The sequence below is a fragment of the Salmo salar genome, chromosome ssa03 (assembly GCF_905237065.1).
Source record: "Salmo salar chromosome ssa03, Ssal_v3.1, whole genome shotgun sequence".
Taxonomy (NCBI): Eukaryota; Metazoa; Chordata; class Actinopteri; order Salmoniformes; family Salmonidae; genus Salmo; species Salmo salar.
Genome location: NC_059444.1, coordinates 45,826,000 through 45,898,088, shown reverse-complemented (window position 1 = coordinate 45,898,088; position 72,089 = coordinate 45,826,000). Strand labels below are relative to the sequence as shown.

The following is a 72,089-nucleotide window of genomic DNA, read 5'->3' as shown; positions in this document are numbered from 1 at the left end:
ATCCGGACATAGCCCAAAGAGGTTTTAAAAGAAGTTTTAACTAAAACCCCTGCAAAGGTTTTGCCTGCAAACTTGAATCGCAACGGTTTTGAATCGCAACGTTCTGGCATGTCTGACTCGTAATTTGTTGGAAGAGTCCCCGGAAATGTTTTCCCTTCTCGACCTAGGCAGTGATGTAGTTCCTCTATGCCAAAAGAGGCCATCATTGAAACCAGAACCTACCCACTAGGAACAGATGTCAGTCAATTCAACGTCTATTCCACGTTGGGTCAACGTCATTTTATTGAAATTACGTGGGAACAATGTTGATTCAACCAGTGTGTGCCCAGTGGGTAATATTTTTATTTTTTTTGAGACTAGAGAGAGGGGCACACATCTGAAGAACAGCTCATGGTAGCAGTGACCTCATAACCTCGAGATCAAAGGTCACATTGACGGTTAACTAATCAGGTCGCAGGAAACATTTGAGTGTGGTGACAACGGTTAGTATAATGCACATTTACAACGGTTGTACACACAAGTTTAATGAGTGAGAGGAAATTGTGTGTGTTTGGGGCGGTTGGTGTCGCAGTACAACCACTTCTTTGGTGGACATTCAGTTGCTGTGAATGTTTAGCCCATCAGCTCTGAGCGTCTCATAATCAATCACCCCTAAGTCATCCCCAGAGGGTGAGGAGGAGTCAACTTCAAAATGAGTCATTGACTTTTCCCTCACTGCTGTTTCCCTTTTGCCTTTGTTTTGCTGACCTCGGCGGCCCATCCATCCGTCGTGTGGACAGTTGGTACAGATACTGTCTGTGTAAGGGCGCAGGTGACGGGCGTTCACTTTGAAAAGCACACAATCGCAGAGAGAGAAAGTGTCTGTGTGTGAGTGAGTGCTACATTTAATATATATATATATATATATATATATATATATATATTATTGAACCTTTATTTAACTAGGCAAGTCAGTTAACAACACATTTTTATTTACAATGACGGCCTACACCGGCCAAACTCAGATGATGCTGGGTCAATTGTGCGCCGCCCTATGGGACTTCCAATCACGGCCGGTTGTGATACAGCCTGGATTGGAACCAAGGCGTCTGTAGTGACGCCTCTAGCACTGAGATGCAGTGCCTTAGACCGCTGCACCAGGGCGTCTGTAGTGACTCCTCTAGCACTGAGATGCAGTGCCTTAGACCACTGAACCAGGGTCTGTAGTGACTCCTCTAGCACTGGCATGCAGTGCCTTAGACCGCTACACCAGGGTCTGTAGTGACTCCTCTAGCACTGAGATGCAGTGCCTTAGACCACTGAACCAGGGTCTGTAGTGACTCCTCTAGCACTGAGATTCAGTGCCTTAGACCGCTGCACCAGGGCGTCTGTAGTGACTAATTCTAGCACTGAGATGCAGTGCCTTAGACCACTGCACCAGGGTCTGTAGTAACTCCTCTAGCACTGAGATGCAGTGCCTTAGACCACTGCGCCAGGGCGTCTGTAGTGACGCCTCTAGCACTTGAGATGCAGTGCCTTAGACCGCTGCACCAGGGCGTCTGTAGTGACTCTTCTAGCACTGAGATGCAGTGCCTTAGACCACTGCACCAGGGCGTCTGTAGTGACGACTCTAGCACTTGAGATGCAGTGCCTTAGACCACTGCACCAGGGGGTCTGTAGTGACTCCTCCAGCACTGAGATGGAGTGCCTTCGACCGCTGCACCAGGGTCTGTAGTGACTCCTCCAGCACTGAGATGCAGTGCCTTCGACCATTGAACCAGGGCGTCTGTAGTGACTCCTCTAGCACTGAGATGCAGTGCCTTAGACCACTGAACCAGGGTCTGTAGTGACTCCTTTAGCACTGAGATGCAGTGCCTTAGACTGCTGCACCAGGGCGTCTGTAGTGACTCCTCTAGCACTGAGATGCAGTGCCTTAGACCGCTGCACCAGGGTCTGTAGTGACTCCTCTAACACTGAGATGCAGTGCCTTAGACCACTGAACCAGGGTCTGTAGTGACGCCTCTAGCACTGAGATGCAGTGCCTTCGACCACTGCACCACTCGGGAACCACATGCATCTATCTTTGTACAAATAGATTGCTGAGAACAGCATGACTGAATACAAAAGGGGGAAAGAAAAGTAAAAAAGAGAAGTGGTTGATTCTTTCCTACTTTTAATTATTTAGTAGTTCTAGTCTGATCCTTGCTGGCTGGCTGGTCGTGTAAATGGACAGCTGTTTTGAAGCACAGCTTCCATGCCCATCCTTGTTATTGTAATCAGCCCTGTGCATATGTACTTGTCTTCTTTTATTTTCAATGCCCCCCACACACACACACAGACCATGTACCATGCTCCCTTAATTTACACACTCATTTGAAGTGCCATATTAGACTGTTCCTTCAGTGAGCTCCCCACACTTCATCAGCATCGGTTCGCCCACTCGGCTTTCCCTTTATTTTCTCTCCATCCTTCTCCTCGCTCTTCTCTCTTGCATCTTTCCCCCTCTCATTCTCTAAGCAAGTACAGGGAACGATTGTGTCAGGATCCATTTTATATCTGTAAATGTAAAAGGAACTCTCTCTCTCCCTCTCTGTATGTAAGTTCATGAAGGTGTATAAGTTAGGAGGTGTCTGGTCATTCCTTGCTGCCTTGTTAGGCCAGACTCTGTTCGATATCTTCCGGAATATCCCCATCACCTGAGGAAAGGAGGGATGTGAAGATGAATGGAAGAGTGAGGTGGACAAGCGAAAGAGCAGAAATAGAGAGATAGCACCTGAAGAGATGCGTTAGGAAGGGAGGGAGGTAGAGAAAGGGGGGGAAAGAAGCCTGCTGTGGGAAGAGAGAGTTCAAAGACTAAGCTCCTGAATATGTAATTTAGATGAGACATACATTCCTTTCACGCAAAAAGCCTCACAACAAAGCCTCAGTGGACCGATGTAGGTTTAGAGTAGAATATACAAGCTTGCTTTAAGACAGTTAGGATAAAACTCACACTCAGACACACAAACACTCTCTCTCCGGCTAAGGGAAACCAGGAAGAACAGATCAGTGAGCATCACACTCCTCTCTTGGATCAGCTTCATGTCTCTCAGGCCTTATGTTCCTATTAACATAAGCTGGAGTGGGTGTGAACGTGCGTGTGCATGTGTATGTAACTGCAGGCATACATGTGTGCGCGTCCAGTTATCAGTATGAAGCAGACATCCAGGCAGAGCGAGTGGAGAGGAAAAGCCTCTCTGGAAAGTAGGTCAGAGAGTTATCCTAGTGTTAGCGTGACGGCTAACTGTGGCGCTCGACTGTGCTGACTCACTGTTTCAGTAAATCCCCTGGAGTCAACGGAGGGAGGGAGAGGAAGGAAGGAAGGGAAGAAAAGAGAAGAAGAATGGGGGAATGGACCTGGGGTGCGATACAGTGAGATGGATGGTAGAGTAGGAACCGATGGGGAATCGAGGGAAAGAGAGAAAGGAAGGAAGGAGAGGTGAATGGATGTGTAACTCTGATAGGTAGAGACGTAGGGTGCGTTTGTAAATTCTCTCTGGCTATCTACTCCGATTTCAGAGCCCTCTCGTCTGAGTGTGCCAGAGCGCAGAATAACTGATGAATTTACCAACTCTCAACACCTGTTGAATATGGCCGGTGTCAGTAAACGTTGGCAAAAAAAACGTAATTAAATTGTTCCCAGCAGCACAGTTACAGTCACCAACGCTCTAGATAACATGAAAACAGCCTAACCAGCTCTGCTAAGGGGGTTAAAATGATCAGTATGAAATGTTCTCTCATTTGTGTCTGGAAGTAGCTAGCAAGCTAGCCAACATTAGCCAGTTACGTTGGGTGCTTGACTGCCCTTATGAGGTCAGAACTCTCGGATCAACCCTACTCCTCGGCCAGAGCGTACAGTGTGCTCTCTGAATGCTCCCAGAGCAAAACACTCTGAATTTACCAACAGACAATTTGACAACGCTCTGAATTTACGAACGCCCAGAGCGCACTCTGGCACTCCAGATTGAATTTACGAACACACCCATGGTGTTAGCATGGGCCACCGCCCCACTGTGCTTAGTCACTGTCTCAGTAAAGACCAGACTCATCACCATCACAACGAGATCTGCCTGGGCAAGGAGGGTGGGAAGGAGGAAGGGAGTGACAGAAAGAAAGAAAGAAAGAAAGAAAGAAAGAAAGAAAGAAAGAAAGAAAGAAAGAAAGAAAGAAAGAAAGAAAGAAAGAAAGAAAGAAAGAAAGAAAGAAAGAAAGAGGGAGAGATGGCATGGGGTGAAAGTAATTAAGAGTTAGATGGATGGATGAGGGTAACAGAGCCAGAAAGAGAAAGAGTTTGGGGGTGGAGTGACAGACATCAGGCAATGGAGGTAGGGGGAGCAGTGTGCAAATAGAAAGAAAATGAGATGGATAAATTGAGACCCTCAACACCCACACATGCTTATGATGAATTGTGTTTGAAGCCAATGGTCTCTAATGCAGTATCCAGCTCATCATTAGTTTATTGTCCAGTTTACATTTGTATGAACTTTATTGGCACACGGCCAATTTCCATTGATAGGAACTGTATTGGCAGGGGCTTGTTTCCATAAGATTCTTTGTTAGTCTTCCCCATCATTCGTCCCCAATGAATGCTGGTCACTATGTTACCATGGTGATGTGGACAGCTTCATTCCCTCAGTCACTCTTTGTGCCGGTGACAAAGTTAAACACATACACACACACACTATCTCTCTCTCTCTCTCTCTCTCTCTCTCTCTCTCTCTCTCTCTCTCTCTCTCTCTCTCTCTCGCTCTCTGCCTCAGTCAGACAGTGAGCCTGTCGTGTGTGTCAAATCAAATTGTATTTGTTCCATTGCGCCAAATAGACCTGACAGTGAAATGCTGACTTACAAGCCCCTAAACCAACAATGCAGTTTTAAGAAAAATAAGTGTTAAGAAAGTATTTACTAAAATAAACTGAAGTATAAAAAAAATATTACAAAAATGTATAAGAAATAAGAAAACTGAAAATAACAAATAATATGTGTGTGTGTGTAAATGTGTGTGTGCATGCGTGTGTCAGGGCTCCTGCTATGGCTGTGATTCTTACCATGACAAGATCCACAGAAAGACTCAGTAGCCTAGCCACTGTCATTGTCTCCCCTGTTTCTCTTTTGTTCCACTCTTTTCCTCTCACACTTTCTTCTTTCTGGGTCCCCAACCATCTCTCTCCTTCCCTGTTATTTTTCTTCTTTCTGGCTCCCCATCATCTCTCTCCTTCCCTGTTGTTTTTCTTCTTTCTGGCTCCCCATCCATCTCTCTCCTTCCCTGTTATTTCTCTTCTTTCTGGCTCCCCATCCATCTCTCTCCTTCCATGTTATTTCTCTTCTTTCTTGCTCCCCATCCATCTCTCTCCTTCCATGTTATTTCTCTTCTTTCTGGCTCCCCATCATCTCTCTTCTTCCCTGTTATTTCTCTTCTTTCTTGCTCCCCATCCATCTCTCTCCTTCCTTGTTGTTTGTTATTTTTCTTCTTTCTGGCTCCCCATCCATCTCTCTCCTTCCCTGTTGATTTTTTTAATCTTTCTGGCTCCCCATCCATCTCTCTCCTACCCTGTTGTTTTTATAATCTTTCTGGCTCCCCATCCATCTCTCTCCTTCCCTGTTGTTTTTTTTTAATCTTTCTGGCTCCCCATCCATCTCTCTCCTTCCCTGTTGTTTTTTTAATCTTTCTGGATCCCCATCCATCTCTCTCCTTCCCTGTTGTTTTTCTTCTTTCTGGATCCCCATCCATCTCTCTCCTTCCCTGTTGTTTTTCTTCTTTCTGGATCCCCATCCATCTCTCTCCTTCCCTGTTGTTTTTCTTCTTTCTGGATCCCCATCCATCTCTCTCCTTCCCTGTTGTTTTTCTTTTTCCACGCTGTCAGTCTGCCCCCCCCCTCTTAGGATGAGGGTTCGATTCCCACAGAGGGCCAGTACAAAAAACAACAACAAAAAATGTATGAAATGTATGCAAGTCGCTCTGGATAAGAGCGTCTGCTAAATGACTAAAATGTAAAATGTAGGATGTTATTGTGACAGATAGATGGTCTTTGTCTCTGTTAAGAATAGCCCCTGTGACGTTAAACATTTCCCTTCCGTAGTGAAACTGTAATCTCCTTATATTGCTCTGCGTAGTTATTTACTCCACATGAACACATTGACCCACATACCTGTCATATCTGGCATGCTTTCATGTCAAGGTGGTTCAGTCAACGCTGCTTGCATGATGGGTAACCTTGCTTGAGACCTGAAGACTTGTGTTTGCTCCCAGAGCTAATCTTTGGCTTTAGCTCAGTGGAATAACATCTGAGTGGTTTGGACGACGCAGGTTTAATACCTAGTCTTTAACGTTGGGATAAGTTAATTTCTCAATACTGCACTGCACACCACACTAAATTTGGAGAAGGTGAGCACCTTTACTTGATTTAAAGATATACTCCACTAGGAGAAATTGCCTCTCTAATACGATGAAAACGTACATTTCCTGGCCACTACTCTACACTGCCACATAGGCTAGTACATGTACCACTGGAACATAGGTTAGTACATGTACCACTGGAACATAGGTTAGTACATGTACCACTGGAACATAGGTTAGTACATGTACCACTGGAACAGCACAACATCAGCTGTAGTTTTGCCATATTCAGTTTGGTACATTAATACATTACAGTTATATCACAACCCATGTCTCGCACAGTGTGATTTTTCCCAGTCACTATTTCTCTCAATCTTCCCCAACTCTTTATCTGTATAAGGGCACAAGGTGAGGCCCAAATGCAGACACAGGAGGCAGATGGTTGAGCTCCAATATCTATTATACCAAAAGGCAAAAGGCAGGTCGGGGGCAGGCGAGAGTTCATAAACCAGGTCAGAGTCCAAACAGTACCAGGAGATAGGCAGGCTCGAGGTCAGGACAGGCAGAGTGGTCAGGCAGGAGTTCAGTGAACAGGTCCGAGTCCAAACAGTAGAAGGGGATAGGCAGGCTTGAGGTCAGAACACGCAGGGGTTCAATGATCAGGTCCGAGTCCAAACAGTACAAGGGGATAGGCAGGCTCGAGGTCAGGACAAGCGAGAGTTCATAAACCAGGTCAGAGTCCAAACAGTACCAGGCGATAGGCAGGCTCGAGGTCAGGACAGGCAGGGGTTCAATGATCAGGTCAGAGTCCAAACAGTACAAGGGGATAGGCAGGCTCGAGGTCAGGACAAGCGAGAGTTCATAAACCAGGTCATAGTCCAAACAGTACCAGGCGATAGGCAGGCTCGAGGTCAGGACAGGCAGGGGTTCAATGATCAGGTCAGAGTCCAAACAGTACAAGGGGATAGGCAAGCTCGAGGTCAGGACAGGCAGAGTGGTCAGGCAGGCGGATTCGGCATCAGGACAGGCAAGAGTCAAAAACCAGGAGGGCTAGGAAAAAACAGAGACTGGGAAAAATAGGAGCTAGGAGAAATGCTGGTTGACTTGGCAAAACAAGAGGAACTGGCACAGAGAGATGGGAAACACAGGGATAAATACACCGGGGACTAATGGGGAAAACAGGAAACACATGGAGGTGGGTGGAGACTATCACAAAGACAGGTGAAACAGATCAAGGCGTGTCAATCTCTCTCTCTCCCTTTTCTTTCTCTCGCTCTGTGTCTTCCTGTTCTGCTATGTGGGAGGTCAGGGGTGGAGAAGATTATATCCATCATTATCTCCTAACCGTGTTTTACCTCGCACGGCTTGTCAAGGCAGGAGATGGAACCCTCACTGCCTGTTTGTAATGAGAAAATCACTGGTACAGAAAAGTCCAGGCCAACCGTGTGTGTGTGTGTTTGCTGTCCAGATCAAGTGTGTGTTTAACCTTTGTTCGTGTCACTCACCTTACTGGAGCTGCCACTTCCTGATAACTCAGGAAGAGGCTGAGAGGAAACTGAGAATCCCAAGGAGCCGGAATGGAGCCAGAGGAGAGGGACATGTTAGCTTGTCACTCCTCTTTATTGTTTATCTACAGATAAGTTGCCCTATCAGGAACTCTAGTCCCTACAATTTACTTCAAATATTCTATTTGTCTATTTGAATCTCTCATAAAACAACTGTTCCAAGTGGAGCCGTTTTCTGGACACTACTCAGTGTGTTTTTATTGAAGTGGAACCACTTCTGTCAGGATTAGTTATCTTCAAGATCCACCACCAAATTACTGTCCTGTTGTAACGAGCCAGTTTCACTGCATCCTGTCCTCTACGGTGTTTACATATCCATTGTGATAATACATGTGCATGCTGTTTTCACACACTCCTTTAACCTAATCTCATTGACTCTTTGTCAGTGAAAAGTCTAAAAGTCCTTTCCCCTATTTCTCTCTCTCCCTCTCTCTGACTGTTTGCAGCACTCTATTTTTTCAGAGTAAGTAAACAGAGAGTTGGTCTGTCACTTAGTGAAGGTCACCCTCTGTTTTTCAGCGATAAAGAGCTTATTTTGACAGCTGCCTGACTCTCGCCTCGTGCCCTGGGCTCACAGAAGTGTACCTCTACCTCAGATAGTCTATAAAAATATGGGAAGTTCATTTTTGGATGTTGGATGTATTTTTTGAAACTCCCTTGGAATGCCAACACTTGACCCCTCTCATACTGTAGGTTTAACTCTGTGTTTTGTAGCATTGGGCTGTTTTCTCTTTACTTCCATTTGCCATAATCAATATTGTTTTTATTTTGTGAATCCATATTTGTCATTGGATGTTGTTTTATTATTATTTCTTTCTGCCTATCAATGTCTGCCTGTCTGTCATCTTCTGATTTCATTTGTCATTGTAGCATTTGATCCTTTTGTTTTCAGTTGATTTTGTTGGTGGATTTGACCCATTCCCTCTCTACCATGTCAATGAGAAACCATCCCATCTCCTCTTAAAGCCCATGTACCTGTAAGTAGTGTGTGTGTGTGTGGGGGGGGGTATGCATTTGTTCTTGTCTGTGTGTTTGTTATGTATGTGTCAGCTATTATTTTTGTCTTAGTTTTCATTATGAACAAAGGGAGTCTAGGCAGTACATACAGTGTTATGTATTCTAATAGCTGTTCTCATGTTTCTCTGAGCTAGGACTTTTACCATTGTGCTGATAACTCTCTCTTGCATGACTTTGTTTCTCTGCGGCTAGTCTTTGAGATTAATTAAGATGTAACTTATTCTTCGTTAACACAGTGTTAATTGGAATAAGCCCTTAATTACTCCTGTCTAATAGTCAGTTTTCACCTAACAAGCACATCATTAAAAATTACAGTAGATAAATGGTTCCATGGTGTGATGTCATAGGGGTATTTTATATGGTCCCAGAGAAAACAGGACAGAACTTTGGACATGTTCCTACTGTATATAGTACACTACTTTTGGCCAGTGATAAAGGTATGTGGCTCTGGCAAAAAAAAAGTTTATAGGGAATCATTTGGGACATGTTGGTAAGTGTTAATACTTTTTCCTCACCACTGGTCCCCCGTACTGGTCCCCCGTGGGAATTGAACCCACAACCCTGGCGTTGCAAACGCCATGCTCTACCAACTCAGCCACACAGGACCAAGAAATAGGCTAGTGTGTGGGAGTCTAGAGTTGGGGTTCCTGTCTGATCCAGTTAACCATACACTTCAATATCTCAGCACAGCAACCCAGTGTGTTTTCATTAAAGATTAGCCAATATCAAATTCATAAATATTTCAATTGTACAGATTTTGTTATTGAGATTAAGTACATAACAACCGTATCATGGCAGACTATTCTTCTGTGACTCGTATAAACGTTCTTTCTGGTTCTGCTAGCTCTGTGTGGGAGAAGGAATAAGCCTGACTAGAGTAAACAACACTATTAAACCTGCTATATCTTGTCTGAAGGCTTAGGGGAATGTGTAGGTTTGTCATGTCATTGTGTGTGTGTGTGTGCATGCGTGTGCGCGTGTGTGTGTGCATTTATGCATATAGACATACAGGTAACTGCCAAATAAAGGAAACACAAACATATTGTTTTAATAGGGCCACCACAAGCCGCCAGACGAGCTTCAACGCGCCTTGGCATAGATTCTACAAGTGTCTGGAACCCTATAGGAGGGATGTAACACTATTCTTCCATGATAAATTCCATAATTTGGTGTTTTGTTGATGGTGGTGGAAAACGCTTCCTTGGGTGCCACTCCAGAATCTCCCATAGGTGTTCAATTGGGTTGAGATCTGGTGGCTGCGACGGCCATGGCATATCATGACACATCAGCAAGTTGAGCAGTCATCACTGAAGCTCCTGCTAAACTTGCCCCAACAATCACCCCTCTTTCTAAGTCCCCGAGATCTCTTCTTCTAGTCATGGTAGCCTAAATAATGGGCAACAGGGCATTTTATACATGATCCTAAGCATGATGGGATGTACATTCCACACCTGTGTGCAAGCACCTGCTTTCAAAATACTTTGTGTACCTCATTTAGTCAAGTGTTTCCTTTATTTTGGCAGTTACCTGTAGAAATACCATGGATTGGAGGTTCTCTGCCTTTTAGCCACCAACACAGCTTCCATTGGAATGATCTATTCAATTATGCAGGAAACTTAATAACAATGTGGGCAGTGGAGTCAGTCTTTTAAGTTCCCTTAGCCCAAATGGAAGTGTTATTAGCCTGCAGGACATCTCTCCTGATAGCGTCATCATCTCTGTTGCAAATGAGACAGAAGGAATCCCCTCCTCCAGCACTAGGGAAATAAAGCCTAGATGGTAAATGTACTGGAAATCGTGTGTGTTCCTCACCCACTCACTGTCTTCTGTGTTCTATCACCTCCAGGTCTACGTAAATAGGGCAGAAGACAACATTCCAGGTTCCGATGGAAACAAAGTGGCTGCTCTGACTGACACAACAACAGTCCGAGAATTCACTGGGGCAGGCCAGACATTCCTCTGATTCTCTACATCTCTTCAGTACTTTAAGCATGTACATTACTGGTGCTCTGCTTAATAATGACTGTACTTCCCAGTTCTGTTCTGTTGTTAGTGGGAGGGATGGAGAGGAGGGGGTAATTACAGTGTAACATGGGCCTGATCTCTTACTGTGTACTCAAATATAAATTATTTATCTAGAACTACAAACAGCATCCGACAACAGAGACGTACAGTACCTGCTGTCAATGGCTGTATTTCTGACCATTGTTCTATCAGAACTAGTGATCTATCTATAGATCATAGCTATATATACAGTACCAGTCAAAAGTTTGGACACCTACTCATTCAAGGGGTTTTCTTTATTTTTAGTATTTTCTACATTGCAGCATAATAGTGAAAACATTGGCGCTATGAAATAACACATATGGAATCATGTAGTAGCCACCCTTTGCCTTGATGACAGCTTTGCACACTCTCACATTCTCTCAACCAGCTTTACCTGGAATGCTTTCTAACTGTCTTGAACGAGTTCCCACATATGCTGAGCACTTGTTGGCTGCTTTTCCATCACTCTGCAGTCCAACTCATGCCAAACCATCTCAATTGGGTTGAGGTCAGGTTATTGTGGTGGCCAAGGCATCTGATGCACACTCCATCACTCTGCTTCTTGGTAAAATAGCCCTTACACCGCCTGGAGGTGTGTTGGGTCATTGTCCTGTTGAAAAACAAATTATAGTCCCAATAAGCTTAAACCAGATGGGATGGCATATTGCTGCAGAATGCTGTGGTAGCCATGCTGGTTAAGAGTCCCTTGAATCCTAAATAAATCACTGACAGTGTCACCAGCAAAGCACCCCCACACCATCACACCTCCTCCTCCATGCTTCACGGTGGGAACCACACATGTGGAGATATTCCATTCACCTACTCTGCATCTCACAAAGACATGGCAGTTGGAACCAAAAATCTCTAATTTGGTCTCATCTGACCAAAGGACAGATTTCCACAGGTCTAATGTCGATTGCTTGTGATTCTTGGCCCAAGCAAGTCTCTTCTTCTTATTGGTGTCCTTTAGTAGTGGTTTATTAACAGCAATTCGACCATGAAGACCTGATTCACGCAGTCTCCTCTGAACAGTTGATGTTGAGATGTGTCTATTACATTAACTCTGTGAAGAATTTATTTGGGCTGCAATTTCTGAGGCAGTTAACTCTAATGAACTTATCCTCTGCAGCAGAGGTAACTCTGTGTCTTCCTTTCCTGTGGCGGTCCATATGAGAGCCAGTTTTAGCATATTGCTTGATGGATTTCGCGACTGCACTTGAAGAATCTAAAAGTTATTGAAATTTTCCGGATTGACCTACCTCCACTGTCGTTTCTCTTTGCTTATTTGAGCTGTTCTTGCCATAATATGGACTTGGTCTTTTACCAAATAGGGCTATCTTCTGTATACCACCCCTACCTTGTCTCAACACAACTGGCTCAAACGCATTAAGAAGGAAAGAAATTCCACAAATTAACTTTTAAAAAGGCTCACCTGTTAATTGAAATGCATTCCAGGTGACTACCTCATGAAGCTGGTTGAGAGAATGCCAAGAGTGTGCAAAGCTGTCATCAAGGCAAAGTTACTTTGAAGAATCTCAAATATAAAATAGATTTTGATTTGTTTAACACTTTTTTTTTGGTTACTACATGATTCCATATGTGTTATTTCATTGTTTTGATGTCTTCACTATTATTCTACAATGTACAAAACTGTAAAAATAAAGGAAAACCCTGGAATCAGTAGGTGTGTCCACATTTTTGACTGGTACTGTATATATGTATATACACACACATATAAACTTGTGTGAACCTGACAGTTCAGCCTTCCTCCTGTTCTCTGGTCTGAAAGGCCTCTCTGTCTGTGGCTTTGTGGTTTGGAGTGTTTTTATGGCTTGGTCTCAGATCCTCACTCTTAGGCTGAATTACAGTTAAGCCTGTGGAATGGAATGAACTATTGTGTTCTGCTGTTTACTTGAGGCCAGGATCTGTGCACATAAATACACAGGCAAAGCAGTAAGAGGTAGGGAGGGAAGGGGGGGAAGGAGTGGGAGACGGGGGTGGGAGGTAGGGAAACAAAGCAACCAAACCTACAGGGGCTTCAGTCAAAAATAGAACCAGAAAAAAATCCAAATAATAGAACACAAGATGGAAAATGAGTTTGAGTCAGGGTTTTGAAATGCAAACTAAACAACAGCAACCTCATAACAGGGATTGCTTAAGGTATTACACAGGCAATAATGTTTGAGTCAAAGTTTTTGTTAATCTAGTCTTACTTAGTGATGTGACTGGTCTTGATATACAGTGTTTCAGTAGACTGAATCTTAAAACTGTAGAGAGGGATGGAATGAAAGGAAAAACTGTTTATCTGTAACCTTGTTTTACAGTTATTGGTGTGGAGCTTTGAGGTTTGTGTCAGGATTTAGATGTGTCTTAAAGCCCCTGTCCAAAAACCCAACTGCTTCCAACTGCTGTGAGGGTAGCGGTTTGATCATAAGTCATACACTGTGGCCTACTGTATTTCTTATCCAAAATAGTATGCGATATGAGAGGTAGTTTGTCTACATTTCCCCTCCATGGCATACAAAGGTATTGAATGGAGTGTAAATGGTTTTAAGTAGCACAAATATAGCAAAGCAAGAAGACCGAGCCATACTGTACACCACCTGTTTATCATTCCATCTATAGGTCGATGATTAAACTGTGATACATTTTAATTGTTTTTTTTTCATAGCATATTTGAATGGGTTTTGTATGATAACCGTGGATATTCTGTATTATACGGTAATAATCTATTGTATGTTTGGGTCGCTGTGGGGTTGGGGAGCAGATATCCCACAATTCCAATAGACAAACTATTTTGTCCAAACTTTAAGATGGGGGATATTTCTTGAGTATTTGGACTTTCTGTTACAGAGTGTGTAACTGCCTGGGTCTTTGGCTGTGTCCATTTATGAGTAGAATGGAGTTGCCACTAGACACTAATCTAAGGTGTGTTTTGTGGTTCATCCCTCATTAAGATTTGAGAAGGGGCAAGTGATCCTAGATCTGTGCCTAAGAGCACCTAATCTACCTGGACTGTCCACCTTCTGCCTTAATCTTCCTGTGTACCACTACTGCCCCCTGCTGTTGAATGTAGTCATGTACTGAATAGGTTTCTGTTCTGGACAAAGCCCTCTGCTTTGTCATTTAGGGTTTCATGGCATAGTGTTGATTGATAAGATATAATAAACCGTTTAGGTTATGTTCCATTGGCCTACTGGACCCCATAGGAAGGTCCAGTGTACTACCCTGCATGTATGTATGCCTATATCTCACTGTATACTTCTTTATCTCCATGTTATCCACTCAGTCTTATACTTGACGCCATTCAGAAGAACAAATGTATTTCTTTGTTCCAACTGAAGCCTCTACATTTATTTGCATCATTTGTCTTGATGCAATCTGCTGTGGCATGAATGTGATGAATACCCTTGTTAAATCAAAGCTTGTTTTCTACTTAATCAAAAGAGCCTTGAACACAGCACATATGAAGACTGGAATTTGGTTCGGTCTCATGTTTCCAGTACCTGATCCACACCTTATCCCCTTGTGGGCTTGATAGACAGGCTTCTGAGCTGATGATATCAAATCACAGCTGTCTCTCAACTGATATTGGCTTCATATGAATGCTTTTGCAGAACAGTGGTAGTGGCTTCAGTGATGGTGCAAAAATAATGATGGTAAACTATGGACCTTGATCCAAATGACATCCTGAAGTAGTGCACTATATAGGGAATAAGGTTTAATTTGAGATGTAAATGTAACATTTCAGGACAGTGCAACGTTACAGAAGATTCAGATATAGATGTATTGTGCAATAGACATCATTCTGTCATAGATAATGCCAACTCTATGCATTACATTTCTATCTGTAATACTCTGTTGCACTCCAATGAATAAACCCCAAGCGTATCAATACCAAGCCATGGCTGCCTGTCAATACTTATGAACAAAGGACCAGATACACTTTATTAACTGTAACCAGGATCATTACCAACAGTGAACACACACTGCACATTGTCTTGATAAAAAAAAATATGTTTAGACACCTAAAATATCTTAATTTATAGGAACAGTTTTTTCCTTTCAATGCAATACAGCCTCTGCAACAGGGAATGGAAGAGCCATACCTGGCATTAGTTAGTCAGAGCCTATTGTGGTCGTGTAATGGATACCACTGAAAAAAAACTCCACTTTGTAGATAATTGTTTTTCTTTGTATAGGAAAGTGAGGGGGAAAGCTTTTTGTATTTCTCTTTATTTTGTGTCCTCTGTAGTCCTCTTCATGTGACTCAATTATGTAATCATATTTGTCCAAACCTGTGCTGTGTTCAATTGTGTAAATAGCAGTTTGTTAATAAAAAATGTACTTTTTCTCCCCAACTTTGTGGTTTCCAATTGGTAGTTACAGTCTTGTCCCATCGCTGCAACTCCCGTACCAACTCGGGAGAGGCAAAGGTCGAGAGCCATGCGTCCTTCGAAACACGACCCTGCCATGCCACATTGCTTCTTGACACACTGCTCGCCCAACCCGGAAGCCAGCCGCACCAATGTGTCGCAGGAAACACCGTACAACCGGCGACAGTGTCAGCGTGTATGCACCCGGCCCGGAGTCGCTAGAGTGCGATGGGACAAGGACATCACGGCCAGCCAAACCCTCCCCTAACCCGGATGATGCTGGGCCAATTGTGCGCCACCTCATGGGTCTCCCGGTCACGGCCGGCTGCGACACATCCCAGGATCGAACCCAGGTCTGTAGTGACGCCTTAAGCACTGCGATGCTTAAGACCGCTGCGCCACTCGGGAGGCAAAATGATGGGTACTTTTAATAATCCGATTCTGGGTCATTTGTTTTAGGGATTAATCAATTTTGTACAAATACTAACTGTAATCTGATGTGCAGTTGGACTGATACATTTGCTCTCCCAGTTGATCTCTAAACACCAATAATGATATTGGAAATGTGTTTACTGTATTAAAATAAATTATATTCAACAACTTCTATTCCAGCCAAAAAGAAGCCATTTTGATTTTGGAGGTTATTTTGAGCAGGGCAAATCAACAGCGGAGCAGTGTTGAGGTTAGGAGAATGGATCTGTCAGGCATCTAAAATACAGGGAACATTTTCACACAATTCTCACAGCACCTATAGAAAGATGAGCCGCCCCGAGGGGTTGTAGAATCTTTCTTCATTTGTCAAAGGCAAACAAAAGCCTAAAAGTGAAACAAGGGTATTGTGTGTTGGTGTATTAGGTATACTTTAGGGCAATCTTGTCATACAAATATACACACATGCACACTCCGACTCACACAAGGGTCTTGTACGTGGCTCTCAGGACATGAATGCTCGGACGCTGCCTCTGATGGTGGCTCTGCAGATGGGGCAGTGACGCAGGCTGGCAGCACAGTCACTACACACCACCAGGTGACCACAGGGGATGAAGACGATGGATACCAGCTTGTCCATACACACCTTACATGTCCGCTCCTCCTGCAGCTGACGCAGGAGCTCCTCAGGGGTGGGGTCTCCCACTGCTGAAATACAAACATGAATTTACAAGTGTGTGTGTGTGTGTGTGTGTGTGTGTGTGTGTGTGTGTGTGTGTAATATGACCTCTGACCTTTTACTCTGATGGGTGTCTGTGTCCTGACCCCTCCTGCACTGGGCCCCTGTCTCTCCACCGGCTCTGATGGGGCAGAAAATACAAACAGTAAACAAGGGTGAGACACATGGTTACACACAGTAACATGATTTATTTACATCGTTAACAAGAGTCTCCATTTGTTGTTTCTCGGTGTCAATCCAATCAATTCAGATGCACGAGAATATCAAAGGGTTAAAATATGAATGTGGTCAACATCAGAGTTGAAAATACCAACATTGGTCTCAGCAGGCTATTTTTAGGACACCCCCTAGGGTAAAAGTGTAATTACAAAGGTTTAGGCTGTTTATTAAAGTTATGGCCTTTACCCCAGCTCTGTGGGTCCCTGGACTCTTCCCAGCCCATAACCATCTGCTGGTCCCTACCTCAAGACAAGTACTTCATCCACTACCAGGGTATATATTAGCAGCACCTGCCTGGGTATGGCTCACAGGGGTTAGTAAGGGTTAATCCCTAGACATTTGCCCTATCTAAAAGAACCCATTTCCACCCATATGGAAAAAATACATGAATTTCACATGTGATCACGTGAAGTGTTTCAAGAACATGATTTAATGTAATCACAGGTGATCTTATGTGAAGTTGATGTGATAACGTGACAACATGTAAAACAACATGTGATAACATGAAACTACACATGTGAACACGTGATCACATGCGAAGTGTTCCAAAAACAAGTTTCCACGTGAAAGTGACTGCAGTTTTTCTGTAATTGCCTTACAATGTGCTTTGAGCATCAGGAAGCTCTATGTAAATCCAATCCATCATTCTTAATATAATCATTATCATGGTCACCATCCTCACCCTGGACTCTGCTCTGCAGCCCCCTGGTCCTGTCCTCCTCCTCAGCAGCCAGTACGTCAGTGACCAGGTCAGACACGGAGGTGTAGTGCTGGCCGGTCAGCAGGTACTTGGTCTGGACCAGACTCTCCACCAGGCCAGCCTCAAACCCCATCTGGAGCACGGTCTGGACCACAGGAGACAGCATGACTGAGGGTGTGCCCAGACCACCCACCACGTCTGACAGAGAGGAGGAGATGCCGGGAGAGGGATCAAAAGAAAGAGGGAAGAGAGGAATAGAGGGTGGGGGAGAGAAAAAAGAAGACAGGTGTTAGGTGGGAAGTGGGGGAAAAGATAGAGTAATATATAGAGAGAGTTTCACTGAAAAGAAATAGCGCTGAAAAAAAAATGATTTCTAACCGAGGCAATCTCTCTCCATGAGAAAACCTAAAGAGATATGTGTGTTCAAGCAAAAGCAATTACCTTTTCCCACTCCTGTAAAAAAAGATGGATAGCAGTGCAGATTCAGCAACAGGATGTGATGACAAGTGTGAGCATTCTATCATTTGATAAACAGCCCAGTAGAGAGAGCAGTACCCCAGGGTGTGTGACTCGATAGAGTAGGCGACCCAGGGCCCCACATCACCTCTCTGACACACATTTATCCACAAGAAGAAATTCACTTTTTAATTATGCTCTAATAGCTAAATTGAAAAGCACCACTGAGGGATCCATCTGTTCTTCTGCCTGTTCTCTAAAACAGCTGAAACAAGCCGTATTTGTGATTATCCAGCTACATTCACATGATTAAGGTCCCACTTATGAAATACTACATCCTCTTAGTCTGCAGCCAAGGGGAAGCAGCGTATTCGTTTCCAAGGTAATCCATATTTATTGTGTTTGTTCAGCACAGGTTAACACATGGGGCGGATTACCCTGTAATTTCATTTGGGGATGGTCAAGAGAATGAAGTGGATGTAATGTAAGTTTCAATGTTTAATTTGTATTCTGGGACTCACCATTTTCTGAAGTAATTTCTTGGGACACCGGTGTCTGTGATCCACCCTGGAAAACAAATCCACCCTCAGGATTTATTCTGTAAGTGCCCTAACACACTGCTGCGACCACAACGGTTATGATGGCACATTATGAATATGCAAATGATTTTTGATTTTGGTATATCAATGTATGAGAGTGAAGGACAACACTGAGGGATAAAGGTAGTTACCACAGTCTCTCTGTGGAAGTGGGTAGCCTGGATATTGCTGACATAGTCACGTCCTCTTGTCTGGATCAGGAAGTCACATCTGAGGAAAGAAAGAAGTAGCCTATTGACCCAGCCGCACCGTGGACACAGGGTGAAAGGCATTACAGAATGCCTTTTTACAGGTTGTGTGTGTTGGTGCTGTTGTGTGTTACCGTGGGAACCACTTGGCGTGCTCCTGCCAGGGGTCATCTCCAGGTTCCCAGTTCCTCAGCCCTCCGTCACAGTAAAAGCATTTCACGTTGTCACCGTGGCCTGGGAGTGTGAGGGGCACAGACCAAGTATTATCACAGCACTTTACGTATCATTATCACTGACACAAAGAGTTTACCTGAATATTAGACATACAGTAAAAGAACACATTTTCTCTCTCTCTTCCTCTCTCCCTCCCTCTCCCTCTCTCTCTCGCTTTCACACACACACAAACAAACAAATAAACAAACACATGGACATATACATACAAATACACTCACACCCACACAAACATACACACATATGCATACAAGACACACAGACAGAAAACAGTATGTGTTTGCTGTCCATGTGTACACAAACACAATGAGACAAATGTTCACAATGATACACACCCAAAACATACCTGCTGTGAGGATGTGGATTGTATTATTGTATTTCCAAAACTGAATTCCAAACAAAGGAAAAGTAGTTTCTCTAATTCTCTCTCATAGTCGCTTTAATTTCAAAAGCTTTAAATACCACAACAGTCTAAGCATTACAGCGATGGTATTTTCTCCTTTACGCAGTCCGAGTCCTGTCCAGCTTTTTCTGTCCACAAATACATGACTCAGCGTCACTATTGTCACATGAACTCACACACAAAGACTGGAAACTCGTAGTGACCACTGTTCCACTACCCTGCTATTTCTGAATATAAAATAGCAAATGCGTAATTGCCACGGTGTGCTTAACTATATCCAAAAGCAAAGCTTCAACAAACATTAATGGGACTTTATAGGTAACCAAAAGAAAGAAGTACGTTTTTAAACGTACCCAACAGAATTGAGAAAAGTTCAGAAATTCAGAAACAATTCACAACACACACTGTCACCATCAACAATGACTATTGCGTACCTGTGTAGAAGAATCCTGCCCTCGCCAGAATATCGGGCTGGACCGCAGCACCCGTGGGCCAGTTGTGGAAGGTGGTGAGCCGGGATTCCTCTAACTCCATCTCAGGGTAGACAGCCTGCCCGGCCGTTCCCTGGTCGTCCACGGTCATCCTCTGGAGCTGGCTCAACAGCTGGCCGTCTACTGAGTCAGAAGGGGACCCGGAAACGACAAACAGCGGGATATTCCCAACAGCTCTACCCTGCACAAAACTACAGGTGGGGAAGTGCCTCTTGTGTTCGACGATCGGACTGTCCCCATGGACCCAGTACCTCAGGATCCCTCCGCAACAGAAGCACTGGACCTTATCCTCGGGCCCCAGAAAATAGAATCCCGCTCTGGCCAGGTTCCCCGCGGTGACTGGTGTGTCCCTCAGCCAGTTTTCAAAAGTTCGAAGCCGCTCCTCTTCGCCTCGCATCTGGGGCTTCTCCAGAATATACAGCATCTCGCTCCTGTAACCCGTCATCCTGGAACTTGTGGTGTCTTCTTTTTCCTTCGGTCCTGTGCCAGTCATCCCCTTTCTGTTCCATAGTGGACTGTGCGTGTGGAAGCGCGGAGCGCACAGTGCTGGACATATATTCCCTGCAGCTGTATGAAGGGATTGCGCAGTAAGGCACATCGGGCAGCGTTCCAGAACTCACTCAACAGATGCCAGAAAGCAGTCCGTCCCATGTGGTCAAACCTCGCAGCTGCAATCTGTACTCATGGGTAGACATGATGTAGTAAATGTAAATCTGAAACACTCCAATTAGTATGATATGTTACGTTTCGTATGGTATGTGTTAATTTATAGATGTCCATCATACATTTCGTATGATATGTTACGTTTTGTATGGTATGTATTCATTTATAGATGTCCATCATACATTTCGTATGATATGTTACGTTTTGTATGGTATGTATTAATTTATAGATGTCCATCATCCATTTCGTATGATATGTTACGTTTCGTATGGTATGTATTCATTTATAGATGTCCATCAAACATTTCGTATGATATGTTACGAATTACAATTCCTATGAAATGTTACACATTGCAATTTGTACAATATGTTACAAATTGCAATTCGTACCGTATGTTACGAATTTGCAAGATGTATTATATGTTACGAATTCCAATTTGTTGTGGCTAACGTTAGCTAGGTGGCTAGGTGGCTAACAGAGATAAGAACAAGGGGAGGTGGGTGTGGTGAAGATATTGGCATGTCTCTTTCCAGAATGCGCTTAACTCTCCTTAATGTGCTCAGCTGTCTCATGCCAATTCAGTGTTTTATTGTACTAATTGTTTGCCCATTGATTCTTTATTTTGATCAACTCCCCATTACATTTGTCACCAGTAGTACATTTTCCGTTAATCCCATCATTTGGTTACATACATTTCTGTTCATGCATGGATTAATTAGGCCTACAGTCATTTATGTTCTCATTCTCTGAGTGGAAGGTTGGTTGCAGAGTTCACAACCTGCTATACTTGTGAGAAACAAGTTTTGGTGTATTTCCTACCATAATTTGTTTATTTTGTCATTGTATTTTGTTTGGAGCACTCCATGTGAGCAATAAACGTGTCTGGTTTCTCTGTCCTCCTAATGTTGACGGGGCGCACACGCGCATGAGCACGCATGCAAGTAGACTAACTGACCTGCTGCACGTATCACCACCACTAATAAACTTTAAAGTTTCATTTTTCTTCAACTCACACAATAAGTCAACAAAATCTTTTTTTTTGTATTCCTTGTGAATGATAATAGTTCCTCACAGTAGTTCCTCTTTCCAACACTCCTCGATAATCAGCAGGCCTCGGTGTGAAAGAGCAAAATCTCATGCTCTGAGGATTCCATATATCCAGTGGAAACCTGAACACGCTTCCCTTTGCGCAAAAACAGCTGTGTCTGTCCCGAGCTGGTGTGGGAAACTCTGAGGGCACAGAATAGGATGCAACAGCTTCAGACCTGACCTTCATATACAGTATACAGACCCAGTTGATTGACTTGATACAATGTTGCACTTCACTTGCGATAGAAAGAGGGAGGCAGGCTGGGTAAAGAGATGAATGTGACTGAAAGAACCTGCATTTTCATCAGGATATTTTCTGTTTTAATTTGTCAACTTCATGTATTTTTACTTAGTTGACAACGGAAGTTATAGGCCTACTGCTACATTGGCCTAAGATTTGTCTTAGTTCCATGGGCTCATTTCTTTAGCCAACAATGGCTTACGGTGAATCAATGTGGTGGTCCATATGGCAGAGGCTGGTGCTCTCGCATCAGTGGAATTTTTACTTCTAGATTTTTATCATTTTAATTCTGATTTGTATCATTAACCACATGAAAATGATTTTGAGAAACAAAAACGTGATTATTGAAATTAAACTGTTCCATGGAAATGTGCATATGAAAATCATAACTATCACGCAGATCGGTAGAAATGGTAGGATAAATTGTAAACTTCCCCAAACTTGAAACTCACAAACTTGAAACTCACTCCCTGCCTAGGAATAGACCGTTGTGAACAGAGCGCACAAATAGACAGCTATGCGATCCATCATGGAGAAAAGCGCTCACCTTGATTCAGCACCAGCCACACCCAGAACTGTGTTGCTTGCTAGACTTATTTTTTGGGGGGATGCCTGTTTTGCATGTTATTCTGGCATTGATACGTGTCACATATCAGCTTGCAAACATTGTTTTAAAAAAATGTAGTTTATAAAGCCACATACAAACTTAGTCTCTTTTTTGCTTTCTTGCATAAGGCAGCTCCAAAATGTAGGTGTTTCAGCCTAGCTCAGTGCTTTCTGTGGTGGTGGGGTAGCCAATGGAAAATAAGGAGCATAGGGGTAATGTTCTCTAGTTGCGCTGTGATTGGCTCAGTGTTCTGTCACTCATGGGCACACTACGTCACCACCAAAGCTAAGGGTCGAAAATTCAAGCCCCTTGGGTGCTGCCATAGAGTTACATTAGAAGTGCCCATCCAAGAAGGCTCAAGGTCATTGGCCACAGATAAAATTATGTCAAATCAAATTATAACTACAGCAGCTTTGATTGGACTGATCTTAGCTAGCATGCTAGCAGTCATCATATTAAATCAAGTCGACAATGTACTGGCAAGTCCTTTTTAATCCTTGTCATATGAAGATAATTAATGAAGAGAAATTATCGATAAAACGTATTGGTGCTCATCAGCCATTGGATATAAACATTACACAACAAGTTGGAAATCGCAAATTCAACAATGAGTGGTTTGGAAGGAATCCGTGGCTAACTGTAAAGCAATCACTAGCCTGCTATTCAGTGGAGTGGGTGTGTGGTCCCAAGTCTGGGTTTTAGGGTCTCTTTTCCAAGCTTAAAAGGATAAACATTCAACATTGAATTCAACACTGAAGAAAAAGACAGAAGAATACAGCAAACAACAATGCAAAAAATATATATACAAAAACTACGAAACAATAAATAAAAAACAGAGGACATCAAGGACAACTAAAATCATAACAGCAATGCCAACTGTATATGTTTGTGTGCATGTCTGGCACTATTACATGTATGTGTGTGTTCTTGTATGCGTTTATTTGAATGAGAGTGTGTGTCAATTGGAGGTGTACCTGTGGATGTATTTCAAGGCCTACCTTCAAACTCAGTGCCTCTTTGCTTGACATCATTGGAAAATCAAAAGAAATCAGCCAAGACCTCAGAAAAAAATTGTAGACCTCCACAAGTCTGGTTCATCCTTGGAAGCAATATCCAAACGCCTGAAGGTACCACGTTAATTTCTACAAACAATACTAAGTATAAACACCATGGGACCACGCAGCCGTCATACCGCTCAGGAAGGAGACGCATTCTGTCTCCTAGAGATGAACGTACTTTGGTGCGAAAAGTGCAGGTCAATCCCAGAACAAGAGCAAAGGACCTTGTGAAGATGCTGGAGGAAACAGGTACAAAAGTATCTATATCCACAGTAAAACGAGTCCTATATCAACATAACCTGAAAGGCCGCTCAGCAAGGAAGAAGCCACTGCTCCAAAACCGCCATAAAAAAAACAGACTACGGTTTGCAACTGCACGTGGGGACAAAGATCGTACTTTTTGGGGAAATGTCCTCTGGTCTGATGAAACAAAAATAGAACTGTTTGGCCATAATGACCATCACCAGCACTGGGGTGGCAGCATCATGTTGTGGGGGTGCTTTGCTGCAGGAGGGACTAGTGCACTTCACAAGATAGATGGCATCATAAGGTAGGAAAATTATGTGGATATATTGAAGCAACATCTCAAGACATCAGTCAGGAAGCAAAACCTTGGTCGCAAATGGGTCTTCCAAATGGATAATGACCCGAAGCATACTTCCAAAGTTGTGGCAAAATGGCTTAAGGACAACAAAGTCAAGGTATTGGAGTGGCCATCATAAAGCCCTGACCTCAATCCTATGGGAAATTTGTGGGCAGAACAGAAAAAGCTTGTGCAAGCAAGGTGGCCTACAAACCTGAGTCAGTTACACCAGTTTTGTCAGGAGGAATGGGCCAAAATTCACCCAACTTATTGTGGGAAGCTTGTGGAAGGCTACCCGAAACGTTTGACCCAAGTCAAACAATTTAAAGGCAAGGCTACCAAATACTAATTGAGTGTATGTAACCTTCTGACCCACTGGGAATGTGATGAAAGAAATAAAAGCTGAAATAAATCATTATCTCTTCTATTATTCTGACATTTCACATTCTTAAAATAAAGTGGTGATCCTAACTGACCTAAGACAAGGAATTGTTACTAGGATTAAATGTCAGGAATTGTGAAAAACTGAGTTTAAATGTATTTGGCTAAAGTGTATGTTAACTTCCGACTTCAGCTGCATAAAACATTCTAAACAAGCCCGGCTCTCGTGATCTTCCCAGCTTTCACTTTACCCAGTATTTTCTCCACCAGTTTGGATAACTCAAATGGTTTCTTCCAGATTGGTACTCTGCCCAGCTGCTCCTCATTAACAAGCCATACTCCTACTAGATACGAAGGGTCATTCTCATCACTGTACACTACTTTGCTCCATTTTCCATTCTTTTGGACAATTCTCCAATTCCAATTCTCCAATTCCAATTTTCCAATTCCAATTGATTCTACTGCTGTTGGATTCAGAATCCACTTCATCGTCCACTTCCGCCATATTTGTTTCCCAGTTCAAAGTAAATGGCACAGATCCATATATGGCTATGGCTATGCATATACGTAGGCCTACTGCAGCTCTGATTGGTTATGGTGCACCGGTCTGTGTAGAGTACGGGTCTGAGTCGTGCCTGTCAATGCAATAGAATCTTACTCCAATGTGTTCTGCCATCTTGCATAGTTCGTTTTGTTTTGGTATATCACATTGAAAGTGGCTAATATTGCATTGATTTGATCATATTTCCCACAGTAGAGTGAAACATTGATAGTGTTAACTAAACAGGAAAACTGTAGAAAATTGAGTGAAGTGCAATCTCGCGCATCTTTGCGGCAGTCCGAGGGGGGCTGCACATCCGCTCATGCAGGCAAATTAGAAGGAACATGGCCAGTGTCTGAATGTGACTCCTGTAGCTGTCTTGGTGTCTATCACAATAACAGCAACATTTAACAATTTATTTATATTATTGCCCCTCATTGTCATGTATCGCACATGTTTTGCAGAGGGCTACATATTCATACACTTTCCATAACTTGTCACTGGGTGTACAGTACATTTTTGCGTACTGGCTGTGGATGGAAGATGGCGGAAACTGAGGTTTTGATTGAAACTGCTAGTGAGTCGAGTAAAACTAAGAGTACAGAAAGTGAGAATGAGACGCTTACAGTGGTGAAGAAAAAGGGAAACGAGAAGTAAAGCTATGTTGGAAAATAGGAAACCACTAGACTTGTTTTTGGTTGGAGTCAGGGTTTTGGGTGAATGCTACTTGGGAAATCCGTTTAACGTCTCCAGGAAAATCTGGAATGTGTTGGAAGAAAGTGTGGAGTCGGTGAGACTCACAGGAAGTGTGTTTGTCTGCAGAGCAGAAGAGGCGTGTGTTAAGACTCAAAAAGACATCAGAGTGGAATGTTTTCTACATAGATTTTCGTAGCAGGGCGCCTATCAAAGGGGTTATTTCTGGGGTGGCGCAAGAAATAAAGGCAGAGGATATAACTGAAGACATCGATGGAGTGGTTGGTGCATGTCGAATGACCTGTATGGTGGACGGAGGAAAGAAGTTCACTTCATCCATGCTACTGTTCTTTGATGAAGAGAGCACTGTGAGGGCTCGGAGGGGAATGCTGCCATCTTATCGGCTCTTAACCAACCATGCTAATTTGTTTGTTTTTTTGCATGGTTTGTAACTTCTTTTGTACATAATGTTGCTGCTACCGTTTCGTATGACTGAAACGAGATTCTGGACATCAGAACTGAGATTGCTCACCTCAAACTGGACCAAGAGTTCTTCTTCAATGAGTCGGACGGGATGGATATAATACAGACACCCGACCAGGCCCAGATCCCTGTTAATCGCTGGAGAAGGAAACAGAGACTTCGCGGAAAGAGATCAGGGTGCCTTGTGAGCATCAGGTGACGAGTGGCTAATCTGCCCTTGCCTTCCATCCTGCTAGCTAACGTTCAATCCCTGGAAAATAAATGTGACATTAAAAACTGTAATATATTATGTTTCACCGAGTCGTGGCTGAATGACGACATTAAGAACATACAGCTGGCGGGTTATACACTCTTATCGGCAGGACAGAACAGCAGCCTCTGGTAAGACACAGGGTGGGGGCCTATGCATTTATGTAAACAACAGCTGGTGCACGATATCTAAGGAAGTCTCAAGGTTTTGCTCGTGATAAGCTGTAGACCACACTATCTACCTAGAGAGATTTCATCTGCATTTTTCATAGCTGTCTACATACCACCACAGACCGATGCTGGCACTATAACTGCACTTAATTAGCTGTATAGGGCGCTCCTAGTGGCCGGGGACTTTAATGCAGGGAAACTTAAATCAGTTTTACGTAATTTCTATCAACATGTTAAATGTGCAACCAGAGGGAAAAAGATTCTAGACCACCTTTACTCTACACACAGAGACACGTACAAAGCTCTCCCTCATCCTCCATTTGGCAAATCTGACCATAATTCTATCCTCCTGATTCCAGCATACAAGAAAAAAAATCATTAGGGCTAGGCCCCTTTCTTCTCAATTTCTGCCTAAAAGACATGTCCAAAGTAAACTGCCTGTTGCTCAAGCCCTGAAGCCAGGATATGCATATAATTGGCACCATTGGAAAGAAAATACTTTGAAGTTTATAGAAATGTTAAAATAATGTAGGAGAGTATAACACAATACATATGTTAGGAGAATATCCAAAGAAAAACCTTAGGATTTTTCTTTTTTTTTGAGAGACCATGCTCTTACAATGGCAAGTATAATGGCATACTGGAAATTAGCTCCCAGGATGCAATTCCTATGGCTTCGACAGGGTGTCAGCAGTCTATGTTCAAGGTTTCAGGCTTGTAACTTCCAAAATGAGTACAGGGACACAGGGACACAGTCTTGGAAATTTGTGTTTGAGCGCGCCATGAAGACAGGACGCACCTGCTAAAATCGGTTTCCTATTGAACATACTTCTTTCCGTAAGAAATATTATAGTTTGATTACATTTTAGGGTATCTGAGGATTAATAGGAACGTATTTTGACTTGTTGAAACAAAGTTTAGGGGTAGATTTTTGGATTCCTTTCTCTGCATATTGAACGAGTGGATTACACTAATCGATGGCGCCAACTAAACAGACTTTTTGGGATATAAAGAAGGATTTTATCTAACAAAACGACACTACATGTTATAGCTGGGACCCTTTGATTGACAAATCAGAGGAAGATTTTCAAAAAGTAAGTGAATATTTAATTACTATTTGTGAATTTATGAAACCTGTGCCGGTGGAAAAATATTTTGATGTGGGGCGCCATCCTCAAACAATCGCATGGCATGCTTTCGCTGTAATAGCTACTGTAAATCAGACAGTACAGTTAGATTAACAAGAATTTAAGAATTTAAGACACTTATATGTACCTAAATGTTTAATATCCATAATTTTTGTGATTATTTATTTTAATTGCGTGCCCTCCAGTTTCACCTGATGTTGTCCCGCTAGCGGGATGCCTAGCCCTATTAAGCAGGAAGCACCAGTGACTCGGTCTATAAAAAAGTGGTGAGATGAAGCAGATGCTAAACTACAGGACTGTTATGCTAGCACAGACTGGAATATGTTCCGAGATTCTTCCGATGGCATTGAGTACATCAAATCAGTCACTGGCTTTATCAGTGCATCGAAGACGTCGTCCCCACAGTGACTGTACGTACATACCCCAACCAGAAGCCACATGCAACATTCGCACTGAGCTATAGGGTAGAGCTGACGCTTTCAAGGAGCAGGACTCTAACCTGGAAGCTTATAACAAATCCCGTTATGCCCTCCAACAAACCATTAAACAGACAAAGCATCAATACAGGACTAAGATCGAACCCTAGACCCACTCCAATTTGCATACCGCAACAACAGATCCACAGATGATGCAATCTCTATTGCACTCCACACTGCCCTTTCACACCTGGACAAAAGGAACACCTACGTGAGAATGCTATTCATTGACTACATCTCAGCGTTCAACACCATAGCTCCCTCAAAGCTCATCAGTAAGCTAAGGACCCTGGGACTAAACACCTCCCTCGGCAACTGGATCTTGGACTTCCTGACGGGTCGCCCCAGGTGGTAAGAGGAGGTAACAACACATCCGCCACGCTGATCCTCAACACGGGAGCCCCTCAGGGGTGCGTGCACAGTCCCCTCCTGTACTCCCTGTTCACTCATGACTGCATGGCCAGGCACGACTCCAACACCATCATTTAGTTTGCTGATGACACAACAGTGGTAGGCCTGATCACCGACAATGATGAGACAGCCTATACAGAGGAGGTCAGAGACCTGACCGTGTGGTGCAAGGACAACAACCTCTCCCTCAACGTGAACAAGACAAAGGAGATGATTGTAGACTACAGGAAAAGGAGGACCGAGCATGCCCCCATTCTTATCGACGGGGCTTTAGTGGAGCATGTTGAGAGATTCAAGTTCCTTGGTGTCCACATCACCAACAAACTAACATGGTCCAAGCACAGCAAGACAGTCGTGAAGAGGTCACGACAAAACCTATTCCGCCTCAGGAGACTGAAAAGATTTGGTCCTCAGATCCTCAAAAGGTTTTACAGCTGCACCATCGAGAGCATCCTGACGGGTCGCAACACTGCCTGGTATTGCAACTGCTCAGCCTCAGACCACAAGGCACTACAGAGGGTAGTGCGTACGGCCCAGTACATCACTGGGGCCAAGCTTCTTGCCATCCAGGACCTCTATACCAGGCGGTGTCAGAGGAAGGCCCTAAAAATTGTCAAAGACTCCAGCCACCCTAGTCATAGACTGTTCTCTCTGCTACCGCATGGCAAGCGGAACCGGAGCGCCAAGTCTAGGTCCAAGAGGCTCATAAACAGCTTCTAACGCCAAGCCATAAGACTCCTGAACAGCTAATCAAATGGCTACCCAGACTATTTGCATAGCCCCCCGCCCTCCCCTCTGGAACGCTGCTGCTACTCTCTGTTATTATCTATGCGTAGTCACTTTAATACCTCTAACTACATGTACATATTACCTCAATTACCTCGACACCGGTGCCACCGCACACTGACTCTGTACCGGTAGCACCTGTATATATCCCCGCTATTGTTATTTACTGCTGCTCTTTAATCATTTGTTATTCTTATCGCTTACTTTTTGGCGGGTCTTTTCTTTAAACTGCATTGTTGGTGAAGGGCTTGTAAGTAAGCATTTCACTGTGAGGTCTACACCTGTTGTATTCTGCGCATGTGACAAATAAAATGTAATTTCTCATATAAAGTTAGGATTCATGAGATACCCTGTAAGAGCTTTTGTGCACAAGCCCCTTCAGTGTCATGAATGTAAAAGATTTGGTCATGTGTCAAGTGTGTGCAGAAGGGAAGAATATCGTATGCCACGTGAAGGGAAATGCTGCAACTGTGGAGGTGAACATGCGCCTGAATTCTTGGAGTGCGCTGTTGAAGGGCGAAGGAGAATGAGTTGGCAAGGGTAAGGAGTGTCCAGCGTGTCCCCTATCTGGAGGCGGTTAGGAAGTTGTAGTGAACGAGTGTCGGGGAAGCATCAATGGTAGTAGAGCCACCACGACCAGTGAAGGTTTCTCCTCATCCGAGCGATAGTGAAATTATACATGTTAAAATGGTGGACTTTGTATTATTTATTGAAATGCTCATGAACTGTACAGCACAAGCAGAGAAGAGGTCTAACAAAATTGGAATGATTGTAAATGCCGCTGAACGTTTTTTGGTTCTTCATGATTTCACAGACGAGGCGGTGCAAGATATTCTGTTGGTGAATGTAGCCCCATCACAGGCCCCTGAGCCTGTGTAGGGATGTATTGTGGAGTGGACCATTTTTTTTTTTTGTGGACGTGTTGTATTTTGTATGATGTCGTGTTCACCCTTTTAACGGATTTATTTGTTTGTTTCTTATTCTACACTCCGTCCAGCTGGCGGCGGTAATGCATCAATGACATTGGATGCCAACCACCGTTAAACCCCATCGAATAAAAAATAAGAACTTGTCAATGGCATTAAAATCATTGTAACCTCGCAGCGGTGGTCCACCGCCACCTCCTCTCAAGAAACCGGTGTCGCTGACGTAAAGCCCTGTCTAGAACCCGGATGGAGCAGCCATTGGGGGAAGTGGACAGGGCCTGTCGCTAACGGAGGAGGGATCTCTGGAGTAAAACAAAAAAAGACCAAAAGATTCAACCGTGGACAAGTATTGTACCGGATCCAATAACAACATTCTGTGGAGATCTGGAAATAATATCCGGACTTGTTTACCTTTGGACATTCGGACCCTATAAGACCGAGACTTGAACTGTGGAAGTTGATCTGGGGATAGCTAACTACGTGTAGCGGAAAAACACTTTAGCTTACGTTAACTGAGCTGAGGACAATCGAAACCCGGGGCCCCAGATACATTATAGTGACCTGCTAGGCTCCGAGCGAATCCAGGGACTTACTTAATGAATTATGTCTGCCACAAGCATTGACCCTCAGGTAGGCATGACGATGCGTCTCGCCCGGCGGTAGCTAGCTAATCTGTTAACTAGCTAACATTAGCTAACTATTTACGTTTCAGACTTATTTTATATCTAACGTTAAGCTAGCCAACGCTTTGAAATTTGCCGGCTAGTTTGTTGTCAAGCAAGCCAAGTTGCATAGGTTGATACATTGTTTTTGAGGGGAAACAAGCTATTTGCTAGTGAACATTAGCTTGCTAGCTAACTTGTTAAGAAACCCGGTGTTGTTTAACGTTATCTAACCTGATAAAGTCACATTTAAATGGGTCATTGGTTAACATTTGAAGTTGGTTAAATATGTAACTAGCCATATCTAGCTAGGAAGCTAGCCATCTTGCAACGTTTACGTTGCTTGATTATAACTACCGCTAGCTAGTTAGTCATATTAGGCTATGCATTTAGCTAGAAAGCTAACCAGCAGATGGGATTCTCCCATAGTGTTACATAGCAACAACTTTTAACTAGCTAATGTTAGCCTTATCATGGTTAGCTAACTGGTCAGCTTACGTTAAGTTAGCATATAATTTGGCTAACTAGTTATCTAGTCCATGAAACTCCATTTGAAAGCCTAACATGTATGTTTGTTTCCCCCGGGCATGATGCAGAGATCAAAGGGACAAGCATCTAAAGGTAAGAATCATTGCATTTCACATAGGCCTATTTGATTGAAAAGCCTATCTCTAACCTGAATTAAAAACAACCATGTAGATACTCTTAGAAAAAAAGATTCTACCTAGAACTTAAAAGGCTTCTTCGGCTGTTCCTGCGGGGAACGCTTTAAAGAATCCCTTTGGGTTCCTTATAGAATCTCTTTGGGTCCATTTAGAACACTTTCCTCAGAGGGTTCTCCCACAAAGACAGCCTAAATGAGGGGCTCCCGAGTGGCGCAACGGTCTAAGGCACTGCATCTCAGTGCTAGAGGCATCACTACAGACCCTGGTTTGATTCTAGGCTGTATCACAACCGGCCGTGATTGGGAGTCCCATAGGGCGGCGCACAATTGGCCCATCATCGTTAGTGTTTGGCCGGGGTAGGCCGTCATTGTAAATAAGAATTTGTTATTCACTGACTTGCCTAGTTAAATAAAAAATAAGTTGACAGATGATCTTTAGTCAACTGCACCAAGTTACAGCTTTCCCCTTACATGAAGTTATCTGATCTAGACAGTGTAGGGCGCGATCTAGAGATACTTTTGGTCGCGTTGTGTATGTGGACACCTGCTCGTCGCACATTTCCTTCCAAAATCATTGCAATTCATATGGAGTTGGTCCCCCTTTGCTGCTATAACAGCCTTCACTCTTCTGGAAAGGCTTTCCACTAGATGTTGAAACATTGCTGCTGGGACTTGCTTCTATTCAGCCACAAGAGGTCGGGCACTGATGTTGGGGGATTAGGCCTGGCTCGCAATCAGCGTTCCAGTTCATCTCAAAGGTGTTTGAAAGGGTTGAGGGCAGGGCTCTGTGCAGGCCAGTCAAGTTCTTCCACACTGATCTAGACAAACCATTTCTGTATTGATCTCACTTTGTACACAGGGACATTGTCATGCTGAAACAGGAAAAGGCCTTCCCCAAACTGTTGCCACAAAGTTGGAAGGACAGAATCCTCTAGAATGTCATTCTATGCTGTAGTATTAAGGTTTCCCTTCACTGGAACTAAGGGGCCCAAACCATGAAAAACAGCCTCAGACTGTTTTTCCTCCTCCACCATACTTTACAGTTGGCACAGGTAGCGTTCTCCAGGCATCCGCCAAAACCATATTAGTCTGTTGGACTGACAGATGGTGAAGCGTGATTCATCACTCCACATACTCATGTCTATATATAGTGTAGTTTGGCTCGTCTAGTACCTTTTGCATGTCAGTTAGCTAAATAAAGGAATTGTCAGAAACCTAATCTACATAATTTGTTTGGTCTGAGTTAGTGAAAACAAATTCCATACTTTCTGGATGAGTTGACTTTGACATGGACACTTAGACAGGAGAGATTTATGCAGAACATATCCCCCACCCCCCACACACACATTTAGTGACTCACGGATTATTCACTGCTGTTATGCTGTGACGTTGACGGGTGTTGATTATGTTGTTGTGACTAGCCTTTAATTGTGTGTTAGACATTAAGAGGCTGGCAGAACAGGCTGGTAGTGACGCACAGGCCTTGGGGTCACAGCCTGATTCACTTCCAGGTTACTACTTGTTTCCCAGCAATGGCCAGAGAGGTATCCTACGAAGCAGGTTTGAGGAGTTAGCGAGGTAATTTAGGTCTAGTGAGTTCAACTCGGATATTCAGTCATATGAATGTGGCTCACTTTCTAGCTAGAGCCATTTCTATGGCAACGAATCCTTCAGAACTATCCTGCTCCAGTGCAGACTAACTCAGGGCTAACTCCACTGAATGAAATGACAGTGCCGCAAGTTGGGGACCAATGAAACTAGATTCCTTCCCTCTTGCAAAGATTGCGTTATCATCCCCTTCATTTGAGGAAGACTACTGATTAAATATTTAATGAAATGTTTTTGTGGAAAGAAATTGTAATGGGAAAATATTTCACATTACACATTTAGTAATTACAATACATTTTAAACTTCATGCATTGTATGTCGGAGTGGGGAAATAAAGTTTCTTGTGCATTGATAAGCACACCAAAGACGACATTACCAATAAGTAACAAAATAAAGATGGCACTTCTAAAATCCTATTTCGTGGGAGCTGGCATAGCCTACATACTTATCCCCCTGGTGTCTGAGCTGAGCGACAGTGTTAAGAAAGGCTGGCACGACCACTAAGCAGACTTCAAAATGCCCTTCACTAAACTGACAGTGCAGTGCCACTCACCTGTTATTGTTGAGAAAGGAATCCTTCCTCAATCTAACTACTGTGTGTTGTTGTTTCAGTGCAAAATGGTTCACTGCATCAGAAGGAGACGGTCCACGACAATGACTTTGAGCCGTACCTCACTGGCCAATCAACCCAGGTGCGTGACTGGCCGCAGGTGATAATGCTGACCAGTCTTTTATGGGATAATGTTTACAGTTTCTTATTATTCAATATCTGCACAGCATTTTTATGACTTTGAATTTACGTGGCAGTGTTTTGTGTTGAAGCTGCAGTTGGTAAGAGTTAAGTTACTCTCCATTTGTATAAATCGTTTTCAGTGATGGGTTGGTCTTTTATTTAAGGTCTTAGATCTTTGAATCAAGGTTTCACATTTCCCTAACATAGGCTAGGCCCCTCAAATTCAAATCTGGACCTCAATGCGGTTTTCACTGGATGGGATGCCGCTAATGTCAAAAGTGACTTTTCGTTGCATGTTTGGAAAACTTACACAGTAGTTTAGGAGAATTAACGTAGCAGGTTAGGAGAATTAGGTTAAGGTTAGGAAAACGATTAGGGAAAATGCAAAAATTCTCCCCCACCTGACTCGAACGTGCAACTTTTGATATCACTTTGATCTTAGCTGCATCCCTTCTAGAAATGACCCCTCGAAGCCATATCCAGTGCTTTTTAAAATTCTTTCCCTCTAATCAGGGACTGATTCAGACCTGGGAGACAAGGCATTTATTATCAGGTAAAAACAAAGAGGAAGAGGCGACATGAGTGACAACAGGTCCAGAAATCTTTTCTCCAGCAGGTGGCCTTTTGTTCACCAAGCGATGAGTTTTTGTATGGAGGTCAGTGTCGAATTTGGTTGAATGGGTTATATGATCGAATCATGGTTTTGTAATGATTAGGTTGTTACGAGTGTACTGGTATAAGTAGGACACGTGACATCCACCAACTTTGAGAAAATACTTTATATCGGTGTTGTGCCTGGTCATCACTAGTTACCACATCCACAAAGTCGTTAATCTTGCCTATTTCTACCATTTCTCTTCTTAAAATGTGATTTTAATCCTAACCTGAACCACACTGCTAACCTTATGTCTAATTTTAGTTTTCATACATTTTTACTATATAGCCTATTTTGACTTTGTGGCTGTGTTAACTAATAGAAACCTTTGCCTGTTCTTCTCACACATGTATCTGCCATCTCATTGGCTGGAATGGTCCCATCTGATCTTGCCGCCTCCCGACTACCATCCATTTTTGAAGAACTTTCTTTTCATTGTTAGAGTGGCCACTAAAGTATCTGGTCAATATGCATAATGAATCATCTCTGGTAGAAACCATCAGTACTCCGGACCTCGTAGGGTAAGATTTGAATACCCCTGAGCTAGTTTAGTTTATTAGGATCCCCATTAGCTACTGCACATGCAGCAGCTACTCTTCCTGGGGTCCGCATGAAATGTACAAATGCATGACAAAGTACAGAAAAGTTATAGACAAGAACAACATTAGATATTAATTTAAATTCAAAATGTTTTTTTTTCCTTAAAAATAAGACTGATATTTTGGAAAGACATCAAGAGACAACAAAAATACTATTAACACACTTCATATAGATTACATATTTGATATACAGTGCAGTTAAATGAGATGTTTAGAAAAGGAGAGATGCTGTGATACAATATATATTTTTCTATCAGTTTTTGTATTTTTTTATGAGCTTGCCTGAGTAACGTCTGGTGGCAGACCATTCCATGATGACATGGTTCTTTCAATGCATAACTGAGCGATGCATTAAATGTGTTTCTGGTAGAGGTTGACGGATTATGATTTTTCAACGCCGATACCAATACCGATTATTGGAGGACCGAAAAAAGCCGATACCGATTAATCGGCATATTTTTGATTTATTTATTTGTAATAATGACAATTACAACAATACTGAATGAACACTTATTTTAACTTAATATAATACATCAATAAAATCAATTTAGCCTCAAATAAATAATGAAACATGTTCAATTTGGTTTAAATAATGCAAAAACAAAGTGTTGGAGAAGAAAGTAAAAGTGCAATATGTGCCATGTAAAAAAAGCTAACGTTTAAGTTCCTTGCTTAGAACATGAGAACATATGAAAGCTGGTGGTTCCTTTTATCATGAGTCTTCAATATTCCCAGGTAAGATGTTTTAGGTTGTAGTTATTATAGGAATTATAGGACTATTTCTCTCTATACGATTTGTATTTCATATACCTTTGACTATTGGATGTTCTTATAGGCACTTTAGAATGGCCAGTGTAACAGTATAGCTTCCGTCCCTCCCCTCGCTCCTACCTGGGCTCGAACCAGGAACACATCGATAACAGCCACCCTCGAAGCAGCATTACCCATGTAGAGGAAGGGAAAAAACTACTCCAAGTCTCAGAGCGAGTGACGTTTGAAACGCTATTAGCGCGCACCCGGCTAACTAGCTAGCCATTTCACATCGGTTACACCAGCCTAATCTTGGGAGTTGACAGTCTTGAAGTCATAAACAGCGCAATGCATTGCGAAGGGCTGCTGGCAAAATGCACGAAAGTGCTTTTTTGAATGAATGCTTACGAGTCTGCTGCTGCCTACCACCGCTCAGTCAGACTGCTCTATCAAATCATAGACTTAATTATAACATAATAACACACAGAAATACGAGCCTTAGGTCATTAATATGGTCGAATCGGGAAACTATCATCTTGAAAACAAAACGTTATTCCTGTTACATTGCACAACCTTCAGTGTTATGTCATAATTACGTAAAATTCTGGCAAATTAGTTCGCAACGAGCCAGGTGGCCCAAACTGTTGCATATACCCTGACTGCGTGCAATGAACGCAAAATGACACAATTTCACCTGGTTAATATTGCCTGCTAACCTGGATTTCTTTTTGCTAAATATGCAGGTTTAAAAATATATACTTCTGTGTATTGATTTTAAGAAAGGCATTGATGTTATGGTTAGGTACAGTCGTGCAACGATTGTGCTTTTTTCACAAATGCGCTTTTGTTAAATCATCCCCGTTTGGCGAAGTCGGCTGTCTTTGTTAGGAAGAAATAGTCTTCACAGTTCGCAACGAGCCAGGCGGCCCAAACTGCTGCATATACCCTGACTCTGTTTGCAAGAGAAGTGACACATTTTCCCTAGTTAAAAGAAATTCATGTTAGCAGGCAATATTAACTAAATATGCATGTTTAAAAATATATACTTGTGTATTGATTTTAAGAAAGGCATTGATGTTTATGGTTGGAGCAACGTGTACCTAAGCGATTATATGCAACGCAGGACAGGCTAGATAACTACACATGGTTGATGATATTACTAGTTTAACTAGTGATTATGATTGATTGTTTTTTGTAAGATAAGTTAAATGCTAGCATACAACTTACCTTGGCTTCTTACTGCATTCGCGTAACCTCGTGGAGTGCAATGTAAAGCAAGTGGTTAGAGCGTTGGACTAGTTAGCCGTAAGGTTGCAAGATTGAATCCCTGAGCTGACAAGGTAAAAATCTGTCGTTCTGCCCCTGAACAAGGCAGTTAACCCACCGTTCCAAGGCCGTCATTGAAAATAAGAATGTGTTCTTAACTGACTTGCCTAGTTAAATAAAGGTAAAAAACATTTTTTTTAAATTAAAATTAAATCGTCCAAATCGGCGTCCAAAAATACCGATTTCCGATTGTTATGAAAACTTGAAATCGGCCCTAATTAATCGGCCATTCCGATTAATCGGTCGACCTCTAGTTTCTGGTTTGGATGCAGTGAAGAAATCCATAGGGGCGTGACTGGTGGCTTCAGAAAGTATCACTCCTTGACTTTTTCCACATTTGTTTGTGTTGCAGCCTGAATTTAAAATGGATTACATTTAGATTTTTTTGTCATTGGCCTTAACGCAATACTCCATAATGGCAAAGTGGATATTTTTTTGTACTTTAGAATTTTTTTTCTCTAATTTTATAAAAAATCAAAAGCTGAAATGTCTTGATTCTAAGTATTCAAGCCTAAATAAGTTCAGGAGTAGAAATGTGCTTTTGTCACATAAGGTACAATAACTCACTCTGTGCAATAATATTGTTTAACATTATTTTGAATGACTACCTCATCTCTGTACCACATATCTACAATTATCTGTAAAGTCCCATTGTCAAGCAATGAATTTCAAACACAGATTCAACCACAAAGACCAGAGAGGTTTTCCAAGGCATCACAAAGAAGGGCACCTATTGGTATATGGGTTAAAAAACAAAAAGCAGACCTTTGAATATCCCTTTGAGCATAGTGAAGTTATTAATTCCACTTTGTGTGGTGTATCAATACACCCAGTCACTACAAAGATACAGGCGTCCTTCCTAAATCAGTTGGTGGAGAGGAAGGAAACCGCTCAGCGATTTCACCATGAGGCCAACGGTGACTTTAAAACAGTTACAGAGTGTAATGGCTGTGATAGGAGAAAACTGAGGATGGATCAACAACATTGTAGTTACTCAGAGTTAAAGAAGGAAGCCTGTAGAGAATTTTACAAAAATCCAAGGGCATTAAAGTAATACTGCAAAAAATGTGGCAGAGCAAAACTTTTTGTCCTGAATACAAAGTGTTACATTTGGGGCAAATCCAATAAAACACATTACTGAGTACAACTCTCCATATTTTCAAGCATAGTGGTGGCTGCATCATGCTATGGGTATGCTTGTAATTGTTAAGGACTGGGTAGTTTTTCAGGGTAAAGAAGAAATGGGAAAGGGCTAAGAACTGGCAATATCCTAGAGGAAAACCTGGTTCATTCTGCTTTCCACCAGACACTGCGAGATGAATTCACCTTTCAGCAGGACAATAACCTAAAACACAAGGCCAAATATACACTGGAGTTGCTTACCAAGAAGACAGTAATTGTTCCTGAGTGGCATTGTTACAGTTTTGACTTAAATCTACTTGAAAATCTATGGCAAGACTTAAATGGTTGTCTAGCAATGATTAACAAACAATTTGACAGAGCTAGAATCATTTTTAAAAGAATAGTGGGCAAGTATTGTACAATCCAGGATGCAAAGCTGTTTAGAGACTTACCTCAGACTCTCAGCTGTATTCACTGCCAAAGGTGACTTTGTGTTGACTCAGTGGTGTGAATACTTATGTAAATTATATTACATTTTTGTCATGGGGTGTTGTGTATATTTATTATGAAAATGTATTTAATCCATTTTAGAATAAGGCTGTAACATAACAAAGTGGAAAAAGTGAAGGGGTCTGTATATGTTCTGAATGCACTGTATATGGTTGAGATTATTATTTTAATCCATTTGAATGTAGGCTGTAACACAACAGAATGTGGAATAAGTCAAGGGGTGTGAAGACTGTCTGAAGGCACGGTATATTATTCACCACCTGAGGAAGTGGGAACTCTACATGATATTGTTGCTATATAGCCATGTAGGCTACTTGATGTAGGCCTATTCACTGCAAATGGCTCGCTGTGCTCCGAGAGCGCATCAAAACCATACTACAGCCTACTATTCACTGCAAATGGCTCGCTGTGCTCCGAGAGCGCATCAAAACCATACTACAGCCTACTATTCACTGCAAATGGCTCGCTGTGCTCCGAGAGCGTATCAAAACCATACTACAGCCTACTTCGGGTGTAAAGTCGTGGCATGAACTCAATATTAAGAGATGATAGATAAATTACTCACAGAAAGCTGTGACACTCCTCTCTGTAACTACAACTACAGTAATTGCTTTGAAAACTGTATTTTTTCCCCCGCAATTCCTTTTTTTGAGCAACGGTCATATGCTTGATGGTTTCTACCAGAGATGATTCATTATGCATATTGAGCAGATACTTTAGTAGCCACTCTAATAATGAAAAGAAAGTTCTTCAAAAATGGATGGCAGTCGTGAGGCGGCAAGATCAGAGAATACATCTCTCCATCCTCCGTGTGCACAGTGGGGAGAGAGAATGAGAGTGACTCTCTCACACAGCATCTGACAGCGAAACCGGGACATGCACATACTTTCATAACAGGGATCAACGTAATACATTGGCTATTTCTGTTGACCAAATAATGGTTTTAGAACAATCTACAGGAACGTACCACATACGCAAAATGATGACATATGCAAAATACTTCTATAACAGAAAGACAATATAAGTGTCTGTAATTTTCGTTTTATTGTTCCAGCTCCAGCCTAGGCCTACATTTTACAGTTGGTTTTCACAGTGGAGTGGAAATTCTAGGTGGATATTTATAGTAGAAGAAAGCTCAGTATCAAGTATTGCATATTATGATGACGTAGGGCTGGGCAACATGACCAAAATATCCTATCATGGTATTTTCTCCATTCTGATTGTTTTATACTGTTCAACTTCAACCTAAAATAATTTCCTGCATTTCCACCCAATTTCTGCATTTCCTGCACTCATTTGAGATCATTTCCACACTGCCACTATATGGGCAAAAATACTAGGCCTTATTTGTAACCAAATGTTGCAATTGCAATTTGACTTGTGAGTCATAGCAAAACACTTGGGTGACCTGTTGGAATCATGGAAATAGAATGATTATTATAAATCTATAGTTAGAATATAATAGTGGACACTTTGAACACAGTGTTTGGCATGACAATGAATGAAAATGCCAGGGAGGACTTATTGTGACAGGGTAGGAACCAAAGTGTTGACAAGGGTTTACTAGGGGACCCTGTAATCTTTGGCTACATTGAATGTGGCGCTATTCAGCTGTACCTGCGCCATAACTCCTGGATTTTTCATCCTATAATTTGTTCTATATCTTTTTAAATGTTGAGCCAACATGTTTTCATCACTTGTATTTCAATAACTGATCAAAACTCATTTTCTCCTGCTCTCTCTTGTCTCTCTGCAGCAGACAGAGTGAGCAATATGTGTGGAACATCAAATCACAGTATTGAATCGCAGTACATATAGAACTTGCACCTAAGCATCGTCCCTGACAATTCCCAGACCTATATTTTTCTCCATTTACTACCTGAGTGTTTTGTGAACAACTGTTTATTAGTGTTGCATAATGTTAAGCAAACACCAAAAGACAAATGGAACATATTTTTACGTCACTGTCATAGATTATTGATGTCATTGTTCTACCTCCACAGAGCAACAGCTACCAGTCCATGACTGACCCCTACCTGTCCAGCTACTATGCCCCCTCCATCGGCTTCCCCTACCCCCTCAACGAGGCCCCTTGGTCCACCGGAGGAGACCCCCCCATCCCTTACCTCACCCCCTACGGACCGTTGAGCAATGGAGACCACCACTTTATGCCCGACACCATGTTTGGCCAGCCTGGAGGGCTTGGTAACAGTATTTACCCTCATCGTTTTAACTTTTTCCCTGAGAACCCGACCTTCTCCACCTGGGGCACCAGTGGCTCCCAGGGCCAGCAGACTCAGAGCTCATACGGAGGTAGCTATAGCTACCCTCCCAGTTCCCTGGGGGGGCACCCTGGTGCCTGACAGCCAGACAGGCTTCCACAGCGACACCATCAACAAGGCCCCAGGCATGAACAGCCTGGAGCAGGGCATGGTGGGCCTAAAAATCAGTGGTGACATCACAGGCCAGGGGTCAGGGGTCAAGGCTGTGGGCTCTGTGATTGGTGGACTGCCGGCGGTGGCGCAGGGGAACGGGGGTTCGCCCATCGGTATGCCCCTGCCCAAGCCCACCTCATGGGCGGCCATTGCCAGTAAGCCGGCCAAGCCCCAGCAGCTGAAGGCCAAGATGAAACCAGGCATGTCCAGCCCTGGGGGAGCCCTGCCCCCTCCGCCCATCAAACACAACATGGACATCGGCACCTGGGACAACAAGGGGCCTGTGAATAAAGTGGCCCAAGCCCCCATGCAGCAGGCTATGAGCATGCCCCTTGGTCACCCCATGCAGCAGAACCCCATGCAGCCCCCTCCCCAGTCCCTGGTGCAGCAGCAGATACAGCCCATGGCCTTACAGCACCAGCCCCCCCAGCACCACCAGCCCCCTCAACCCTACCAGAACCACACCCAAACCCCACCACCCCAGACCCGCTGGGTTGCCCCGCGCAACCGTAACTTCGGCTACGGGCAGGTAGGGGCCGGAATGGATGGTGGCAGTATGATTGCCGTAGTTGGCGGGGGTAACGGTGCCCCCGTCGGTTCTGCCACTATGGTACCCGGTGGAGCAGAGAATCACCCGGTGCTGGAGAAGCTGCGTGCAGCTCACAGCTACAACCCTAGGGAGTTTGAGTGGAACCTGAAGAACGGCCGCGTGTTCATCATCAAGAGCTACTCTGAGGACGACATCCACCGCTCCATCAAGTACTCCATCTGGTGCAGCACTGAGCATGGCAACAAACGCCTGGACGGGGCCTTCCGCGGCCTCAATTTCAAGGGACCCGTCTATCTGCTGTTCAGTGTCAACGGCAGTGGGCACTTCTGCGGCGTGGCAGAGATGCGCTCGCCCGTGGACTACGGCACCAGCGCTGGCGTGTGGGCGCAGGACAAGTGGAAGGGTAAGTTTGATGTGGACTGGCTGTTTGTGAAGGACGTGCCCAACAGCCAGCTGCGCCACATCCGCCTTGAGAACAACGACAACAAGCCGGTGACCAACTCCCGAGACACCCAGGAAGTCCCTCTGGAGAAGGCCAAGCAGGTGCTGAAGATCATCAAGGGTTACAAGCACACCACCTCCATCTTCGATGACTTCTCCCACTATGAGAAGAGGCAGGAGGAGGAGGAGGAGGTGCGCAAGGTGGGTTAGATACACTGGTCTGGCTAAATCCAGTCCATCTACTCCTAGGCTTTATGGATGCTAAACAACCTCCCAGAAAGTTGTATTGATGTTTACCTGTTTCAAATGCTGTCTTTTGTTGTTGGTAAAAGACATTTGATTAATTGACATTGTTTTGTCATTTGTTATCATCTTGGTGAATATGAAAATGGTATGCCTATCATGATCAGTTTAGAGCCCATCATATCCCTTCAATAGATGTTCATAAGAAGTTGCTTTAGATCTATGCAACTGTGTGCTTGACTGACACCTCTTCTTCTCTCACTCTACTCCTGCTGTCAGGTCTTTGAGCCACCTGCACCCATCCAGAACCGAACTCGACTGGATCAGGTACATGTCCAGTTTCCCTATCTCTTAACTGTAATCAATGTTGGTGACTGTTGTGGTTTAGATTTATTTAATGGAGTGTTATTTAATGGATACTTCTTGAATGTTATTCATATCCTTCTCTTGTCTCCCCACAGGAGTGCCAAAACAGGAGTAAACAACAGTAGAAGACATTTATCCTTGGCTTGATCAACATTTACACTAGGACTTATGATTTAAAAGACAGAAGAATTTATTTGAAAAAATAAGTCATTTTTTTATATTTAATCCTGGTGAATTTCTGCCACCACCGTTAAGACTTGCGCTTGGTGCTCCAGGTACCACCCACCACCTCTTGTGCAGGGATAACAAGCTGATTTAATGTATTACCTAGCCACCACCACTGCACTGTTTTAGTTCTGATTGACTTAGATTTTTACGTTCTCTCCGTCATGTACTCTTTCTCGTCAGACTGGGTTGGTTTTGACCTTTCCTGCCACCTTCCTCCCTTCTCTTGCTCAAATTGAATCAGAGTTTGACAGCACCAAGGAGAAGAGAATGTCTGCCACTTTATATTTCTGTACAATCAGGAACTACCGTGTCCTGCCCCTGTTTGTCCATTGGGGGGCGGTGTTGCCATTCTTCAGAGGTTGAACTGTGCCAACAGGGTTGGAGGATCCCAAAGGCAACATTTTCGGACTTGGAACTGTGTGCGATTAATAATACTTCAATGGTTTATCTATTTTTCATTCAAGATCAACAAAGTCTATATTTTTTGGCTTACTATTGACAATTTTCAGTTCAGAAAGCTGCTTTTCTGGAGCCTTAATATGTTATTTTCTAGTTATTGATGACATGTCAAAAGAACTGCTCTTTAACTGACAGTGCTGGAGAAATCAGGGATAGTGTGAAGTCACAGACTCTGGACATTTCACAGGAGGAAGTGCAAAGGCCTCTGGGAAGTAAGTAACTGATGTGTGTCCTCCAGGATGATGGAGCTCTCACCATCTGAATCCAAAATTGTACAATTTTACATCCCTCATACCCCTCCACTTTGGTTTGTTTTGATAAATGACGGTTTTGTATGTTTCATCATTGGGAGATTCTGTTAACGTATTCAAGCCAGTCTGAGAGAAATGTAGCATTCACCATTTTAAAATGATTTTTTAATTATGTGATGTAACTGCTACATATGAATGAATTGTTTGTTTGCTCTTTTTGGGAAAATCACTTCGGTTTATTGTCCGTTGGCCATCATTTTGTCTTAATCCTTTGTTTTGTTTGACTTTTTTTGCTTCTGAAAATGTGGTTTTGCTATAAATCCAGGGCTCTATGCTGACTTCTTATTTTTATATTTTTTACAAGGATCACGTGTGTGCTTTAGTTGAAAAATGTAGGAGCACACAAAGAAATTATTTAGGAGCACAATGAAAATATTCTTGAAATAACAAGCCGTTTCTTTGTTGTAATGGTGCAAGCATGACGGTCATGAATCTGCGCTCAGTGAGTTCTCTTTGGCACCAGGCGCTGCGGTACAGTGAAGTATCATTGCAACAGCTATCATCTGGGGGACTTTTCTAAGTGCACTGGTGCTCCTAAATAACATTTACAGGTCGCTCAGTAAAATATTTAAATAGTTGCACTGTAAAGCCCTGAAATCTATAATTTCCTTTGTAATGCTAAGCTTTAACTTAGCAGCATATAGTGATGGAGAAAGCCTACAATGTATAACCTGAAAATAATGTAACTGATTTTACTATCAAGAGTAAGAAAAAAATAAGAACGAAATATGGTTTCTGTGTTTTTTGTTGTTGCTGAAAATGTGTGTGTGCTTTTAGAATGGAGTCCTTGATTAATATATGGAAGGAAGTCATTGGTATCAGGAGTTATCTATCCATAATTGATTGGGTGTTGAACATTGAAAGTATCTCTCTAATTAATAGCCTACAATGCGTAATCATGCAGGCTGGCAACAGGTTAAAGCTGGAATCTGCATTAGGTGAAACAGCGCCGCATTTGCTATTGTTTTGTTTATGAAAGGAGGAGCGAAGCATCCAGCAGCACCTTGATAAAATATATATCACCATGGACCAGAAGAGTATGTACTATCGTGGGTGCAATGATGTGCATTGATGTATGAGGGGAAACAACCCGTGTTCATTGTTAGAAGTAATGTATTTGTTTTAATATCGCAAAAGGACGTGGCAGTTTCACTGCTCCGGATTCCAGCTTTAAATACTATACAATCCTTTGAGTAGTGCTTACTGCTTTTCAATATTTTCTGTAATTTTATGCCATGTGTCTTGGCCAGAACAGAGTGCTAATGAAAGTAATGACATGGATGTGAAGGCTGTCACTCACTGTACATGAGCATGAACTCATCTCTTGTGTTCATGAAGTTGTGTAACTTGCAATGTGCGTGGATCAGTTCCAGACTTGCTGGATGTGTGGTGCTCGATTGTGTATGTCACCACAGTCCCTTCTCAGATGTTGGTTTTGTCTGTACTCTGTAGCGTAGCTGCCCCTTTACCTGGCCAGTGTAGTGTATAGTCCTCGTATGATTGGAGACATGACCTTTGACCTTATACAGGGGACACCCTGGGTGCATCTCAATTTAGGGAGAATCTCAATTGCACACCCCTCGTCCTCTTTTTGCCTCAAAACCCATTGGAGAAGGTCAGAGGGGCGGGACCTATGGGTTTTGAGAAGGAGATGCCGAGAGGGGACTCTAGGAGTATGCAATTGAGATTCTTCCAGTCTAAAGTGACTGACTTCCTCTCCTTGATCTGCACTAATGTGAAAACAGTGTTAAAGCCATATGGGTGGATGCCTTACATGGTGTTTCTTTCATCAGTCCTCTTTCACACCAGTATAGATAAAGGAAAGAAGACAAGTGGAGAAAGCTACTTTACCCTATAGACATGCATCACTGTTGTCTTTCTTTTGGTCAAGAAGCATGGAATGGTTGTGATGCCTATAGTTTAGTTTAGGACTTACATGCACGTGTCAAATTATTTGCTGTAAGAAGGCCATGTTTGTGGTTTTAAAATAAATTATATCTACTACAGAATAATGAAATGAAATAAAAAATATTAAAAGGAATTATCATCGTATAGACTTGCAAGTAAACCACTATAGCTATATCAGTGGGAATAACCTGTAAGGTTTTTAAAACCTGATCTTATTTGATTTTTTCCTTTAGAAGAAATCAAGCCTTAATAAACTATTTAGCATCAAGCACTTTGTCTTCATCTCATTACTGTTGACCATTCTGGAGAGACATTTTTTATTTAAAACATGACAGTGAATGTTTTTGGTTTTTTTTACAGAAAGGGCCTGTCTCCAAGAGCTGTGTTGTATTGAACTGAAATCAACTGGGTGATGATTTTGAACTGGCCATTATAATGACCTAAGTGGCATCCTAGAATTGCATTTTCATTTCAGGCAAGAATTTCCAGTATATTGAATCATGTTTTGTTCTTGTTGGACATCTATGCCATGGTCTAGGTGTCTACTTCATAACATTCTGATGCAGAACCATATGAAGACAATTTGACTAGAATGAGAATGTATGCGGAGCAGGGTTGGGGGTCAGAGCCATTTCAATTCCAGTTCATGCAGAAAGTAAACCCAATTCCAAATGTTCCTCATTGAAAAGCATTGAATTGGAAAGGGAATTGGAATTAAAGTGTATTTTCTGAATTTACTGGAAATTAAATGGAACCCCAAACCTGATGCAGAACACGTGATGGTAAGTAACTCCCTTGTCCGGGACAGTAGGCCTACATTTCCACGGACACTAATGCGTTATTTTGAATAGATCAGTAGACCTATAAAATAAGTCAGAAAACAGCTCAGGTCAAGCCCAAGTACATTTTATTGAGTGATAAAAGTATATTCACGCAGTGGTGACCTGTCATTCAGGGGGAAAAAATGTTTAAAAAAAAATTGGGGTGGGGCTTGCCTGTTTTATGTGTTATTTTGGCATTAATACGTGTCACATATCAGTTTGTCAACAATGTAAAAAAATATATATCATTGAGTTAATAAAGCCACATACAAATATGTTCTCTTTTTGGTTTTCTTTAGTAAGGCAAAATGCAGGTGTTTCAGTCTAGCTCAGGGATTTCTGTGGTGGTGGGGCAAGCCAGCGGAAAATATGGAGCGTTGCGCCGTGATTGGTTCAGTATTCTGTCACTCATGGGGACACTACGTCACCGCAAGCTTAGAGCTCTAAAATAAAATTCTATCCCTTTGGGTGATGACATAGAACACATTAGAAGTTACATTACATTACATTACATTACAGAAGTTAACATCCAAGAAGGCTCAAGGTCATTGGACACAGATAAAATGACGTCAGATCACGTTATACGTACAGTAGCTTTGATTGGACTGATCATGTCAACATCATACTTTCAAAATCTTAGCTAGCAGACGTCATCTTGAATCAAGTCGACAATATACTGGCAAATTATTTGTAATCCTTGTCATATGAAGAGAAATAATGAAGAGAAATTCTAGATAAAACGTATCAATGCTCATCAACCATTGGACATAAACATTACACAAGTTGGAAATCTCAAAATCAACAATGAGTGGTTTGGAAGGATTCAGTGGCTAACTGCAAGCATTGTAAAGCAATCATTAGTCTGCTATTCAGTGGAGTGGCTGTGTGGTCCCAAGTCTAAGAATAATGGTCTATTTTCCTAGTTTTAAATTATAAACATGCTGTCAATGAAGCATTATTTATGCTGCGCTCAAAACAACTGTTAACTCTTTACTGCAAAATCGGACTTTGGTGAGTTCAAGACAACTGGGAACTCAGGAAAAACGAGCTATGACTGGGAAAATACATTTTGAATGGTCATCCAACTCGGAATTGTAAATCGGGAACTCTAGCCTCTTTCTAGAGCTACGACTTGAAGATCACTGACCTCATCATGATTCAACTTTTTTTTTACTTCCCAGTTGTCTTGAAAGCACTATAAATCCAGAGCTTGCCAGACTTTGATGAGAAATTTTGATGACAAAATTTGCCCACGAAGGACCGTCTCGCCACCTTGCTGTTTAAGTGAGCACAGCACAACAAGGTGAGTCCAAAAAATGTCTTGTATGCTGCTGCATAAATGATGTAATATGGAAGGGAGATATGTATACTGTAGCTAAGAAATCAATACTAAGTGCATGTTGTGTAGTAAGCTGTTAGTAGCCCATTTCACCTACTGTTCTGAGTTGGTGGTGGACATGTGGCATATTGTCTGTTTTAGAGAAATGTAATCATCTAATATTGTAAGAGCTTTCATTGTCTGCTTATATGCCCCCTTACATTTATCCTACAGTTCTGACTTGGTGTACAGGGAGAGTACTGTAAGAATGGCCCATGTTCTGAATTATGTCACTGTACATTTCAAAAGTGCTGAACAAATAGTTATATTGACTACATCAGTCCTACCTCACTCATTACTGTGTTCATCTAAATTACGGATTGCCTCTTATCCGCTTGTCGTCCCCTTATGCCATAGTTTGTACATCTCAGTTGTCAGTAGAACCCACATTTGTTTAAGCAAGTCAGCAATATCAGCTATGTTTTTTAAAAGGCAGTAAATGAGGCTGAATGAACTGTTTCGCTGCCAGACAAGGCTCTGCTGATAGCCAGGTGTAGCAGTGGTAAGATGTTGGGACTGCTGTTGGGACTCTGCTGTTGGGACAGCTTTATGTAGGCCCTAACAGTTTGTGGGCACCGTTTGTCACCGTTATAGTGCAATTAATGTATTGTTTAGTGTTGTGAAGTGGCTTTGCTGGCATGCATCCCACTTTTTTTCGGGGTTGCCCCACCAAGATTTACATGCTAAAATCAACACTGTATTCACGCGATGTACGTTTATTTAGTCGCTGGTTCAAGCGGCCAATGAATTGTAGCCTAACATCAGCATGATATAGGCACAGGTCTATGCCTACGTGAATTAATTTAAACAAGGCTTCTCCTGCTTTCCAGATCCTCCATTGGGTGGGACGAGTTGAGAAGACCGCTAAGAACAGTGCGATTGAGAGGAGTCGTCGGCCTTTATGCTCCCTGGGCAGCGACGGGACTAAGTAGGCTAGGAGTAAATCTCCTAGCTGTCCAGCATGATCATAGGGTAGGCTACAATATGTTATATAGGCCTAACTGAAATACCAAAAATGAATGGCTTTTTATCAGCCCTCTAATCATGTCAGGCCTAGGCTAGACCTATGGTAAACGTTCTATTGCTAAATTCATCCACGCAACCTGGCGGGAGCTCTCCATGGTCCTGATACGCTATCGGTAGGCTAGCCTACTGAGGAAATCTCCATTTGTTAGACATTCCTACTACGTGATCTTGATAGGCCTAATGTCTTGTGTTGCTCGAATCGTTGTCACATATGCACTTTATACCGGTATGCCTATTTTACATAATTATTTAACTGAAACCTTCCCCCTTTCCTAAGTTGTAACAAAATCACACAGACAATGAAATAATAGTATATTGCACTCATTTATTGGTTATATCGAACAAAACATTCCACGTGTAGGCTACATATGGACCTAACATAGAAAATAATTTGAACAACGTGACCTTGTAAAACATGTTCGGACATTTGAATCAGAATATATATTTCACTATTGATACAACCAACTACTTACCTGAGTGATCTTGGTAACACTCTCAGTCATTCAGAATATCCAAAGTATCCATATCCTCGGATTTGTCTTCTCTATCAAACATGCCAATGTTATACTGGGTCCAAAAAAGTTATTATTGGTGATTCGGAGGCCTGTTGCAATTATATAATAGGTCTACATTGTATGTATGTCTTTTTGTGGTTGTTTTGTTGCTGCTAGGCAATTGTTTTATAGAAAAACTTAAGGTCGGAGTCATTTTTGAATAGTCCGTATTTGGGTTGGCCTAGGCTACATAGCATTTATACAACCAAGCCTATAGCTCCCTCAAGTGATATTCCATGTCAATATGGTTCCAAAGGTGGCATTGACTCAGGAAACGCTCATGACAAGGCGTTATGGCGGTAGCCTAACCACAAAGGCCCCGGAGAGTCGAAAACAATGTCTGTCGTTTTAATTCACTTCGTTGTCAGTTTGGCTATTTCGTTGTGTGTTAAATATATGTTGAATCTGTTGCGTATTGTAATATTTTGGGACTGTGACAAGAATGTCAAAATCTAAAAGTAAAGAAACGCCAACGCCTCATGAAGGTTTAGGGTTGCGGTTACATCAATGCTTCATCACTGCGGGGCCTTGTTTTAGCCAAGAAACAGACCTGCGTCTGCAGACATTATTATATGCTCATTGAAATGTACCAACACATCATTTAAAGGGAGTTCAGATATAATAGGTCTGGTTTTGTATTCAGTCAGGAAATAAACTAAACACAGGTCTGGTTTGGATGTAGATGTAAAATCTATGAATTTGTTAAGAGCCAGAAGCCACCAACACCACCCACTTTACGCATTGCGCATGCACTCAAGAGTGAACACGCACACGCACACAAACACCTGTAATCTCAACGCAAAGATGATGTCAATGCTTACATTATGAATATGGAAAGGTTAGTGTCTTCAACGCGTAATGCAGATTGAGTGAATGCCTATATCAGTGAACTCGATGCTGTGTAGATTCCTCTCTTGGCATTCACCGCGTGCCTTAATTGTATGGACATTAAATCAAGGTCCGCCGTGAACACGCAGAGTGATAACCCTTCATGACGACGCCACCCCGCAAAGATACGAAAACTGGTCACCCTCTATGGATACGTAAACTGCAATGTCGAAACCCTAACCCTACACCCAACTTCGTGGCACTGAAAGAAGCAAGGCAGACATGCAAAACTTGGACTTGGATCATAGCACGTCAAACACTATATGCACGAACACGCGCGCGCGCGCGCACACACACAACACACACACACACACACACACACACACACACACACACACACACACAGACAAACAATCCTAAACCAACTCACTGCCCCGACCACTGTGATTGAAATCCTACACGACTTCAGTCGTATCCATATTCTGCGTCGAAACGCACCATCACATTCCACTATAGCATTTATATGCACACACTAACAAAGGCAACAGAGCAACACCGACTCCATACGCCACTGCAGACTGGATAATGCTATCCATCTGTCATAAAGCTTAATAGCTCAGTGACATTTCTGCTCTAGTTTTTCTAGCAGCTGTTCGCCTTTACGCATATGTTGATGGCTGTCCATGTTCAAAACGACATCTCTCTGTACGTCAAAACAACGACAGAAACAAAAGCAGCCCATGGCTTGTCCTCATAGACAAATACTATTGGATGGTGTATCACGAAGACGCCATTTGGTTCGAAGGATATACATCCCATTGTGCGGTGTTGGAAATAGGAATGCGCTCGAAGCATAGCTGAGATGCAGTTCCTCCACTTGTCCGTTACAAACGCCCTCCGCTGAAACGCTGGATGGCTCTTCCCTCTCCTTCTGTTGACAGGCTATATATATATATATATGTGTGTGTGTGTGTGTGTGATTACCTACAAATATTAATCTTTAAGCATTTTGGCCGCATGCGTTACAAAGCTTTTCCCTATTTGGCCATCTCGGATTTCAAGAAAGCAATTTTCTTCCCGTCTCTAAAAATACATCATGTATTTTCTTCTCCATTGAAAAAAGAGGTTAGAACCCAGCGCGTGCCATCGGTGTCCTCTCTCCCCGGCAAATCGCGCACTCCGTTGGTGCCTGTAAAGGACTGGGACCCGTTCTCTCGCTGTTACTTTTTAATCTGGACCGTTCCTCAGCACTGCACGGAACCACTGGATACATGCCCCACCAGTCTCGCGGATTAGAGCGCGCCTCTCTCTTCCCATCCCAGACAATCGTGAGCCTCTGCTGATTGGACTCAGCGCAAAAGGATTACATCGGCACACAATGACGTCATGGCCCGGGCCCAAGTTCTCTCCCCCCATTAACCAAATCCTCATCAGCAACAATGTCCTTGAAACCACGCGGCTGACATTCTGCACGGCAGCGTTAGTACACGTAGCCTGCCTACATAATGATTACATCGGTGACGCATAGGCCTAGCCTGCTGTAGTGTTCCCAATCTATTTATGTCTGCTGCATTAGATAACAATCACAACTTTGTCCTATCAACCCTCTATATGACACATTTACCATGATCATTGTATTCCAACATGTAACACACGTCTCTTTGGCCTTGAACTAAAATGGCTCCTTTTGCGATTAAACAGGGAATATAAACCTGACATTAGGAGGGGGTGATTAAGGGACCCTACTTCTACAGTACGTGCAGGCCTATGCCATAGGTCGGATGTTCTAGCCTATAGCCTTAATTCTGGATTTTATTTTTAGTTACCCAGGTACTTGGGAAAATGCCACTAAGAAAGTGTCAAGTGTAGCCACTTATTTCCATTCATAAAATTGTTTGTTTGCCTAAGCAAGACCATTATCCTCATAGCCTACTTCATTTTTACCCAACGTTGCTTTTTTTGTGTCAGCAATTGGGCATTGTTCTTAAGGGGGGTAATTACCCCAAGTTACCCTATGCTAGTCTATTCTTTTGATATTAAAAGAGAAGGAATGGGGTGATAGAATATTAGCTACACCGGGTGTTTATACGGAGCAAAACTATGCTGGTGTTTGGACCGTGTAGGAATATAAAGGCTCATTTTAGGCTTCCAATTCACGAATGGAGTTATTAGGCCTAACGAATTTTACTGTCCTTGGCATAAGCCTGTGTGTTGTTTTTGTTTATACACACAGCACTACAGTCTCAATTTCACCTAATTTATCGCCTGATTTACTTAACAAAAGGTACACCTCAAACTTCACTTTCCGCAAGCAAGAGGAGGCCGAGGACACATCAGACCAACTCCTTGAAGTTTGCAGTAGTCTAAAAAAGCACTATTTAAAAACGTAGTTTCACCTTTAAGTGAGTGTACATTACTGTAGCCCTATTTATATTTGGGATATTGTTTTTTAACAGAAAAAGTTCAAAAATAGCCGGAATGCGTCTTTAATAAGGGTCTAGTTTGTAGGTCTATATATTAGCAAAGAGTAGCCTATAGGCCTATCTAAAGATATTAGCCAAAGATGTTAACATTTCGGACCAATTTGAAAACCACATGTCTGAATGCAATTCTAAATAATTTGTCCCCTTGCACACATATCTTTTTGATAATAGTCTATCTGATAAAAATGCGGTAATTCTTATGAATACTATAGACTAGTGTTTGAGTGCAGGCTACAGCTATGTTCTTATTTCATAATAACACAATTTAGTGTGAGGTAATGATATTTCGTTTGAACAAAGCCGAAGATGATACATTTTAATTTATAGCCTACCGCACCGAATCAAAATCCCCGGAATATATCGATTGCTAGCTATCACGGACGAAAATGTCATGGTGTATTCAAATGCCCCCCCCCACACACACACACACACCCCTCTCTTGCTCTCTTCTACCACCCACTGTCGATTGAACAAAGAGCGAAGCGCTTTACTATCAATTATCGAGGCTATATATTTGCAAATGTTGTATTTTCAAAAGTATGTTGTTAATGATCTATTTCAGGCTACTGTTTGAACCACGACCGCTTTCGGAATCTACATAGCCCAGCCTAAACGACATTTCACATCCACTAATGTCGTTACTGTTCTTTTGCAGTTTTGTGCCAGAATTTCTTCTCCAATCTAATTCAAATCCTAAATTTTTACCAATGCTTGGGAAAAGACGGTATCCACAATAAAAACAATAAAATGTGTATTGGCTAGAGACCTATAAGAAAATAATAACGTCCTTTAAAAACAAGACTAATACTCCTGAGACGGGAATTTCAATCAGTCGGCACAGATACTTCTCATTTTCTTATACAGAACGGTGCTGCGAAGCTTCCCTCCAACAATCCTTCACGGCCCTTTTTCTCGGTCTTCATTGCATTCAGAGACGATGTATCGCCATATCCTCTCTAGAAAGAAAAACGGCACACTGTTTTTGACAGTGTAAAAAAAACACTTGTTGTCTTCCGGACACGGCGAGGGAAAATAAAGAGAGAGACGGCCAAATGTGGCCGGGAATGTTTTCTATCTCCTCTCTTCCTCGCTGCTTGGTTGCTCGGCCTCCACATCCAAAGGCTGAATGAAGGGGGGAGTTGTCCCGGTGCATTACAATGACATTCTGTCCTCATTCATTCAGCCTCTGCCTAACGGTCTTTGGATAGCAAATGCACCCCATCGGGGTGTCGCAGCCCCCTCATTACACCCCCAATCCCAACATGCAGCCCCCGCAATAGCCCCCAACAAAAGAGAGAGGGAGTCGGCGCGCTGCTGCGCGCGCTGCGGCCCCTGCACTTTGAGAGTACGCTTGGAAAGGGTTCGCCTGTTTGAGATATTATGACATGCGCGTGTTGAAGTATTTTAAAGTAGCCTATGTGTACCTTAAACTTAAGATTTAGGGTGAAAATATAAAATAATTTGTATAGTCTATATCTTTTGCACTATCCTCTCTCTCGTTCGTTTGAACCTTTATTTGATTGTAGGCAGTACGAAGATGCGCAGAGTAGACTGTCTGTAGAATGAGTGGGTGGCTGGTAGGTGTGTGTGTGTGTTATAGGCAAAGCCTGTTTTGTGGTTGAGCTGTTTTCCGGTATCAAAGGTGTAATGTCTGTATACTGTCAGATCTACTTTATCCACTGTGGATGTAGACTCTCATGTCGCACCTAAAGGTGTGCGCGTACTGATACATATTGTAGTGTTGACGAACATGGATTAGGCCTACAGCATCAAACGTTATTTAATCAGCTCCAGCTCCAACTCCCAGTCTTTATTGTTTACTTGTGTATGTGAGGTTACAAACACGACACAAGGGTTCATCTGTTCAGTGGGCAGATGGAACAACTGGATTTAGCATTACAGTGTAAATAAATAAATATACGTCTATATATGGATTCATTAAACTGAGATTCATTTTTAAATAAACCAAAAAGTGAAAATTCTATTGACTAACCATTGATACGATATCCCTTAAAGACACAGTATCAATTGGAATAATATGCCTGGGGCAACGTCAAAATGCAGTAGGTGATGTTTAAAATTGGAGTCTATTTCTGCTCGTTTAGAGCCTCATTGACAATGTGAGAGGAAGACACAGGTCCAAAAGCATGGTCGCCATTTCGTTCCCATTTTGGTAAAATATAAATGATGTTGACGACAAAATATTCGGATACTAATAATAGGCATAACAATACAAGACGCAACACGCATTCATTATAATCGCCTATAAACATTTGTGTTGATTATTATATACTCCAAATGTTCAGTGACATTTAGCTCTATCGGCCTACATATTGATGAAAAGAAAACCATCAACGAAACGTGGACACCATGTTGACGTTATCGTGGAAGTTTTTGTGTACCCAGGTGGAAGGCCTACTTTCACATGGAAATCATACCAATTTCCGACACTCTGTTGAAGGCCCGGATAGGCACAGCTGGGTCCCTGCTTATGGGCCTTTTCAACCCGGGGGGGAGAGGTCGTCGTTACTCCCTGGTGTTCAGGACACCGCAGAAAAGCTCGTTACACGCTGCCTATAGTCCCTCATAGTCAACATATAGGCCTATACAGAGAGAGCAAGTCCAACGTCCTATTCCAACACATATTCATTCATATGACAATCATAAATACTTTGTGCATGTTGATTATTTATGTGTGTTCACTTAGTTGAGTTCGTCTTTCTGCACGTGTAGGCAAATCATAGGACATTTTATTTGGATTTGATTTGCAGTACGTAAACAATGGGAAAGTTTTGTCATTGTAAATGTAAGCTGAGTCATTGTAAATGTAATCGAAAAATACATGATAAATGCACTGTCAAATCCCTAATAAATCGACAACTCACATTTTGTTGTTGTCATAGGGGTCTGTTACGTCGCGCTTATTCTACCACCAAAGCAGCGTTATACAATTAACACACCGTTTCATAATTTTTCTTTTTTTCTTAAACCTGCACAAGAATCTGAACTTGTTTGGAGAGGCATATATAGAGAGGTATAATTTTGCAAACATTACTTAAGTGCGAGGCCAGAAGGGCCCTCTAATATTGTCCACGGATCGAAAGAGAAACACCTTCACAAAATAATCCATTGTTCAATGAACAATCCAAGGGGCCTAGTAAACTGTTCTTCAGGATCACGCAGCCGGCCGGTGATTTGAATGCAAGGGGCCCGGCCTCACTAACTCTCTCCGTCATCACTGAGAAATAGTTGAAATGGTAATCGGCGAAATAACAAACACTTGGTCAAACCATGCACTCCAGTGGTGGGCTGAGCTGTGAGTGAACCCCATTCCGTGGCCCCATCACACACACAGAGTAGTGGATCATCATGCAGATCTATAAAAGCATGAGATGCATTTCACATTTCAAAGCAAAACAGCCAAACAATTGACATTCCTGTAGCTAGGCTTAATTTTGGCTGGGTTATGGATTTCTGTAATACAGTGGTCATTTGTTGTGTGTATATTGATAGCGCTCCTTTTGAACCACTTGACTGACACATGTGAGCATCAATATTAATGTTGGCGTCCTTCAGAAATGAATTGCAGTATGGAGATATTAATTTAGAGTGTTCTGATACCATTTGATAGCATTTGATTGGCTATTTATGCATTGCTATACCTCTGAAGTGGTTGAACAGGAAAAGACAGTAGTACAGTGCACAGTGAATAAATAATTGGGTACACTAAATGGCCTCATAGATAATCATTGCTGCTGGTTGTAAAAGAAGTTGAAACGGAAATGAGTTTAGAACCATTGTGGGGTTGCAATGAAAGGGTTGGTACAGGGTCAGGGAGCTAACGCGACTCCAGTGCTGAGGTGAGTTTGCATGCAAACCCTGCATGTCAGCCATTCAGAGAAAAACAAAAGCACAACTTTAACCTCCCTTCAAAGTCTAGCTCTCATCCAGCATTCTTATCTCATCCAGCATGTTTTTATATTATTTTTATTTTGTATTAGTTTACTTTCAGTTACTTTTCCGACTTGATTTACACCTCTTTTATTAAGTTTTAGTTTGATAAAAACATTTGTATTTCGTTTTTATCTTATTTAGTTTCTTTTCTCTTGGACAGCTAACTTCCTGCAATTCTACATATTTTGCCATGGGGTAGAGAGAAAAATGTGCTTTATAGTTCATCTCATGCTATTCTATACATTTTGTAGCATTTTTAAAGCTAATTAAAGCTGAAATATTGGTGTGTTGACTGTCATAAAGGCACTGGATGAGGAGCTGTCTTGTTTGCTAAATGAACAAATGAAATAAGCAGTGGCATGGTCCATATAGCCATAGAAACACAGGATTGTGCCTCAATGCAGTCAAATTTATGGCTTATTGGGGGTGTGGCTTTCAGTTAGTTATTTTTGGCAACCCATCCCGTGAGAGTGAATGTCATTCCAGGTCATCTGTTCTGTTCAATGACTTATATATATACAATAGATTACTGATAGGGGGCGCTGTGTTGAAGCCACCGTGCCTCCATCTTGACACTCCCCCACCATGGTGAAGCTATAGAAACGCATTTAGTAATGTCTACATTCAATTTTGACACATTTATTCTATTATAAACACCTTAATGCATACTTTGAAATTATATTGTGAGTTAAACATAACACTTATACTTTAAGTTTCCTTAAAGTATTTTTTTTTGAGATTACTAATGTTACTGTCCCCACTACAACAACAAAAAAATACTTAAATACATGTCATTTTGTCCTTGAAACATTTAATTGAAATACTGTAGAATTCCATAAATTCCTGTGGTGGACTGCTCCTACTGGGGAATGCCGATACGGCCGACTAATGGCTTCAAAGCCTCTCAAAGGCCAATACATAGCATCAGCAATCCAGGGTTTATGTAAATCATTGGTTCTGTTATATTTAATAAAATCTGACTAACCCAATGCACTGCCTGCTATGAATTAAATCTGATGGTGTTTGCATGTTTAGGTAAAAAGACAAATAATGTCCTGTTTGGAATACTGACAAGTAGAGAGCATAAAAAGATAAGTACAAAAATAAATGATATATAACATATTTTTGGGGGAGGATCATTCTGAGTGGGTGGGCTTGGCTCCCCAGTAGGTGGTATGTCATATGTTCATTCACATACAGTCATTGAGGCACACATCTCAGAACGATTCAAAACCAACATTTGCAGGCAAAACCTTTGCTGTGGTTTTAGTGAAGGTAGAGGATGCAAACTAGCCACTTGCGAAATGCGCTCATTAAAAATTACCTCTGCATTCTCCATATTGCTAGCTAGCTAGCTACTACAAGTGGATAGGCGGTGACGTCACCAGATAAGGCAGTGACATTCTTCCCTGTTCCGGCTCCTCTCTGTTCCAACTGATACAGGAATTGTAATGGGCTAGTATGCTGGAATATTGATTGGTACATTGTGGGAGTTAACCCATCTGTCTAGACAGACTAGATAGCTTGTGATACTGATGCACAAGCTAGGCCTATTTGAAACATTACCTGGCAGCATTTACCTGACAGATTCAGAAGCTTGAATTGTTTTTTATTTTTGCCCAAAGTTTAGAAAAACTAAAACTGAACATAATTTATGATGGTTGTTATTTTATTGTAGATATTTTATTGTAGTTATTTTATTGTAGTTATTTTATTGTAGTTATTTTATTGTAGTTATTTTATTGTAGTTATTTTATTGTAGTTATTTTATTGTAGTTATTTTATTGTAGTTATTTTATTGTAGTTATTTTATTGTAGTTATTTTATTGTAGTTATTTTATTGTAGATATTTTATTGTAGTTATTTTATTGTTGTTATTTTATTGTAGTTACTGTAGTAGGAGTCCAAAATAATAGTTTCAGTATAGTTTTTAGTTTTTCAAGCAGATTTATTTTTTATTAGTTTTAGTTTGCTATAATAATAATTTATACACACACACATACACTGCTGTTTTCCTTCACATGCCATTCATGGGTAGTTATGTGGTTTTCAAAGCACAGTGCACCACACCATGGAGAAATAGAAAACGACTGAAAACATTGAAATGTTTGTTGATGCTATGCATTTTCTCCATATTTCACTGTCAGCCCAATCAGTGTATGTGTGTGCTATGCGTTACTGTATCAGTGTGTTTGTGACCATGTGTTTATGTCTGTGTGTGTGTGTGTGTGTGTGTGTGTGTTGTGTTTGCAGGCAAACTGAATTTGCAGCCTCCCTCTGTTTGTTGGCCTCCTGCTGATGTAGAGATGAGATCAGTAGAGAAGTTTTCAGGCTCTCCTACTCCTCTCCTGAAGTAAATAACAGCCATGCATATCTGAGCCCCCAGCACATCTCTCTCTCTCTGTGTGTGTGCCCATTATGTCCAAAACATCAACATTCAGCCTATGAGAAAGAAGCGGGTATAGACAGATGACAAAGCCTGACGAATGTTTACTTGATTATATGTTGCGATGTAGAGTGGCTAGGCACTAGAGACGTTAGCACACACATGACAAATATGGGGAAGTTTGTGTTCTTACAGTTGCCTTTATGAACGTTTCTCTGAAACCATACATTTTAGAACACATTTCCTTGGCATATGTGTGTTTTTCAGGGTTGTTTAAAAAATAAAAATAACATAGGTGAATACATGGTTGGGAGTTATGTTTGTTTCTAAGCTATTGTGAATAATGCACACACACGCACACACACGCACACACGCACACACACGCACGCACGCAGGCATACGCGCACACACGCACGCACGCACGCAGGCACGTACACACACACACACACACACACACACACACACACACACACACACACACACACACACACACACACACACACACACACACACACACACACACACACACACACACACACACACACACACACACACCCGCTGATTGGGTAGGGCCCCATTTGACAGGTCAGAGCTGAGAGGTTTTGCATACAGCTGTGGTCAAGTTTGGGACAAGCTCCTCCTTTAGAGAGAGCAGCAAGAGACCGACAGACACTGACAGAATGTGTGACTGTTGACGAGTGTTTGTCACACTGCATTGAAATCCACATTTTAAATAATGACATGTAATGAATTTATAGAATAATTGACATTATAGGTCTCTAAGCACTTGACATTGTAAGGGAAAACAAACCTATTCCTCTCAAATTCAGTTACTACCACGTCTTCACATAGCAATGATTTTAAAATAAAGTTCCTTTTTGCTTTCCAAACAGGGAGATGTATGTCTTTGTGCAGGGTCATCTCCATGACTTCTTCTCACACTGTACCTCCTGTGTTACCGCAGACTGTCTCCACGGAATACGAGGACCTACATAAAGAAACAGGCAAAACCCTCACTTGAGATACGGGAACATGAGGTCACAATACAAATCAGTGCAATGAAAATCATGTGATTTATGTAAATGAAACAATTAGATTGCACTAGTCCAATTCATCACTTTAATTTATACAATTTTAATTCAAAGTGGTATTTTCGAACCTTCATGTGCACATGCTGGTAATGAAACATGTGTAAAGCTTTGATAAAATGGAGAAATATGGACAGTATCATGTAAAGTACATTTCTGGCCTTGAGGGGTTGTAAATACTGTATATGAAAAAGCTAACATTTTACAAATTCATTACTTTGATTTAGGTGTATATTGTGTTGTGTTTAATCATATGTATTTCAGAATGTAAGCAGAGTAATTATACTAAATAACTTTTCAGCCGCTCTCTACTTGTCAGTGTTCCAAACGGGACATTAAAGACTGATTGCCTCCTTCGTTAGTTCACTGTGGTTCTGTGACTATATGCACCATGCCACTGCCTCCTTCGTTAGTTCACTGTGGTTCTGTGACTATATGCACCATGCCACTGCCCCCTTCGTTAGTTCACTGTGGTTCTGTGACTATATGCACAATGCCACTGCCTCCTTCGTTAGTTCACTGTGGTTCTGTGACTATATGCACCATGCCACTACCCCCTTCGTTAGTTCACTGTGGTTCTGTGACTATATGCACCATGCCACTGCCTCCTTCGTTAGTTCACTGTGGTTCTGTGACTATATGCACCATGCCACTGCCTCCTTCGTTAGTTCACTGTGGTTCTGTGACTATATGCACCATGCCACTGCCTCCTTCGTTAGTTCACTGTGGTTCTGTGACTATATGCACCATGCCACTGCCTCCTTCGTTAGTTCACTGTGGTTCTGTGACTATATGCACCATGCCACTGCCTCCTTCGTTAGTTCACTGTGGTTCAGTGACTATATGCACCATGCCACTGCCTCCTTCGTTAGTTCACTGTGGTTCTGTGACTATATGCACCATGCCACTGCCTCCTTCGTTAGTTCACTGTGGTTCTGTGACTATATGCACCATGCCACTGCCTACTTCGTTAGTTCACTGTGGTTCTGTGACTATATGCACCATGCCACTGCCTACTTCATTAGTTCACTTAGCAAAACAAGACAGCTCTTCATCCAGGACCCTTACTGCAGTCCTACAGTTGAAGTCGGAAGTTAACATACACTTAGGTTGGAGTCATTAAAACTCGTTTTTCAACCGCTCCACAAATTTCTTGTTAACAAACTATAGTTTTAGCAAGTCGGTTAGGACATTTTTCTTTGTGCATGACACAAGTAATTTTTCCAACAATTGTTTACAGACAGATTATTTCACTTATAATTCACTGTATCACAATTCCAGTGGGTCAGAAGTTTACATACACTAAGTTGACTGTGCCTTTAAACAGCTTGGAAAATTCCAGAAAATTATGTCATGGCTTTAGAAGCTTCTGATAGGCTAATTGACATCATTTGAGTCAATTGGAGGTGTACCTGTGGATGTATTTCAAGGCCAACCTTCAAACTCAGTGCCTCTTTGCTTGACATCATTGGAAAATCTGTCTCCTAGAGATGAACGTACTTTGGTCAATCCCAGAACAACAGCAAAGGACCTTGTGAAGATGCTGGAGGAAACAGGTACAAAAGTATCTATATCCAAAGTGAAACGAGTCCTATATCTACATAACCTGAAAGGCCGCTCAGCAAGGAAGAAGCCACTGCTCCAAAACCGCAATAAAAAGCCAGACTACAGTTTGCAACTGCATGTGGGGACAAAGATCGTACTTTTTGGAGAAATATCCTCTGGTCTGATGAAACAAAATAGAACTGTTTGGCCATAATGACCATCATTATGTTTGGAGGAAAAAGGGGGAGGCTTGCAAGCCGAAGAACACCATCCCAACCGTGAAGCACGGGGGATGGTAGCATCATGTTGTGGGGGTGCTTTGCTGCAGGAGGGACTGGTGCACTTCACAAAATAGATGGCATCATGAGGTAGGAAAATTATGTGAATATATTGAAGCAACATCTCAAGACATCAGTCAGGAAGTTAAAGCTTGGTCGCAAATGGGTCTTCCAAACGGACAAAGACCCCAAACATACTTCCAAAGTTGTAGAAAAATGGTTTAATGACAAAAAGTCAAGATATTGGCGTGGCCCTGACCTCAATCCTGTAGAACATTTGTGGGCAGAACTGAAAAAGTGCGTGCGAGCAAGGAGGCCTACAAACCTGACTCAGTTACACCAGCTCTGTCAGGAGGAATGGGCCAAAATTCACCCAACTTATTGTGGGAAGGTTATGGAAGGCTGCCTGAAATGTTTGACCCAAGTTAAACAATTTAAAGGCAATGCTACCAAATACTAATTGAGTGTATGTAAACTTCTGACCTGTCACGTCCTGATCAGTAAAGGGGTATTTTGTTATTGTAGTTTGGTCAGGACGTGGCAGGGGGTGTTTGTTTTATGTGGTTCGGGGTTTGTTGGGCTATGTACTTATGTAAGAGGGGTGTTTGTTTAGAGTGTTCCGGGCTTTTTGGTCTTTGTTCTAGGTTAGTGTTTTTCTATGTTCAGTCTAGTTTTCTACTTCTATGTTTAGGGTTTGTTGATTGACCTTCAATTGGAGGCAGCTGTTCCACGTTGCCTCTGATTGAAGGTCCTATGTATAGGGGTGTTTGTGCTATGGGGGTTTGTGGGTAGTTGTCTCTTGTTTTGTGTCTGTGCACCTGACAGGACTGTTTTATGTCGTTCGTTGTTTTGGTATACGTGATGTTTGTTTTTTCCTTCTTTTAAATTTAATAAAGAAGATGAGTATACACGTTCCCGCTGCACCTTGGTCCAATCCTTACGACGCCCGTTACATCACCCACTGGGAATGTGATGAAAGAAATAAAAGCTGAAATAAATAATTCTCTCTACTATGATTCTGATATTTCACATTCTTAAAATAAAGTGGTGATCCTAACTAAACTAAAACAGGGAATTTTTACTAGGATTAAATGTCAGAAATGATGAAAAACTGAGTTTAAATGTATTTGGCTGAGATGTATATTAACTTCCGACTTCAGCTGTATATTATAGCTTTAATTAGCTTTAAAAATGCTGAATTTTCTCTCTGCCCAATGGCAAAATGTGTAGAATTGCAGGAAGTTAGCTGTTTTTCCCCCACTCACATTTCTGCAGGCCCACCCACTAATGAATTTCTGACTACTCTACTGTTCTTCACATAATAAATATAACTTTTTGTCCTAAAATGGCAGTGTATAAAGTGACGTGTCTGAGGGACTGTTTAAATCTTGCACAAGGAGATTATAGTGGATGATTGGTTGTATTGACTGTGCTGTGCTGTGCGGTTATCAGTCCTTCTCTCAGAGCTATAGATATCCCTCTATTGTCTGCTCTCTCATTGTTCCTCCCTGCCAGGCACACAGTGTAGATATAAATGTGATAGGCCAACAAAGTGCCAATTATTATACAAGCAAGGGCCTGGACCCTTTTAACCCTTCACTAGAGATGAAAGAGAAATAGGTGAGAAGGAGTTGCGAGGGAGTGGTGTGGGGGGAAGAAAAGGTAAATGGTGATAGAGATCTATGGATGTGGGGTCGGAAGAGGATAATCTGGAGTCTGTAATTATCATTCTCAATAAAGCACTTCTTACTGATAGAGGGTTTTCAGTATATTTAAGCATTTTTATATCTACTGTAATCTTCTAGCAATGTCAGTCACATTGGCACTTTATTTCTTTTGTTGTTGGTGTGTGTGTGTGTTTCGGAGGGGGTGGGGGAGGGGGTTGTGTGTGAGAGTGATGCTTTTTCAAAGGCACGTGTGCAAATACATCCTTTTTTCTCCAGTCTTCTTTATTTCTCCCTCAGTCCTTCTGTTTTCTCCTTCTTTCTCTCCTCTCATTTTATAAGAAGGTGTTAAATTATCAAAATTATTCCTGGCTATTATATTCAATTAATACCTCCTCGTGGTGTTTCATTGTGCTATAAACTGCTATTGTTTGTGGTTCAGTGGACAAACACAATAGGTGTGAGTATGGCCAGCCACCAGGGCTGGCTGTGGATCAGTTAGGGAGGGACGGAGGGGGACTTGGCCACTGCCAATGGGGGCCCAGCCCAGGCCACTCTAAATCAGTTAGTTTTGGAGGAGATCCTAGTACTCCCTTTAAGAGGGGGCATTATAGACTTGTTTAAAGACTCGTCTGAGAGGGAAACACTGCTAACAGCTAGCTAACCACACTCAATTCTGTATGCTTTCGCTTTCTGATGCTTTCTCGTTCTCTCTCGTTCTTTGGCTTTCTCTCGCTGTTTCTTGTCTCCCTCTCTCTTGTTCTCCCTCGCTCCTGATTTGGCATGAATGTGTATGAATGAGTGTGTGGTGTGTGAAGCTTCAATGTTGCTTCATGTATATAGGGTATTCCATCAGCTATAGTCACAGGCTCTTCTTTGTAGAGACTACTAAACTCTGGACAGATAGAGTATCTCTCACACCTCAGACAGACAGAGCTCTCTGAGCTTTCTAACATCACTGTCTTTTAAAACCCCAAATCCAGAAACTCTCAAGTGTTAGTGGAGTTTGCCCTCTCCCCCTCTCTCTCCCTGTAGTGCTTACTGAAGCAACTGCAAAAAAAACGGTCACGTGACTTGTGACGTTGCTGGATGCGGGCCTCACTTTGCTCCGTTACTGAATTCATGATTCAGAACCCTGCGAAGTGTGGACAAACCCGTTGTTTTATTTAAAGCGTGCGGCTGAATGAGCTATTTTTGTCAGAAAATGGGTACTTTTCCACCTAAAACATTTGCGATTATTCATATCATTATTCATATCATTATGCAGCGGAAATGGGCAACAGCTCCTCATGTGCTCCCTCGTGGGGGACACCCTGCTATGTAGAAACGCCACAATATTCCCTTGATGTCACAGATTCCATTTGGGGGGGAATTACCTGGTGCGAAAGTTGATAGAGTTAGGCATACCGCAGGTAAAGTTAATTATGCAAAGTGGAAAAAAGAGATGGCAGCAAGAGCAAGCTGGTGTTCGTTCAGTCTCTGGCTGCACTTTATACAGGAATTCAAGGGAAGAAGACACCAAATGTCACCTTTTTTAGATAAACGATACAGAGAAGACGCAGAAGATGGTTAGTAGCAATTAGAAATAGTCAATAGGATGGAAATACTCCTGCAGCCTTGCATCGTTTCGTGTGTGTAGCAAGCACTTCAGCGACGATGCATATGAACGAGATATGCAATCTGATATGATAGGGACAAAAAAAACGAAGGATACTAAAAGATACAGCTGTTGCTACCGTATTTCCATGGACTGGATGTGGCACAGTGCCAAAATACAAAGGCACGTTTTGAGAAGAGAAAATGACAAAGCAAGCATGCAGAGGTATGTGGCCTGATCCTTGAAGTGTTCTTATTGTGTTATTACCATTGCACCATTTCACATAGATATATAGGCCTAGGTGCTCTACAGGTTAGCATAATATGTGCCCTATGTATTTATGACCGGGGGGGTTGCGAGACAACAGATATTGTGTCACCTTACATTGCAGAATACAATATCCCAAAAACATAGACTATATAGTGTTTTGGGCTAATGTGAAAACATAACACACTAATGGTCCCGCCGTGCAATAAAGTAAAGTTTAGTTACTTACTCGTTGGATAACTGTCCAATTGGCCCAGTTGGAACAGTGTTGAGTCTCCAATTCGTTTTTTTTTACAGGACACCAGAGTATATGTGGGCGGCAAAATCCCTGTGGTCGCAAACGCAATAACTGCTGCTCGTCATTACGTTCCTCCATTTCTGTAAGAATTGTAGTCACGTATTAAAATTCTCTTCAGCAAGAACATTCCTCATCTGTCGGCATTGGAGCGCAATTGTCACAACTGCACCACCAGTTAATCCTGGGGATCTGTGGTCCACATACTTCGGTGCCTAGAGCTACGGCGGCCATCTGAAGCTCAATTTACCTAAATTCTTCGTCCAAATACTCAGGCTCAAATAAATATGATTTCGACAATACCATCGGCGCCCCTCCAGTAGTTTTCTTCATTACTCGTGAGTATTTCATTGTTAGACATGTTTGCAGGTTGTTGATTACTTTGTATAACTAATGTGTAATGCTGCCTTTACTTTTCCATTGAAAAAAACGTGCATCTGTGAATAAGTGCATAACGTGCAGTTTCTAAGTGGCAGGGATTCCCAGAGAGAGCACATGCACAGTTGTTACCCATCTCCGCTGTTGTGGCGTTGGCTAAATCAAATAATTATATAAATAATCCCAAATGTTTTAAGTGTAAAACTACATATTCCCTGACTCAAAACCGATGGTACTTTTGACAAAAATAACAAATTTGGCCTACGCTTTCAATAAAATAACGAATTTGTCCACACTTTGGATTTCTGAATCATTAATTCACTGGCAACGGAGTGAGGCCTGCATTCAGGAGAGTCACAAGTCATGTGACCCGTTTTTGCATCTGTTTCAGTACAGCACTACTGGGAGAGAGAGAGGGGGAGAGGGCAAGCTCCACTGAACTAGTTTCAATGTACGGAATGACTTGGGAGTTTCTGGATTTTGGGTAAACTTCTCCTTTAAAACAATAACTGCTATCCCACAGTGAGCATGGATATCTCTGAGCACAAATTAGCCTGTTGGTCCTACACATGTATTAACCAGGGCCTGGTTTCCCAAGAGCATCTTAAGGCTAAATTCATCGTCAGAACCTTCTTAGCAGCATCATAACATTTTTGAATTGTTTCCGAAAACCATTGTTACTAAAGTTGGACTTGAAAACGCTTGTTATTTCCAGACTAATTCAGACCACTCATAGAACAGCTAAGCGCATCGTTAGATGGGTTTTTTCCCTACTGCGTCACTTTATAGAAGATCTCCGATAATCCTAGAATCAAAATGTTTATCTGTCTCTGTTACCGCCAATAACTTCACAATGAAGTTGACTACAAATACAAAGTTGCCAATGACTTTGCAATTGTTACAAACAAGCAAAGAATAAAAAGATACTTCAAATGAAACCGAGATGACTGCATTAAAACATAGCCTACCTACAGTATAGGCAACACAGGACTATATAGTTCAATGATATTGAAATTAGTTTAATGTTCATTCAATGGAGTTTTATTTTGCTATATGGCCACAATTTTTGTCTCAGTATATTTCATGATGTGTAGCCTAACAGGTGTGCAGTGATGTGCCACATCTTGATTTAGTGCATTATTATCGGGTAAACATTAGAAAAAGACGCTTCAAACTTTTCAGCCACAGGTGATGATTTTCTAGGTCAGGGTTCCCCAACTGGCAGCCCACGGGACGAATTTGGCCAATGGGTGGTTTTATTTGCCCCACCAAGTTTTCTCAGCCCCAAAAAAGCTTTTGGTAATTTTCATTGTCGGACATAAAAGACTGTAATAACACCAGGAGATCAGCTCCAAGTGATTTTTATTTTGGAAATCTGTTCCCAAGTATCCACATGCATAATAGAGACACGTGATCATATACAAATGTAAGGAAGGTTTGAAATTATTATGTTTCAGTCAAATATTATATCTGTTTGGGCTTCTTGCGGTCAATTTGGAGTCTACAAATGATTGTTTATTATGTTCTGGCCCCCCGACCATCCACTCAAGACAAAATCAGTCCACGGCTGATCCGTGATCCGTCGTTAGTATTGTGGAATAATTCTAATGTTAAGGTAAGATTTAAATGGAGAAAACTGATCTGAGAGCAGCGCTGCATTTCTTTTGATCCTATCAGTACCGACACTATGCCTCAACACTGATCTGAGAGCAGCGCTGCCTTTCTTTTGATCCTATCAGTACCGACACTATGCCTCAACACTGATCTGAGAGCAGCGCTGCCTTTCTTTAGATCCTATCAGTACCGACACTATGTCTCAACACTGATCTGAGAGCAGCGCTGCCTTTCTTTTGATCCTATCAGTACCGACACTATGCCTCAACACTGATATGAGAGCAGCGCTGCCTTTCTTTTGATCCTATCAGTACCGACACTATGTCTCAACACTGATCTGAGAGCAGCGCTGCCTTTCTTTTGATCCTATCAGTACCGACACTATGCCTCAACACTGCACTTAGCGAATGTTCTTTCTGCATGGTGCTTTGCTGTTGCAGGAAAGATGTATCTTTACAACATTAGTAAGCCTAAGTTCCATGGCTATCGGGAAACCGGGCCCTGGGGCATAGTTATACTGTATAATGGTCAAGGCTTTTCTTGTTCTTCTAGTTATTGAGTAATACCATTTATGAATCCAAGACCTTCACGTGTGATGCAATTTGTTTGTTTAAAACCAACATACAACTGAGGTTACCGATGGCTTCTCTTTGAGCTCCATGACGAGCTGTGGGCACCATGGCGCTATTGCTGTACCTGAGGTGCAAGCTAATGGCTCATTCTGATCTGTGGTCAAGGGAAGGTGCCTCTCGGTCGCCCTGGAAATCATGCCTCCCAGTATCCTTTGTGTTAGTGACAGGAAGGTGTAAGTGAGTGTCAGTCACTGCTGTAAACCCTGTGTCTGGTCATGATGATGGGAGTCAGAGGGGACTGACAGGGAACAGACCATGGTAAAAATGACAAGGCACTGACTCATTTGGGCTCCCCTCCCCTCATAAGCGTTGATGATATGAACTAATAGATTATCCATATAATATATTTAATCAAATGTTAGCTTTATGTTGGTGCAGCATACTTTTCTTAGTACAAAATATAAAATATAGGATAGGCCATTTCTATGGTCAAGGAAGTGTATTGTAATCTGTCCATTCTGACTCATACATTTATACTCATACAGTATGTCATGTATTATTACAGGAACAATTGGAGGGAAACAATTAAATATTCTTCTGCATTATCCAGTAATTCTAATTCCCTTGGTAAGAAAACGGAGGCCATACTGTATATTCTGGCATAGAAAGGACTGATCAGGTTGCTGATGAACAACTGAGCCCTCTGTTTATCTCACTCCCCTCTGTGCTTGCTGAAGCGTGGCACTCGGAGTGTGTGTTTGTGTGTGTGTCATCTTTGAAGAGTGTGTGTGTGCGTCCTAAAAGTTTTTGTTGTGTTTTGACTGTGTGTACTTGTGTCTGTCTACGTCTGTGTATATCTCTGTCTCTGTGTGTCATCCTCAGTGTGTGTCACCCTGTATGTTGAGTGGAGAGCGGACACACTCTCTCCAGAAGATCGCCCTTGGGGGTCACCTCATGTCCCTGTTTCCGTGTGTGTTCTGGCCTACACATCAATCTCAGAAGCCTGATTTCAATCTATCAGATAGTGATTGGCAGCTGTGATGGAAACAGTGAATCCAATACCAGCTATAGCAGACATATATATCAGACATCTGTGGTGTGTGGTGTGAAATTTGTTGTGAAATAGTTTAATAGAATATCATATTCGGAATAAAATTGAATATTTAGTCCTGCTTGCAGCCAACACAAGTGGAATTGAGTAGTGTAGAGAGAAAAGTACATGTGTGTGCAGCGCCTGTCCCTTCAGATGAACCAACCATGTGATTCCCCTCAGGCTCAGCTAGCCAAATCAGTCAAAACATTACCCTGCCTGCCATCCTCTTCATTCCCTGCCCCCATGCATACACCCATTGGCCATCACCCCTTCCTCCTCCATCCCCCCATGCACTCATCGGCCATCTCCTATCACCCTCACTTAACATAGGGCATGGAAAATGTACTGTAGATAGTGTCTCTAGTCTGCAAACCTATAGTCACAAAAGAACAGCCATTCTACGTATGAAAATGAAGTAACATCATGTTGCCGTTTTTACCATTTGCTTAACATGGAATGAATGAATTAATCTGTATTTCTCCTCAGGTGTAGTGCTCCTGATTATTCTAGAAAGCCCAGATCTAAAGGGGGTAACTGTTGACTGACAGTTTTCCTTTTTTCACCCAGTCACTTCTTTTCTATTTTCCTCTTCTCGTCTAGTCACCTCTATCCTCCTCTGTCCACCTTTCCTATCATGTCCTCTTTTATCCTTCTCTGTCTCCTGCCCTGACCTGTATCTATCGCTCTCTGTCCCTCTCTCACACTTTCTCTCATATATACTATTTAGTCCTCATTTTATTCTTCACCATTCCTTACATCTCTTTTCCTGTATAGCCTGGCTTCTTTTTAGTCCTCTGTTCTCTCTTGTCATAAATAGTAAAACATTTCCTCCCTTCTTCTCTATCATCCTCATCTCGCTGTCATCCCCCCATCCTGCATTCCTCAGTCAGCAGTGTCTCTCTCCTTCCTGTGTGTGTTGGCATGAGCCTGGCTGGCTCTGCCCCCGCCTGCCCGCACTTTATGCTGATTGGACCAGCTGTTCCACTTAAATTCACCATGGCAACCACAACCCGTTGCCCAGCAACCACTCTTTTCCCTGAGTACTGGCCAATGCTCTCCACAGGCAGAAAGAGAGGATTGCAATTTCTGTTCGATTTTTTTTCCTGTGTGTGCGTACTTCTGTGTATCTGTCTTGAGACCCTCCGCTGGTGTGCAGAGAAATGTGTTGTGATGAGGCGGTTAAACGCAGACTGTGGTAGCGTAGGCTGCAGGGACCTCACAGTACAGAGGGACGAAGGGCTAAATGTGTACAGTATGTGTGTTATTTTAGTTATCTATCATCCTATCATTCTGTCCCTCTCAACCTCTCTCTCTCTCTCCTGTCCAGTGCTGGGCATGTTCTGTCATGCATAGTCAAAGTGGTGGGTAGCTACATGCTAAAGTATTCATGTCTCTGTTGCTCTCTGAGGTCCCACTGTCGGTGCAGCCTCATAGCCAGAGAATACTAATAATAAATTCACTGACACGTGTGTATATATATTTTTTTACATGTGAAATTTTCCTGAGTTAGGCACATGATTTCCGGACACGTGAATTTTTACATGAATTTTTCACATGTTAATTGTTCACATGACTCAGACACATCTTGTTTCCCAACATGTCACGTGATGTAAGTTTCACATGTGTGCTTTTGTAACTGTCAGGATTAGAACCCGAGAATCCGAGGTCTTGACATTCATTCGACCAAGACAGCTAACACAAATTTTTACAAGATCAACTTTTAAACCATTCATGAGATACAGACAGTTATTTTGCATCATCTCTTGTTTAGTAGCTTTTTTTGTGTAAAAAATTGTCTTTTTTTCATATTCAATTGGCCTATAATATTATAGATTTTTGGTTCATATTTCACAAGTTCCTTGTGATCAAAAAAGGTGATAAACATCAATACAATACCTTACATCACATTGAACTTGCAATTCCAAATGTGAAAGTTAGATTTTCACTTGTGAATGTTTCTTACATGTGAAACTGCAATTTAGATTTTTTGATTTTCATATGTGAACGTGCGATTTTTCACATGATAAAGTGCATTTTCGATTTTCACATGTGAATTTTTTTTACATGTGAAACTGCAATTTACATTTTTACATGTGATTGATTTTCACATATGAACTTACAATTCCATATGTTGAACGTGCAATTTTTCACATGATGAAGTGCATATTCGATATTCACATGCGAAAGTTTTTAACATTTGTAACCGCAAATTTCACATGTGCAATTGCAATTCCCATGTGAAGTGAAAACATGTTTTTCTTCTCACATGTGAAGATGTGATGTTAACAGCCAGGTCACCCATGATACAAGACAGTATTTGACGTCCATCCATGTCTGAGGACGTCGGGAGATGATGTGGAATCCGGCTACTAGGGACAAC

At 42.1% G+C, this 72,089-nt stretch overlaps 2 protein-coding genes and 1 pseudogene across 7 annotated transcripts in view; 2 read left to right on the top strand and 1 right to left on the bottom strand.

Annotated features, from left to right (window-relative positions):
- Positions 1 to 10,863, top strand: part of LOC106600545 (sodium/potassium-transporting ATPase subunit beta-1-interacting protein 4) — a 135,730-nt gene extending 124,867 nt beyond the window's left edge. For 2 of the 4 annotated variants that reach the window (XM_014191978.2, XM_014191975.2), the window contains 2 exons: positions 8,811 to 8,895; positions 10,782 to 10,863. In XM_014191978.2, coding sequence (XP_014047453.1) covers positions 8,811 to 8,895; positions 10,782 to 10,791 — 95 coding nt within the window. In that variant the 3' untranslated portion in view covers positions 10,792 to 10,863. Of the gene's footprint in view, positions 1 to 8,810; positions 8,900 to 10,781 lie in introns of those variants that run through there. The other 2 variants (XM_014191977.2, XM_014191976.1) reach the window with 2 other exon arrangements.
- A 2,556-nt stretch (positions 10,864 to 13,419) lies between these two features.
- LOC106600607 (baculoviral IAP repeat-containing protein 7) lies at positions 13,420 to 20,387 on the bottom strand. 2 transcript variants are annotated; one of them, XM_014192100.2, is made up of 9 exons: positions 19,756 to 20,387; positions 18,822 to 18,921; positions 18,631 to 18,709; positions 18,422 to 18,467; positions 17,886 to 17,897; positions 17,427 to 17,642; positions 16,581 to 16,646; positions 16,270 to 16,494; positions 13,420 to 16,173 (listed from the first exon to the last, which is right to left on the bottom strand). In XM_014192100.2, the coding sequence occupies exons 1-8, from the start codon at positions 20,303 to 20,305 to the stop codon at positions 16,292 to 16,294; spliced, it is 1,272 nt and encodes a 423-aa protein (XP_014047575.1). In that variant the 5' UTR covers positions 20,306 to 20,387; the 3' UTR covers positions 13,420 to 16,173; positions 16,270 to 16,291. The 2 variants fall into 2 exon arrangements, with proteins under 2 accessions (XP_014047575.1, XP_014047576.1); XM_014192101.2 differs by lacking the exon at positions 17,886 to 17,897 and having other exon boundaries at positions 19,756 to 20,386.
- Positions 20,388 to 30,484: 10,097 nt separating this feature from the next.
- LOC106600546 (YTH domain-containing family protein 1-like) lies at positions 30,485 to 46,156 on the top strand (annotated as a pseudogene). Its single transcript, XR_006769143.1, has 6 exons — positions 30,485 to 30,948; positions 31,577 to 31,601; positions 33,865 to 33,962; positions 40,951 to 42,574; positions 42,896 to 42,943; positions 43,078 to 46,156. The product of XR_006769143.1 is annotated as a YTH domain-containing family protein 1-like (transcript).
- The last annotated feature ends 25,933 nt before the right edge of the window (positions 46,157 to 72,089 follow it).

Excerpts from the sequence above, each read along its gene's own strand:
- LOC106600607 (XM_014192100.2), bottom strand. The coding sequence starts at position 20,305 with ATGACTGGCACAGGACCGAAGGAAAAAGAAGACACCACAAGTTCCAGG. Across the intron at positions 18,922-19,755 it reads GGCAGGATTCTTCTACACAG|GCCACGGTGACAACGTGAAA; the intron begins GTACGCAATAGT and ends TCACACTCCCAG. Across the intron at positions 18,468-18,630 it reads ACTTCCACAGAGAGACTGTG|GGTGGATCACAGACACCGGT; the intron begins GTAACTACCTTT and ends TTTGTTTTCCAG.